Consider the following 71,327-nt stretch of genomic DNA (forward strand, 5'->3'; position numbering starts at 1 on the left):
GCGAGCGTTCCCTGAAGCCAGGAGAGCCCCGCTGACGAGCCAGGCAAGGGCACGGCGTTAAAAGCAGCCGATTGCTTACCATGGGAAAAAATGGAAGCGTTCCAGCCCAGAGCAGCTGCTTTCCAGTACTGTATTGCCCCGGGTTGTCTTTCCAGCAGCAATGCTCAGAGGACACCGGGAATCCCACAAAATAAACCGCGACTGGGAGGCGAGTGGCACAGTTCCAGGGTCAGAGCTGGAGGGCTGGGTTTGGGGTTCTCCTTCGTGGGCTGCAATTAAGCTGCTTTCAGTCATTACCAGTGATATTTTCCCAACTGGCCATCAGCTCGGGGCTGTGTTGCAAGTAACCGGCCGTGCAGAGCATCCAAGGCGTCCCGCTGAAGTCCACAGGAGCTCCTCGTGCCCACGGCTCCCCCAAATTAAAGCCAAGTTTCCACCACTTGCCCATCCAAATCACCTGGAGGGGCCGCTTGTAAAAGCCAGGGACCACTTTCAAAAATGCTGCCGCCTTAAACAGAGGTTTGCCATCAGCCAGAGAGAAGGGCTGGGGAGACCAAGGGCTTAGGCAGAGCTGACAGCCTTCAGGCGAAGCCCAGGGATTAATTGCTACACGCTCCTTAGTGCCAAGAAGGAACCCAAGGTCTGGGTGAATCTACAGGACATCCTTCCAAAACACAAAAAGAAAACCCCCTGCAAATGTTTAAGTTTTCAATCATTTTAATGTGATCACTGCAATTTGACCACAGTCTCAGAAAGGAAGAAGTCACACAAATTATCTGTGCTTAGGATTCGAGTCAATCTACACAGTTCTTGTTGATTGACGGTTATTCAAGTTAAGACCTTCTGACCATCAGTGATGTTCTTGGCTGAAAGGCAGGATCGCAAGTGTTGGACATACTGGTGCAAACCAGGAATGCTTCTTCTGGGATTAAAGCCGCAACACCTGATCTACTCAAAAGAAAACAGAATTGTACACGCACACACGGACCGAGCATGCAAATACACCGGGAAACAGCTACAGCTTCATGGGAAAAAACACGTCGTGGCAATACAGAGGTTGGCCTGTTATTCAGAAGGCTACTTAACAAGGAAGGGGGAAAACCACACAAATGTCCAAACCCGAGAATATTAGTTTTCCAATATTTGAAAATAGGAAGAGCTTTTGAAATTACATTGTGTTGGCAAACTCTGACTTTTGGGTAACAAAGCAAAAGGTGAAGGCAAATTTTCCAAAGTATTGTAAAATTTATTGTATAAGTATTGCAGCTTTTAGAATGACATATAATTGCCACTATCGGTTACTGTTACACAATAAGCATTTACAACAGATTTTTGTAAATTGGCATCAGAGTACATATTCATACTAAAACAGCAAAATATAGATAAGTACTGCATTGCATGTGCTGTCAATAGTTTACATAAGTTTAAACTTGAACAGAACTCAGGATACAGGACTGCCTATAACAAACTCCAAAGCCAAAGCAATGCAACTGGAAGTTTAAGAAAATATTAATACAATGAAATGTGTCTATAAGGCAGGCAAATTAGGACTTTAATGCTGTCCTTCATGAGCTTCTATAGTACAGCAGAAATTTGAAGCACGGTTTCTGGAAAACGTTTTTGTTTTTTTGTAGCTTTATGTTGTACATAGAAAATCTCTGAGCAATACAGAGACAGAAGAGATTAAAAATTCATTCTGTTCTCGCCTAGCACTGTTAATGCTACACATCTGGTTTCAGTCTTTTCCTGATCCTTAGTAAAAATGTTGGGCTTTTATTTCTTTATTTTTTAATATAGCAGTTAGTGCAATTTTATAGTTCAATACACATACAAAAGGGTGATTCTCCAGAAAGCAATTGGATTTCCTTATAGCCCCACTTCAGATAGAATGAATTTCGTAACACTTACGGATACAACGCACTAGATTAGTAAATCTGAATCTTCAAACCGGTGCAATTGAGGGTTGTGAAGGGAACACAAGTTTTACCAATGTCAGCCCCAAACGAAACCCATCCTTCCTCACCATCCTGATGGACAAAGCCACGTTCCCATTCCAGGCCATTAAGATTTGGGGGCACTTTAAGGATGCTCTTTGCCATACTGCAAGCTAAGAAACTGCACGATTAACAACCCCTTTTAAAGCTAACGTGACTCTTAAGACTTCGAGCAAAAAGGCAGGCTAGGACAAGAGGTTGCTAAGCATTAGCAATGCCTTGTTTCTTCTGTATTTGTTTAAAAATAAATCATTCTTAAGGGGCCTGAATCTCTCTGCTGGCAGCTGCAAGACGCTAGAGACTCCTACGGAGCAGGACCGCGGTCCAGCTTCTAACACAGTTCTCTCCTGAGCTGCATGAAGGCCAGAAGGAAACGAGTAGAGACATCAGCAAGGGTGTGCAAAGCAAATTCTCTGCCTTGGCGGCAATACGGGACACGGGAATTGGGAAGAAATGGACCCCGAGGCAAAAAAAAGTAACATTAAATAGTAATAATAATAATAACAATAACAACAACAACAACAACAATAATAAAAAAGAACAGACTGTTATTTCTAAACACCCATTCAGAACTTGGAGTTGATCTGGGCCCCAGATCTGGTATCTGCGCTTGAAATGCACACTTCTGGGGACTGCAAAGCAGAGAGAGGGATGGACAGAAGAAAGACAAAAGGTGACAACTTGGCTCTGTCGAGGTGGACTCGAGTGGCACCCGCCGCCCGGGACCTGCACCAGCAGTGGGAAAGGCGGCAGCTTGGTTTTTGTTTGTGCACGGCATGGACTGAAAGGCATCGTTTGCGATAGAAATTTAGCGTTGGCGAGCCACGCTGTTTCACGCTCAGTAAATTCCCCAAACTAGAGAAAGAGGTAAATGAAACCGGACCCAGGAACTCAAGAAACTGATCGCTCAACTGCAGACGCTTGGGGTGATGCTCGAGAAATAAAAGCTCAGACCGGGGAGCGGACTGGGGAGAGAGAAAAAAAAACAGGGAAAAAACCCGGAGAATCGGTTGAAATTTTGAGGACTTCAAAGCAGGAGAGCTGGGTTGAACTGCACTGCGTTTTTAGCCCCCTCCCGCTACCCCTCCGTGCCTTTCCAGACCATACCCCCCCTCCCTGACCTCTCTTCGGGGTCTGGACAACCCCGATACTTAACAACCTCCAGTCCCCACGACACCTCCTTATTCGCTGCTCGGTTTTAAATGTGTGATGCATATTCCACCCAAAACCTGCTGAGGTAACCAGTTTTGGTTTTTTTTTTTGTAGCAAACAAACTAGTTCAGATCACAGAACAACAACCCCCCCCACCCACCCACCACCCCCACCCCAACCCCACTATTCACACATTTTGGCTCAAGAGGGCAGTAGATATTATATTTCGGTTTCTCTTTTGGTTGGTATCTCATTTACAATATCCACCACAGTTTCCTACCTCCCCGGGTAGAATAATGTGCATAAACGTGTTCAAGTTCCCTTACAAACAGCCGGAGAAGAGCAGCGGCAGCAGCCGGCGTGGCCAGGCACACGGAGCTGCCGGGCAAGAAGGGATTGGAAAATTGAATGCAAGGTCCAAAGGAGCAAGAGACCAGACGCTGGTTACTTGTGATGCTAACGATGATTTTGTCTTCCCCTCTCTAAAAAGGGAGGGTTACTGTTTCTTTAATAAGGCACTAAATAGATATGTTACATAAAGGAAAGATACATTTTAAAAACTCGTAGAAATTCATCAGTTTTGTACCTTTCGTGACAAACTAGATTTATTCCTTTGCATGACTTTTTTTTTTTTTTTGTGGCTTTTTTTTTTTTTTTTTTGGTCATCAAAATTTAGGTTACACGAGTGTAAAGCTATGAAGATTTCAAGAGCTGTGGAAAAGCAGTTTGAAATATTGAGAAGGTACAGGACTATTTCTAGGCAAAAATAAAAAAAGCAAAAAATAATGATCAAACTTCAAGTTCAGCTATTCATCATCTTCTTTAAAATATATATAAATATTGTTCAAATGGTCAGAACTTCAAAACTGTTCTCGTGTTTGTTTTTTTTTTTTTCAAGTAATAGAAAAGTTGCTTAAAAACAATAGTTATTGCCTTTATATCTTTCATTTATGTCACTCTACTAGATAGCATCCTGCAGAAAATGAAATCACACCCCCTTGTAAAATCTTCGCTCTCTGTGCTTCCCCTACCCACCCTCCCTCGCGCTCAGAGAGATGCTCTCCCGGCCGGGGAGACGGGACCGAGAACAGGTTTTTTCCCTTTTGCTTTCTCTCCCGCGCGCTCTCAGGTTTCTCACTCGCTTACTCCGTCACATACAAATTCACCGTGAGGGTAAAACACCTACCAGACACCTACGCGATATAAAAATGTAAACAATAGCATAGTAAGACAAAATGCTTCCAAAACCAAGATAAATTACAGACGCACAACACCCGGTGGGTAGGAGGGCAGGTGGGACCATGCTGCTGTGGATGAGGACATCTTCACAAGAGGTAAAGGGGATTTGCTTCTAAAGCATTAAGCGTATTTCTTTAGCCTTTAATTAATACATCACAGGAGCAGACTCATTTCCATCTACTGTATCTGACGCCTCTTTAGCTAGGATAATAAAGTAAAAAAATAGCGAGGACCAGAGGCAGCCCAGGGGATGACGGAGCTGCGAGCCACGGCTGCACCCGTTCATCCCAAACGGAGGTTTGGGAGGTTAATACAAAATGAAAATGACTTTCGCTACCACCACGCTTTTCAGCTCGTACTTTCAATGAGATATTTAAAGCCCAGCTGAAAGGCAGCCGGTGGGTACGTTACCATCTACTCACATTAACTTCGATTATCGCTGCTTTAACTCCAAATAGGGCCCTTCAGTTGAACATTGAAAGAAATAAACCAAAAAACACTTTGTTCCTTCAGACACAGAAGTTTATTCTCATCCCCACCACCCCCCTCCAAAAAGTTAGAGGTTGTCCAAAAAAAAAAAAAAAAAAAAAAAAAAAAATCAAGTAATTTTTGTCTGCTTCAGTCATTCCTGACTCTCAGAAGCAGGGACTTTTTATTTCACCTTTTTACTCCAATAATCCTACCAGATGACATACAGACACACACCAACTCCTCTTGCTTTGTAGGGAATGTATAAAGCCGTGACTGTTGGCGGCCACGCGCAGGGACTCTGGAAATTAAGGATTTGCATAAGATGCAGTCTCGCTCACCGCTCCTCCCAGGGCTGGCATCTCCACTTCAGCGTTTTTCCACCCCCTTCCAGCTACTTTGTTCTTCACTTCGACATATATCCCTTAACAGGTTCATGGTAGACATGATAGAGGCTTTGACCAACACAAGCACTGACATATTTATATTAAAAAATAGTGCAAAATTTCAACATTTATATAAATAACTCTAAACCCCTGCTTTTGATTTTTTTTTGTTTTTTGTTTTTTTACAATGTAATACACACTTTTTGAGTTGGCACTCAAAAAATTGCCATTTTTCTTCTAGTTCAGAAAACAACTTTTTTTTTTTGAATAGGCCTCTTCTAATACAAAAATACTCCTGCTCCTTACACATACACTTTCTCTTATTTTTAATATATATTTATATATTTATATTGCAGATCTTTAAACAAAATGTTTTTTGTGCAAATATTTTGTCTTTAAAGATAAGTGAAATAATCAAACAAAAAAAAAGCATTCACACACAGCTCAACTAGAAACAAAACAAAACAAGAAAAAAAAAAAAGGACTACAGTTGATTTTTTTTTCCTTTTTAAACGTCTAGACACAGCTCAATAAAGAAATGTTTTTGCAAGCTTGGTAGGCTTGTGCATTCAGACCAGACATAACAAGTAAATATTTATACATGGAGAGATGGGGAAGGGCTTTTTTTTTTTTTCTTTGCTCATCTTCCTCAACTCTCTCTCTCTCTCTCTCCTTTTTAACGAGAAGTGCAGAGTGTTTCATTTACTTTCTTGCTTTTTTTTCCTTTGCCTTTTTTTTTTTTCCTTTTTTTTTTTTTTTTTTAAAAGGGGTGCCCTTTTTGTTTCTCTTTCTCTTTGTTCCACGCGGTTGTGCTCTCAAGGCCATTGATTTGTGAATGATGGAGTCTGCTGCCCTCCAAGATGGAGGGCATCCCGTTGTTGTTCTGCTGGTGCTGGTAAAACGTCGACCCGGGGTAGTGCCCGATCACCTCGCTGTACGTCGGCGGCGGTCCCTCCATCCTACCATTGCTCCCATAGCAGGTCGCGCTGATGCCAGAGTTACTGCTGGGGGGGCACGGCCCCCCGTAGACGGAGTTATCTATCAAGTCACTGTCAAAGATGGTTCTGTTGGGGGGAGCCCGGACCGACTCTCTGTTGAGCTCCATTTGCTGCTCGGGGTCTCGCAGCTGCAGCGTGCAGGGTCCCTGGTACGGAGGGGGCTCCTCGCCGTCCGACAGCGAGATGGTGGGGGGCAGGTCGATCTCGTGCTGCATGTAGGGGTAGGTTGGCTGGAATCTGTTAAAGCGGTCCCTCTGCAGAAAGGATGGCACTGCTAGGCGGTCGCTGGGTCTCGGGGTGTAGATTTGCTGCTGAAAGGGGGGGGGGGGAAATAAATATAAAAAAAAAATAATAAAAAATTGGAGAGAGAAAGAGGGCGAGAAGCGTGAGATACTGCGGCCCGGGAGAGCGGGAAAGGCAGCGGCACCCGCACCCGCGGCACCCTCACCTCCGTTATTCCATTCCCCGACACGGTGCTTTCCGAAGGCCACAGGCTTCCCTCCTGCAGTGGAAAGAAGAGAGCGCAGAGTGAGTCCGACCGCCTGCAGCGGTTCAGCCTCCGCTGCCAACGGCTCGCGCCGGGTCTCATCCTGCGCCAGAGCCCAGGTGAGACGCCGCTGCAGCAGCACACAGCTGCTTCTCAGCAGAAAACCAAGTTTATTCTCTAGTAGGGCTATCGGCTATCATCACGTATGCTGGGTATCGTACGGGTATATGCAAAGGGTATTAGCATGTTACCGCTGACAACAACACTTCTGATTAAAATTTTCCCTCCATTTATATTTAATAGATGACTTGCAGAATGAATGATGAGAACGACACCGGCAAACAACGCTCTCCCATTTGCAGACTTTCCCCCCCTTCCCACCCACACCCACCCAGCGTGTTTCTCTCCCTGGTTCAAACATGCCAGAGGAGTATTTTTCAATTTGTGAGCCGTGGGTGATTCACAAGACATCAGAAAATGCTCCATGAAATAATGACAAGATTATAAAAAATAAATAAAAAAAAAAAAAAAAGAAAGAAAAACCTCACACCCACATTCTGATGCACACAATCAAGGAAAACATGGGAAAATAAAGATAAGTGAATAACCAAATGTTAAGCCTAATTTTATTTGGCTAAAAAAAAATAGAAATCTGCAGCAACAGGATGGTTCTAGAGTATTTTTTTTTTCTCCAAAAGGATAAGTGGTCCTCGGTTTAAACAGACTGAGGAACTGTTGTCTAGAGGCTTCCTTACACTGCAAGCATCACCCTGATCCTGCAATCCAAACCCAGGCGCCAACAACCCCAGGCACGATAAAGCCACAAGCCGATTTCCCCCAAACCATGAGATTAGTTTACAAATCATGATCAAAACAAACAAACAAAGGTTCTTCCCATTTGCTGGTGATACTCTGAGCGTACACAGTTCGCCCTAGACACTTTTGCCTTAAGAACTAAAATATTTAAATATTGCTAATATTCACATATAGCAACATCCCTCCGGCAGGCAGGCTGGAGGAAAACAAGCCAGGAGGCTCATAATTATAACCTGGAATAGCTGGCACTTCTCAGTTTCTTGCAGGTGAATCTCCAGTTCTAGCACCAGCAAGTCAGGTACAGGCAGAAGTATTTACCACTAGCAGAAAAGAAAATGCCAAGGGTGTTTCTTTTTCCCCCTCTTTCCCTTTAAGGTGTCCCATCCAAAGGCCATTCTCAGGCCCAGCCTTCGCGGCAGGGCTCTCCAGATGTGCGAACCACAAGCTTTCCTACCGTGAAATACCCGTTTCTGGGATAACCGTGGTGGCGGTCCAGGCAGCCCGGTGAAAGCCTGTAAAAAGCTGCAAGAGTACCGCGGCACCACGGAGACCTTCACTGATAAAGTCAGGAGAGATTCTGCCTGTCTGATGCTCCCTGGACCTTGCCCAGCTGTGAAGCACATCTGGCCTCGTACCAGGCTGCGGCACGCAAGGGAAAACGTTGCCGCATACCTATGCGGCTATCCCAGTAAGGGGCTGAACGGCAGCTCCGCTCCCCCCAGAAGCGATTCCGAGAGCGGACCAGACCGGGGGTGCCCCCCCGGGGCAGAGCCAGCCCCAAACCCTGCGGCAGAAGCCCCAGCACCAAGGCGGATCGCAACACGCATCCAGCTGCCCGAAATGCAGCACCAGCACCACGTTCAAATCTCCAAAGCAGCCACCCATTATGTCCCCCCCTCCTCCTTCTCTCCCCTGCCCCTTTTTCTTCTTTATTTTCCCCAACTTTCAAATATATTTTTCTCTTGTGGCATCGCACATGGTATCAGATTGGAGAGAATCCCATCAGGTTCCTGTTTTTGAAGCTCAGCTCTGCACATAAACCTCAAGGCGGTCCTGTTGCCAGTGCAAGGAAAACAGTGATTTATATGGAAATGAGACAGCCCAGATTCTTCCCACTTCTCAGTGCTTTTTAGGGAGCATCTCCTCGGAGCAGAGGTTAAGTGCTGCAGTACCAGCACCCTCCCCAGCTACAGCTAATGAATGCGCTGGTTGAGCTGCGCGCCGCATAGCGCTTCCCGAGCAATGCAACGCCGTGTTTTATACAGACCTTTAGACTTCAATATGCAACTGTTTACACAGGCGTCAACTGTTTAGTCTGGTCCATTTTACATGTATTTTTTTGCCTGCAGGGACAGTCTACAGTCAAACTCCCCCAGCAGCCAAAAGACCCAAGAGGAACTGCATCTGCCACAGATCAAACCCTCGCCTCTAACCCCCCTGCTAAGCCATGGCGCTGGCACCAAAGGGCACGGGGAGGGTTTCCAGCGCTGCCACACACGCTGCCAGCCCTTCATCTCATCGCGAAGGGTGCCGAAGCAGTGGGCAGGAGCGGGAAGCACTCCGAAAAAATTTGTTTACTTTGCCATGCCCCCGTGGCAGACTTCCTGAGCAGCGAGTACCCCGCTGCCTTCTGCTAGATGTTTTATATTTAACTTGGCAGTGGGCAGTGCCATGGCAATATCCCATCTGCTTCCCCCTTTTCCCGGGAGTGATGTCAGCCGGCTCCCGCGAGGGCGGCCGCAGCTCCGGCGCTTCCCGGCGCGCGGAGCATCACCGCGCTCAGCTGGGGCTTCCCACTGCGGCAGGCGATGGGGAGGGCACGTACACGCCCTTAACGTGAGCCGCTCCGCCAAAAACGTCCCCTACCCCTGAGTACCCACTCACCCAAAGCCTGCACCCGATATCCCACTCGGGCGTTTGGAAGAAAAGCTCTGGCTCACACCTCAACTCATCTGTTTGTGCAGGTGAGGTCAAGGAATGACGCTGCAGGCAACGCAGGGATGCAAGAGTAGCAAACCAGTAGAAACAACATTAAAACGGGATCTGCAGAGATAAGGGGCAGACAGCAGACCCATTTTCTGTAGGACCTGGATCTTGGCAGCTGTCGTTAACCATTTCTCCCGGGACTCCGGGGCTTGACCTGGACACGCTTAGGTGCCCACAGCTGACCGACCACACACTACTGTGAACCCCACCTGGGTAACTCCTAAGAAGTCAATAGCAGGATTAAAATTGCTGGAAATCAGCAGTCGGAGGAAGGCAAAGCCTCAGAGACAGAAAACATACTTTTAGCCTTCACGCTTTGGCCATGCGATGGCTACACAGCCCCACCGAGCCAAGCAAAATTGCACTGCCCCGTGACGGAGCATCACCGCTGTAAATCCTTGTCCTCGGGGCTCTCTTCGCTTGCCTCTGATTTTTGGAATATTAAGGACTTGAATTCATCTCGACAATGGCCGAGTCTAGAAAGCTATGGTTTTCTGAAATGAAAACTGAGATTCTGCTGTCTGATGAGCAATACAGCTGTAAAAGCCTCCGCAAGTATTCCAGGACTCACTGCAGAATGTAAAATTACTTTTTAATTTCTTTTTTAGAGATCAATCTTTGACTTTAATAGAAACGCCTGTTTTAGTAGCGTCAGAGAATTTTCTCTGTAAAGCTGCATGGTGCAGATTAATTCTCTGACCCTTCAGGAGGACTTACATTTTCCATTTTGGGGGACAAAGGTATGCTTGGAAATTGCATTTAAACCACTTTTTTGGGGGGGAATGGGACATCACTGTTCCTAAGGTGGAGGGACAGTGCCATTCTTATTGCCAAAAAGTTTTTAGCAGCATTTCTTAAGTATTCTTAGTTCTGGAAAAATAAAGGTACTTGTTATAAGGAGACAGAGTTTAAGTACAGTGAGAACGGTGATGGAGAAACACATGATGTAATACAAGAATTCCTTGCTAGCGAGAACCACATTAAAAAAAAAAAACCTTTAGGGAAATTAATTTCTCCTTCAGTTGTAATTTTTGAGCTACAACAAAAAAGAACAACTCGGGCAGACCTAGCAGCATCCTGACCATGGGATGAACTATTTCAATATTTCAAAAGATGAAAAGCATGTATGCAGCTCCAGTGCCCATCTGCGGTCATGACAGCAAAGTGAAGTTTGGGATTTAAAAAGCCCAACACCAGTTCAGCACAAGTTTAATGGATTACGTAAACCGGTATCCAGTTCAGCATAGCCTCTGCCCTGCCAGCCTCCAGCGCTCGTTTAGACTGGAGCTGTTTTCTACAAAAAGACATGCTGTGCTGAATCTGAAAGGAGCTACCTCTAAGATCTTTATTATGATTGATCCCACTGTAACGAGCTTCCCGCTTAGCACACGAGGGGCTTCTCTGTCCCATCAGGAGAGCGCTCGGACCACAGGAACCTTGGCTGCCACTCCACCAACACTGTCCTCACAGCACAGACAGGGGCAGGGAGAAGGGAAAGAGGGAGAAGGGAAAGAATCATAGAGGGAGGAAAAAAAACCCAACCAAAACCCAAATGGTACATTCACATTTCTCTCCTTAGCTCCAAGAAAGGTTTTGAAGATTCCGCACCCTCACTGAGGTCTAGCAGAGGCATGGAGGTAAACCTTGGCTGAAAAGCCATTTAATCACTGATGTGTCTGAAGGCTGAATAAATAACAGAGCTGCTTTGGTCTGGGGACTGGGCCAAGAAGTGGCTGGAAATTTTGACCCGGATAAATCAAAAAAAAAAAAAAAAAAGTAAAAAAAAAAAAGTAAAAAAAAAAAAGTAAAAAGGGGAAAAAGACATTCTTTTTTAAACAGTCAACAATTTTTGATTCAACCTGAAGTGTTCAATCTCCATATGATTTTCTCTTCTCTTTCCATGTTAGCCTTCTTTCCTCTTTTTAAAGAAAACAAAAAACAGGCCACTTAAGAAAATAGAAATTAGTATATTAAAACAAAAAAGGCTTGATCTGATATTTGCTTTGAAAATGTAAAATGAAACATTTCGGCATTGTTCAAGTAAATCATTCTGGATGTGATAAAACAGTAAAAAATCTGAAAGTGGGAAAAGAATCTTTCTGCTATTTTTAATAATTCACGTGCTTGGATGCCCACATTCTGCTACCGTTGGAAGCGGGTGCATGGGATGGTACGAAGAGCCATAAGATTTCTGTAACTCCAGGAGGAGCCGGGATACGTGCATGGAGTTTAGCTCTGATCCCCAAAGCAGGCAGGTGCTCCAGCGATTGCCACCCTTGCACCAGCTGGTTTAAAGGGGATCACGCACTCCCGGCACTTTGATCTTGTGGCACAGCATCGATAAACGACCCCGAGCTGAGCTCACCGCCGGACCCGCCGGAGACGCGCTCCGCAGCCCACAAAACGAAGGGTGCTTTAATGGAGCTTGGGGTTTGCACAGCTCTCCTCCCCAACGGGTGTCTTTCTCACTTTGGCACGGAGCGTCCGATATAAGGGACCTCTGTCTGCTGCGTGATGTGTGACAAAAAGAGCTGCTCTGGACAGCCTGCACCTTGGGCATCTGCTGGCTGGACAGCTTTCGACAGCGCTGTACTGAAGACTTAGTTAATAAAAGATGTTAGAGGTCTCTCTCAAAGAAAAAGAAAAAAAGCAAGCAATCCCAGTATTTGATCTTTTTCCCGCAGCAAGCATGGATGTGATACAAGGGAGTACAGCCCCACACAAACCACCGCAAGGCAGCACCGATGTGCTCAGCCTGCCCTGGAAGCCCGCAGAGGAGAAGGCACGAAGCAGTGACCTTGAGGAAGCCCTATCGTTTAAAGAGCTTTAAGATACTTCAGGGCAAACGCTAAAAAACCCCAACAAAACACCCCAAAAAATCAGTACAAGATACCCCTGCACTGAAGACAGAGCCACGTAGGCAGCAGTGAACAGAACATGCTCACCCTCCAAAAAAACGTGATGTCTTTTTTCTATAGGTTCTTCTAAGTCTCTCTGAGCTACTGCATTTGAGGAAACCACATAAACCAACATCTGCCTCGAGGCTGGAGAGGCTCACCCTCGAGTCCCCGTCAGAGGTACAATTAACACGTTTTTCCTCAGGCTTTTATGAAGCAGGGAGCCTGGGTTACACAGGGAACCTCTCGAGCACCCCCTTGGAGAGATTTCTGCTTGTCTGGCTGGCAAGCGTTTTCTGACCCCTCCACCACAGCAACGGCAGCACCACCGGTGGAAAATGGAGAAAGTATTTCAGGATTTCCTATTCTCTTCGAGGCAGTCATTAAGTTTTCATATAGTCATTTGAGACTCTCCAACTGGAGCCGCCAGAGGACTTGATAGTTTGGGGCTGTTAAAGGCAAGGCATATGCACCCCAACCAGCTGAGGGTGCGTGGTGGTTTCAGGAACAGGACATGCCACGAACAGCCTCCTGCAGTTACTTTACTGATGTAAAGTCTGAACTGCAAAGCTCAGGGCAAAGGCAGAGGCTATGGCTGTCTATACGTTAACAACACGCAGCGCCCTAAAGAGCCAGAGACACCCCTAAAAGGGGACACCCACCCCCCATAACGGAGACAGAAGATGATGCCAAGACCCAGCGTGGAGGGTGTCTCTTCGCGCAGTGCCAAGCGGCACACGCGACCCAGACGAACGCCCTTGGCTCTAACGTTTCCCCAGCGTCACATCATTTGGCAAACGGCGCAGGACGAGGTGGGGTGGAAGAGCAGGGTGCGACTTACTGATGAGAGGTTCTCGTCTCTCCGCCGCCCCTGGCTGTGCCGGCTGATGAAGGATCGCGCAGAGAGTTTGTAGTGGTTCAGCAGACACGTGATCACCACCACCATCACCATCATCACCACCACGATTATGATTATCTGTACAAACTCCAACTCCGCTGCAAGAGAGACAGACAGACTTTCAGCCGACAGAAAAAAACAACATGTAAGTGAGCACAAGAAGAACTAATGGGGCTGAGACACCAATGACACTGCCCCATCCTCCCCCCGAAAAGCTCTCACATGCCTATGTGGGCTCTGCACGCTTTGAGCCCAGCTACTTAATAAAATACTCATTAATTCACTTTTTCAGTGCCACAGAAGAGCCTCTAGGAGGGATCTTTAAAGATGATCTACAAAGCAGAGTGTTTCCACGCCACAGCGCGGACAGGACTTCCCAAAGTCCTCCCAGCTGCAGCGTGCTGGATGCCCCCACCGCCGCGTACAAAACCAGCAGCATCTCATTGCTGAGCGTGCCTCGCTCGGGGCCACGGAGCCTCAAACCGGCGTAACTCATCCAAACGAAACAATTTACCTAAATGCGAGCTAAATTTCTGCAATTCTCCTCCCGTCACCACCACTCCTTCCTCCAGGGGGGACCAGACCGAAGTCTTCCTCAGCACACCCTCACACCAGGTACACGTCCCCTCTGTCACAGGGGTCGGACAGTGGCACGGGGAGCCCACGGCTGGCGGGACCCCTCTCCCCGACACCGGCCCATCCGCCACGGGGCACAGGCGGGGAGACCTCCTGCTTTTCAGAGAGACGCCAGACGGGCGCGATGTGGCTGCCCGTGGGGGCCACATCCTGGAGCTCCAGACATCCCTCGGCTCAGGGCTCAGCCAGCTGACAGTGGCAGCTTGAGTGGCTTGAACTGGCATAAAGGAAAACTGCCAAAAAATCCTCCAAACAAACAAGAACAAGCAAACAACAGACCATCCGGTTAACTCCGGAGACGCTTGGCAGGAGGCGGCGAGAAGCAGCTCCTAAAATTTCCTAAGGAAATAATTCCTCACACCTCTCTTGAGGCTAAGGAAAATTGAGTACCGGAGGCAAACGTAGCGCTGGGGTCATTATTTCCATGCATTTGGCACCCAAGAGAGCAGACGCCATCCCTGAACCGCTCCATCGCTCTCCCCAAGCCCCCTCGTGCCAGCAGCACCCAGAGCTTGCCATGGCCAGGACCAGGCAGTATCAACTCCAGTGCTCATCGTAAAGGAGGGGCCAGACCAGGAAAATTCAATAGTTCTGGGGGTTTAAACTTTGTTTGCTTCTCGGTAGGGACAGCTATAACATCCAGTTTTGGAAAGCTGTGCCCTAAGCTATCATGGATGCTGCTATCTGTATTTTATCTATACAGACACACACACATGCATAGATCTGTAGATACACGGGAAGACCCATCACACCTCGAAGGGCAGCATCACACTGCTCCTACCAGCTGGGGTGGCTTCTGCTGAGTCAGGCAAATTCAATTTTCTTTTTTTTTAATGGAAAGTTTTCTCCTGGCAGGTGGCATTTAAGTGCCAGTAAAAGCAAATAAATGTCAAGAAAACAGTCCAGGTGGTGAGTGCTGCCAGTTACCTTGGAGCTCATTCTGCTAAACAGCAGCTATTTCTGCCATTGCCCAAAATGCTTAACCAGCTCTGCCCACCACCTTCAAAAAGCAGAATTATGCCTTGAAAGCCGAAGCCTTATCTGTCACTTAAAGTTAGATGTACGAGTGACTTGGAGCCCATATACTTACAGCACCCCTAAAACGCAGCTGCCTCTACACCGGAAGATTGCACATGGCGTGGGAAGAGAGGGATTAAAAGCTAAACATTGCAAAGGAGTTTTGCCTTAAAAATGCCTTTTAGCTAAAGGCATCTTCTCGAAAGAGGAGCTCCGCGTTTTTCACAACAACCCCAGCAAGGTGTCCAAATGCCACTGTGAAGGGAAGAGCCTGGAAAAAACCACGTTCCAACGATTTATGATCCAGCCCCAAAGCAGCAGCACAGCTCGCCCGTGGGAATGACGGGTGACCCGACCCAAGAGCTGCCACGGGTGCCCTGTGCTGCAGGAACGGGCTGAAACGGGAGCTCGTTTCTTCTAAACACAAATCAGATTAACCAGACGTGCAAACACCCCAAAACTTGAAGGGCTGGGAAAAGAGGATGATGCAAAACCTTTAAAAAAAAGGCACAACACCTCTTCCTATGTCATCCCCCCCATGTAGGAGAGGGTCCCTACATAGCCCAAAGGCATGTCCTAGTGCCCGCTGCACCCCGAGGCACTGAGAGCATCCCTGCTGACCTCCAGCACCCAACCGGCGAGGTGAAGCCCCAGCACCCCAGCCAGGCACAGAATGCCCCACAGCCCCCCTGGGTGCTCTCCAGGTCACCCACAAAGAGCCAGACCCCCGGGGGGGCACTGACCCAGGGCCCCTCTGCCTCCCCTAGATGTGGGCAGCAGAGCCCACAGGCTGGAGAGCAGCCACCCAGCTTGGGTGCAGAGCCTACTTTTTGCAGAATTCATTACAGAAAAGAAAAAAAAAAAAAAAAACATCAACCAAAACAAAAAGCAACCAAGGTTTTTAGGAAGATGAGTCAATTTAGCCTCAAAATGCAGCATGTGCTTTGGCCACAGTAAGAAAACACAAGAAAAAAAATACAAGTCAGGCCAGTGATGGAAAACTTCCTTTTGGGTTAAAAGAGGTTATATTTCTGAAGAAAAACAAGACCAAGGTAGTTGTAAAGTAAAGTTCCTTTCCTAAGACGAGAGGTCCCTTAAATGAACCAAACCTTGCTAAATTGGTCATGGAACTTTGGTGACACAAGTGAAGTTTTGGCCATCAGGAAGCACTGCCCTAACTCCTTCCTAGGAAGGAACACACACGAGACAGGTGTCATTTACAAATTACCTAAGCTAAGTTTCCTGCACACACGTACAGATATATAACGACCAGAGCCTGAAGCAGAAGATAGGGTGGGAATTCCATCAGAGTCTGGGACAATTTACGAGTGTCTCATCCATTCCCATCCAGCCTGAATGTTGCTTATTCTGGCTGTGGGACTCCTCTAATTGGGGTATTACAAAACAGTTGCCAAGAGGTGCAATAGTAAGGCACAGTATGATTACCAGAACGAAGGGGACACTGCTTTCCAGCAGGGATGCTCCTCCTGCGCCCTCTCTCCCTCCCATGTTCTCTTGGAGCTGGTCATCTGGACAGGCAGGACCCCCCCAGGGACCACAGGAGACACAGGCAGTGTTTGGCCATGCATCATGCCTTGCTCTTCAAACTCTAAACTGGGTTATTTCGATGTGGAATCTAGCTTAACGTTATGGCAAGCGCGCTAGCGTTATCAACAAAAGTGTGATTGTAGTATCTCACTTTGCGGGAGGAGGGAGAAAATTAAGATGCAAATTAACATTCTGTAAACAGGTTTGGTGAAATGCGTCTGAACGATAAAACCTGATCAGCTCCCCCCATTCGGACTTTGGCCTTTTCATGCCAATGGCCTTGCTCTTCTCCAACCTCCTTTGTTAGCACAGGGAAGCAAGCAGCTCAATCCCTGCAGCGGAGCACATCTACCCTTGTCCTGCAACACAAACAACGGCTCGAACATTTAAGTATCATATACAAGAAATGTACCTGCCGTCTCTGGTGGTGCTGTTGAAATTAAAATTTCTTCCCAATGTTGTATGTAAACACGAGGCAGCCCAACCCACTGGAACCTCTGCTCTCTGCACCAGCAGGAGCTCGGGGAAGAGCAGAGGGCACACAGTGCCCTGAGTTTTGCTCTACCGCAAGCCCAGCCTGTGAGGAGCAGCACAGCCTCACAGCACCTAGGAGCAAACGCATCAGGTACGTCGAAATAAGCTTTAATCCCAAGAACGCTCATGTTGCCCAATCTGGCCTTTGGGAAAAAAAAAAAAAAACAAAAAAACCAAACCAAACCAAAAAAAAAGTCCCACACACTCAATTTGTGCTTTTCAAGTTTCAAGAGACTCATACCCACTCGAGGCGCCAAAGTTTCTGCCAACTCTCCCTCTGTTTTAACTTGTCTTCATGGGCTTCATTTGCAGAAAGGGGAAAAAAACCCAACATGCTGGAAAGCTGGATATACTCGGTTAAGATTTTATCCAAGTAGCTCAGTCAAACTAATGAAGAAAGATCATTAAAAACCCAAACTTTGAGTTAATAAGTTATTATACAAGTGCAATTCAGCTGCTATGCTAATAAAAAGCCTTTGGGGAACGAAAAACAAGCCAAACTGCAAAGCACATAATTCTACTGGTATTCTTTAAAACACACACACAACAAAACAAGAAAAAAAATACTCAACACATTTTGTATTTGGCTTCCTAATCATTGTCACTTTTCAATTAGAAGAGACCTCATTCCATTTCTCTCTGTAATTTTCCCCAAGGGAAGTGTTATAAACGCACTAGGCTTTACAAGATGGGCATATTCAGCCTCCAAATGCAAAGTAAGGTCACACTAATTTAATTTTGCATAATTTTTATTCCAGAATACATTTCAAACTAACAGGTTCAGACATCACATTTAAGTGACACAACCTGCTTTTCTGTATTTTCTGTCTAGACGCCGCAGCTTTGGGAGTCGGTCAGCACGCGTGCAACTGTTTTGCAACTAAGCATTTTTCCCCCAGATTCTCACAATCCTGAAACTGGATATTCGTGATCAAGTAAAATAACTTGTCACATCCCATTCCTCAAGTTCGTTACTCGCTTGCCACTTTAAGCCACACGCGGCCTTGAATAAGGGTTTCACAGTCGATTATAGCCTTACATTAACGAACGATAGGAGACTCCGCTGCTTCCCAAAGCCTGCAGACCCCGCAACTCGTAGGCTGTGGCCGCTCTCCTGCTCAGAGGGCTTTTTGGAGGAAGGCAGCGCATGCCCTTGCTGCCCACACCAGGCTGCTGCCTGGGCACCAAGACGATAAGGCTCTAAAGCGTCTGAAATTTATGAAAATGGCAGCTGGCTGGCAGCTGGTGCCGACGTGGAGGCAGACCACGCTGACGGCTCGACAGAAGCGGCTGCAGAAAGGTGCGTCTCGGAGCTTCCTCGAGTGCCTACGAACAAAATACTTGGCACCCACAGGTTTAAAATTCATTAATGTTTTTGCAAGGAGGGAGAGCTATTTGAGTCAGCGGTGACACTGGGAGCGCTGAGCCTCTGCACACACACGCAGTTCGCAATGGCTGCAGGGGAGGTGAGGCTATGATATACTTTAAATGCATTATTTCCTTACTTTTTACAGCTATACTACAGTTCATAAAATGCTTACTATAAACTTTATTAAAGCTTTTCCTTCCACACAGAGTATCACTGCTGAAGACCAATGCTCCAAAGCACTGGCAAGTATAAAGAGCAGAGAAAAAAAAAAAAAATACACCTGCATTTTGCTGCAATAATTATGGGTACTCCAGCTATCATTTACAAGTGGACAGAACAGCTTTCAGACAGGGTCTCAGCCAAGATGACCTTTGCTTTCAGCCGGGTATAATACACATCTGCAGGTCAAAACAATTATCTGTAAGCTTCAATTACAATTTCTATATATACTGGAATTGCATATCATGTCAGAAGTGATGAGAAAGAGAAGTGAAATTACTCAGGAGATAATGGCTAAGCTGAACAAATGTAGCTGCACTAGCCACAATTCCTAAGAAAAAAGTTTAAAAAAAAAATAAAATATGCCAGTCATCATAAATGCTGTGGTGCACCGTGCTAAAACCCAAGTCGGTTTTGCTGAGACAAAATTAAAGCAAGCAGAGAATCCCCTGCAGAATACTTTGCTTCTCCTCTGTTCACTTTCACTTCCTCTGGGTATTTTTATCACTGAAAACCCCTTAGTTCTGACTTGAAACAGATTGCTGGGACAGTTCAAGCACAATGAGTCCAATCACAAGCTCGCACAGACTATCAAAAGTAAGTTCTTAAGGCTGTGGAGAAAAAACTCCTGCTGCTAATTTCATCTTCTGATGGACATCAGCCTGGTGCGAGGCAATCTAACGCCCCTGCTTCACGCCAGACAGGATGAGCTACCTCCCAAGCAAGCATCGCTGTTGAAAGTTAATGAGCCATCAGTTAATTTTTACCCAGGACGGGTGAGAGATGTACCTCAGCTTCTGGATGCTCCCGTGATGGTCCCTCAGCATCAGAGCCCCATTGTCACTCGTTTTATTAGTGTTCTTTGGGAAAAATACATCTAAAACTGTATTTTCAAGTTGCTCCAGGTGTCTGAGATAGGAGAGCTGGTAACAGGCAGGCAAAGCCTTCATCAGGCTTTGGGGGTGTTGGGCACAGCCCCACCGCCAAGGGGAAACTTCCAACATTGCCCCAACATCTGCAACAGCACAAGTCACAGAAAAGGCAAAAAAAAGTGGGTTTAAAATGAAAGCTTAACTCCAGTGGTTTCCCCTCATCTAGAAACTGATGTGAATTTGAGTAGTAGAAAAATCCAAAAGGAAGTGAGTAAGAGTCAGGGAGACTAAAAAGGGGCCAAGAACAATGCAGATTTTGCTATTTCAGAAGTTTCAGAGAACTGTGGAAATAGCGTTTCCCCTTGAATCACTGCTGTGCCATCACTGCCCACATGGGTACTTGCTCCCGGCAGCCAGGCTCCTCGCTGGGCACGAGGGGTCTTTCACCCAGCCTCGCATTGTAGCCCATCACAGCGCAAGGACCATCTTGCTGAAGACCCTCCACCTGCAATCTGAGATAACAGAGTCCTTTTCTATGCTGGGATGTTACTCTGCAACCCAGCTGCATGAAAATTTCCAGACTGGTCATTTTTCACCGTACACAGGGACTATTTTTAATTAAATGTCATTTATGTTCCCAGAGAAACATCCTGTAAGTGCCTAATGCAAAAGCCAAGGAACCTCGCCGCGTACTGTGCCTTCACCTCTGGTCTTCACTTTCTCTGACACGCAACAACTTTTACACCAAGACTGAATGGAGTAGTTTTGTACAGAGATTCCTCCTGCTGCCTAACAAGCCTCGATAAAACGGGCAGAAACAGATTGAGATTCTTCAACTTTCCTGCTGAAGCACAAAGAGGTGTGATCGGGTCTTGTACAAACCTGGGCAGCATCTCTCTAGCCTCCAGAAGACACAGGCTAAGGAAAACTTCTAACGGCAGGCAGCTTGAGCTCCCTGGCCCCATCCTGTCCCAGCAGCGAACGCGTGCCTCCCGTGGGGTGGCAGCAGGATACCTGTTGACAGCGTGCAAAGCGCTAGGTGATGCTTAGAGAAAGCGGAGCTGAGAAAAGCACCTTTTGCTCTCTGCCCCCAGAGCCCTCGCTCCAACTATGAAGCGGCACTTTCCACTCCTCGCCGCGCACGGCCGCTTTGCGGAGCGCCCGTGGTTATTTACGGAGCCTGGTTCACGCGGGTGACTCGGCACCGTGATTCAACAGATTCCGACCGAAAGCCTGCAAATACAGGGAGGGGGGCACCTCAGTGGGGACCATCCCGCAGCAGCGGTACCGGCCTTCAGCACAGCCCCCAGTCCCGAAGCTTATGAAATCCATAAATGAATTGCTGCCTACCATCAGCTAAATATGGTGGCACTGTAATGTCACACCACATGTCCCGGCTTCTTCCGTAATCCTTGGGGATTTAGGATAAGTTCAACTGACTACAACGCTCTGTCCTCCACGCACCCCCGCTTCACACCCCGGAGAGGAAGGTCTCTCCACACACACACACACACACACGGAGTCTTTCCAGACACGGCAAAATTAACCAGATGAATTAATGAAAAGTGTTCACAAATCTGCAGTGAGCACTTTCATCCCCGATTTTCCATTAACACCTCTGATACCCACAGAGCTGCCCTTGCTGCATGACTCAGAGCAAGACACAGCAGAGATGTGCACAGCCCTGACTGCCGCTCCCTCTCCTCCCAATTTTCTCATCTTTTCATCCACCCCCACCCTTTGGTATCTTCTGTTTGAACAGGTTCCTTGTAGCCCTTGATGGCAGCACTCTAGTTACATAAAAAAAAGCATGCAAAAGACTTAAATGAGGGTACAGCTACTTTTCGACTGAGCATGTGCAGGAAGGTGGTGGGGAGAAATGGAAGTCCAAATCAGACTGGTACTGGCGATAATTTGAAGCTTGGAGCTGAAGAGCATCCACGCGTCCTTTCTCCCTGTCCGTGATTCCCCAAATACTGCACTTACAAGCTTTGTGGGATGCCAAGCAGGGATGCTCAAGGATTTCAGCCAAGAACGGTTTCAGGCCAGTAACCTTAAAGGCTTCTCAACAGGCTCGTGCAGTTCCTCAAAGAGCAAATGCAAAACAAGACTTGGAATAGGGGCGGACCGAGGTCCCCCTCTTCCAGCATCAGTAAGTGTCTGCCAGCACCCAAAACCTGGGCTGCTTCATTAGCATCCTATAGCAAGCATCCTTTTCAGCCACCGGTCCAGAGGTCCCTGCCTGCTCCCCTACCCACCCAGGCGCTTTGACAGGCAGAAGAAGGATATGACCCAGCATTTTCTCCAACAGACCTGGGCTGTCGTCTTCGCACGAAACTTATTGCCAATGGGCAGGCAGAGACGCTGCCCTAAACCAGAAGTGATGGGTCTGACTTTCAGCCATTCTCAGCACCCACATCTCCAGCTGAAGGCAGCAGCAAGGGCAGGGGCTTGGGCACCAGCAGGCTGCAGAGGAGGAGGAGGAGGAGAGACACCCTTATCCATTCTGTCAGCTACTTGACAGCCCAACCCGCTCCTCTCCCCAGTCTTCGCTGACATTTCAGAGCACCACAGCTTCAGCAGTGCCCAGAGGCACCATCGAGAGCAAGGAGACACACAAGGACAGTCCTTGCCATGAACAGCTGAGAGCCTACCGCTACCTTGCATGCCCCAATAATTAGGGCACAAAACAAGTCCTAATCACTTTTGGAAAATGAAAGCTGAGAACACCCTGTACCGCCTTGCCTTACACATACTGACACGCCGTCTTTTGCAAGCAGAGAACCAGAAAGGCCGGAGTTGACATTACTGAACTGGTCCTACAGCAGGCCTGGACCAAAGCAGGGTCCACAGAGGTGGCCCGAGTTCTGCCCGGTCCCCATGCTCAGTTCAGAGCCCTGCCTGCCCCAAGAGCTTGCATTCGTGCCTGCCGGCTGCGAGCATACGTTTGGAGAGCAGGGGAGAGATGTTACAGCAAAATTTGGGCACCCTTTGGAGCTGCATGTGGCTCCCTGGAAGGACCCGAGGGTTCAACTCAGCAGAATCGAGTCCAGCCAAAGCGTGGTCGTTATGCCAGATGCTCATCAAAGCCTCTGTAAAAGGATGTGGGTTAAGCAATGTAGCCAAAGAGCGGACCTCATTTTTTTCCTACTCAAGTCTAAAGAATGTGAAAAGAGCCATGTGAATCTGGTCACCCTTCCGAGCTACGATTTTAGTAGGGAATAAACTCACAACTTCTCAGTGAGCAGCTGCAGGGGCTCAGACGCTGCAGCATCCCACAGGAGAGGCAGCAGGGTCAGTGCTGGGACCCCGTCTGACCACGGCCCCTTGCCCTCCCCTCTTCATACATACGGCGCGGAGGAAAATACCCCGGCACAGCAGCAACGCAGCCTGGTGCAAGCAGCTCTGCCCTGGCATATCCTTCCCAGCCCTGCTTGGAAAAGGCACATGCCCATTATGCTAAACATTACATTTGAACTGCTCTAATTTAAGCAAGAACCAAAACAGCTCCAGGCAACAGCTGGAATCCAAAGGCTGCCAGAGAGGGTGCACCAAACACTGCTCCTGGTTTAGAGAGGCCATTTCATCCACCAGATGCCGAGCTCCCCTCCTTAAAGAGATGAACGTTCTCTCTCTCGGAGACCGTGGAAAGGGAAGAAGAGATGAAAGAACAAAGAACTTCAGACGGCAGATTACTCACCCTCCACCGCTCGTCTGTTAGGTCATTTCAGAAGCCATCAGACCAGGTGAAGTCATTACTGCAATATTCGTGTATTAGCCTCAGCTACATTTATCTTCTAAATAATACTTCCATAAAACCACATATGAAGGGCCCATCAGATTGTCAACAGCTGCATTTGTTTACAAGGCAGCACAGGAAGTTCTGCAGATAGATACAGAATATGATCTTGATACTGCCACTGCTGGCACTAATCAGCAGCTTCATGAAGCTGGAGCTGCAGCAGCAACACCAAGTCATCAAAGAGAGCAGGATCAGGCCCGTGACAACAGGCAGGACAGCTGGGAAGAGCCTGTTGGATTTGGTCCTGCTTCATGCATCATCAGTACAGTTATAACAGCTAAATTGCATTTCCAGATTCAACATGGCTGGTTCTGATGCAGCAAGCAGAAATAACGCCGTGCGAGCTAGCGATGGCAGACTGGGAACAGGGCAGGAGGGCAGAGAGCAAGTGGGACTCGGAAAAGGAGCCAGTTTGAGGGGGGGAAAAAAAAAAAAACCATTGCTGGAAAATGGGTGATGGGGCCCCAAGAAGTCAAGTTCGTAGTGTCAATCCTTGGGCCATAACTGTGTTTAATATAGTTTGTTTTCTTCATCTGTCACCCCGGGTAATCAAGCATCACATTCTCTGAGTCACTGGCAAACGATGGCCTCATCCTGCACCCCCACCCCGTTTTTTTGTTTGTTTTAAAGGAAATGGCCCCATTTCATACTTGTAGCCACGGAAGCATCAGACTGGTTGGGCCTCAGAAATTTTTTTTAGTCCTTAAAACACAGTAACCGTCCCAATCACACCACTGTGCCTTTTCTCCAAAGGTGTTCCTCCTGAGCTAGCATGGCCACAGTGGCAGCTGTGGGGAGCAGGACCTGCGTTCACAGACCAGAAAGGCAGGATCAGCGAGGCAGCACTCGGCTTTTACATGGAAATTGCAAACGTGAGAGCTGGGGTCAGCAGCTCTTTCAGCTGGGACACCTCCTGGCTCCAAGCAGAGACCTGTCAACTGGAGACGCGTTTAGAGAAACTACTAAAGACGTTAACCAGCTCCCTCAGAGCAATGAGAACTAACGAGGTTCTCTGGGACACTCAGACTCTCTCAAATCTTGCATACGCCAACCTCTTCCCTCCCTTTTTGTGCCTATTTCTCTCACCCTCCCCTTTTCCAGGATTTTGAGAAAATATTTTATGCACAGTAAGCCTGATCCCAGCCTACTGAGACGACTGGAAGGAGTACGCTGCTTTTGAAGTTACTCCCAAGGGTAAGGACAGCTAAACTGGATTAAAAGCATAAAGTAATTCTGGTTTTGCACTTAAAAGATAGGTAAATTTGCTTGCTCACTAGAAAGCGCTGAGCCAGGTTCATGGCCCCCACCAAGCTGAGAACAACCACAGTATCTCCTGCTCCCCGAGAGGTGGCACGATGGCATCGGGCTTGGACAATGCCCGGGGCAGGGGCGAGGGCAGCGTCACCCACCCCCTTGAACAGGAGCATCCAGAGAGGGACACAGGAACAAAGAGTTTACGGTTTGCAATCATAAATAGCACGAAGCAGAAAAAAAAAAAAGGTCTAGCAAAAAATGAGTGAAAAAAACAGTACACAATATCCAGATCAAACCCTGCCGGCTGACCCTGAAAGACCAAAGGGGTTTTGTTTGTCAGGGGTATTTCTACAGCTAGTAAAAATAAACACATTAATAAATAAGTATTTTCGTATACCCTGGAAACACTCCTGATCAATATGTGGCTTGCTACCATAGAGGTTTGGTTTTTTTCCTTCCACCCAGCAGAAACTCATGACAAAGGAAAGCACATCTCATTTATGAACTTAGCTATAAATACTTTTGCTAACTGCCATTTAGGAATTTCATTTCCTGCTTGAGCAAGTCCTGTTGAAAGAGGCAATTACCAAATTTGTTTCTAGTTATAGAAATAGATGTTTTTCGCTGCCCACATCTGTTTCGACAGACAAATTGCCAGTCGCGGACGCTCCAAGGAGAGCAAGTGCTCCATCCAGGGAGGGCTTTGCCACCTTTCCAGAAAGCTAACAGCAATTACAGGGATTGGGTTTCCAATTCCAACTTCATTTGAGCCCCGTCTCCTGCTGCAACGGAGCCGCCTCGCACCGACGGGGGCACCTGCAGCTTCGCGGTCGGCCGCAGCCGCCCGCGCCACGTCGGCCGGCGCGCGCCGGCAACCGCTGCCGGCAGTGCCGAAGCCCGCTCCCCTCCTCCTGCCGCTGCGGAGACGCTAAGGAATACGCGTATCATTAGTCACCAGGCCCCTCGGAACAAAGCAGCTTTAATTCTGCAGGTCACGAGGCTCCAGCACGCTGCGTTTGTCGTGCGCGCCGAGAGGAAGGCGGCAGCAAAGCATTCTCCTCGCCTGCGAAGCGGTGGGATGGCACGGGCTTTCCTGCTCCGCGTGGGACACCCCGCCGAAAAACAGCCAGCTGTGACGGCACGCGGGTGCGGAGGTTTGTGGCTGTCGTCGGCAGGGACCACAGCCTCTCCGGCCTGAACGCTGTATATACCGGGTTTTACCGGGCCTCCCTCCCCCACGTCCTCCCTCCAGAAAGTTTCTATTTCCGCTTATTCCTGGGAAAACCATTCGTCGGCCAATTCCCAACACGCTCGCCCGTGGCCCCGCCGGGGCCCAGCTGCGGCTCAGGTGCCCCAGCGCCAGCACCCAAGCCCCGGCACGATGCCCGGCAAGTCCGGTGGGACCAGCGCTCGAGCCGGGACACCCCGAAAGGGACACGGGGACAAGCACAACACCCGTCGGCTCACACCCAGCGCCCGGCTCAGGGATGCAGCCCAGGCGCAGAGAAGCCCCCGAACACCACAAGCCGTAGCCGGGGAACTTCTGCTCCTCCAGCATTTTTTTCCTGCGGGAGTCGGCACGGCTCCACCTGCGCCATCTCGCTTATCGACCCAGGGCAACCTCGAGGAGCCCATCGGCATTCGGGATGGGTGCCGGGGACCCCCCGCCGTGCCCCCCGTCCCGAGGCCACGGCGATCCCGGGAGCACCGGGACACACGCCCTTGTGCCGCAGGGGATGCCCCGGCTCGCAGACGGGTGTCGAAACACGGGTTGAGCAAGTTGGCCAAAGCCACGCAGGTCATGGCAGGGCTGTGACTGCAACCGGATTTCCTCAGCCCTGTCCAGGGCAGGACACCTCTCCCTTCCCTGCCTCGGCTTAAGGGCCGTTATCATCTGTATCATTTTGCAGCTTTTGCTTACGAAAGGAGTGACCCTTCGCAAGGTGAGTTACTCCCATGGAACAAGGACAATCTTAAGTTACAGACATAGTTATGTGTTGCAGGGAAAAAAAAAAAAAAAAAAAAAAGAAATGCAAAACGCATGCAAATACCCAGACACGCACATTGCGTTTGGTCACTGCAATATTCAAGTTCAGTTCTTGAACTGGTCTGAACAGCACCAGATGGGAGCAAATGCACGTGCATACTCTCACACAGAGATGTGAAAAAAAAAAAAAAAAAAGTAGTATATTTATACACAGAGCAAATGGGGGAGGTGAGTAAGAACGCCCCAAATCTGACAAAATTAAAGGTAATAAATTTACTTCCACCTCAGCTGTAGCAACAGCCCGAGAAAGGTTTTAACTCCTACAGCAGATATGCTGGAGAGTCTGAGTTTTGTTGCAGCGTTTCACATTTGCCAGTTTTTAAGCACATGCAAAAAGAGAAGCTGTCCTCCCCTGTAAAACCCAGCAGCGTTTGCTCGGCAGAGAGAGTTTTCGGAGTCGAGAACGGGGCTGAGCTCCCATGCCCTCCCCTTGCCGAGCCTCCCCACCCCAGTCCCCATCCCCTGGCACATCCGCGTCCCTCCTGCCCACCCCACGGTCCCCAGCACCGCCGTCCCGTCCCCATGCAGCCCCCAGATTGATGACACGGGGCAGCGGTGGAGAGCCGACCCTCGAGGTCAGCCCCGACAATAGGTTTTTGGGGGCGGTTGGAGGGAAGAGGCCATGGGGGCCAGGAGCTCTCTCCCCCCCCCAGCTCGCCCATCCCCTCCACGGACGTGATTTCTAGCCCGGCTTTTCGGGCCACCTGCCCGACGGGGGACGAGGATGGGATGGTGGGCGGCGGGTGGGCACCCCGGCCCCCCGGAGGAGAGCGGCAGCTGCCCTCGCACCGGGGCGGTGGGCGACTTGGGGAGGACGGGGAAGGGGGGAAGAGCAGAGAGGAGAGGATTATCCATGGACACAGCCTGTCCCCTTTTCACTGCATTTAACAATAAAGCAGTAGCTATAGCAACGGGGTTAATTAATGCATCCCATTTGCATAACTATAACCGAACCCATTCAAACCTGGCTGATATTTTCATTCTTAAACCTGGCCCGCAAGGCTGTGCTCTTATGGCGAGGGGAACCCAAACAAACACAGCCGTACATACGTACTGCCGCGCTTGCAGAGAGACGCAGGTACCCACAGGACGTCGCACAGAAACAAACCCGGCACGAAGCCACCCCTCGGCCGTGCCTTCTGCGGCGTGACCCGCCGGTGAGGCTCCAAGAGCCATTTGCTCCACGTACCTTTATTCCCCCAGAAAGCATTACCGCTTGCAAATAAGCACGCGGAAAGAACAGAAAAACGGGGACCGAAGTGTCCTTCAAAAAAAAGATAAAATGGGGAAAAAGTGATTTTCGGAGATGGAGGGAGTAAAGCGCATTCCAAGACAGAGGGGGTAAGGAGATAGGCAATGTAAAGGTTTCAGACTATCGTATAACCAGAGGGAGAAATGTCTTCTCACCACAAACATGCATCTGCATGATGTCTAGACAGTCATAAAAAGGGCAATTAAAGTACTGCAGGCTGCAGTAAGCTAATGTCTCCTCTCCCAGTCTAAATGGTTGAAACATACTGTACTAACTTTGGGAAAAAAAAAAAAAAAAATAGGATGGAGAGAAAGACAAGTTCGTAAGGAAAAATGTTTTCAAATTCAGTTTTAAATAAGCCAGTAAATTAATTCAACCTTGTCAAATCTTTGCCTTATAACATATCAAATATTCCGCCTGCGTCCTGTCTAGACTGCGATAACAAAGGGCATTTAAAGCCCTGCAAGATGCGCTGACAGAGTAGCCATTTAAAGATGCAGTATTGCTTTCTCCATCTAAAACGATTTGTCAGATGGAGTTAAAATGAAAATGATAAGTAATCACTCTGGTTCACAACCATTTCAAAAGAAAAAAACCACAAAAACCCCACAGCTCATAGATATAAATCCCACTAAAATCATTCCAATGTATCATTCCAGTGGGATTTGTTTGGCCTTTTTTTTTTTCTTATGGCATTTGCTTTTTTTTTATTTATTTTGTTAATCTGAGATGTCACTAGCTTTCTGCAGCACATGCATTTCTAAAGAGGAGCATATTAAGTCTGAAAAAGCCAGCTCCAAGTATTAATTGTTTCAACTGATATAAAACGATGGCTTGCACAGAGACACCATTATAACTCCAAGGGTTGACACCAAAAAAGGAATTATTTATTTATTTATTTACTTAAAAGCAAAAGAATAAACTATCTCACATGAGATAAACTGGCCAGTCTCCATCACTGACACGGTTCAGCCTGGACAGTCACTGTCCTCAAGAGAGCAAGAGAAAGAAAAGTTAAAGCAAACTATGTGGGTGTGCACAGCATGTTTTTTTACTGAGAAAGGACAGTTTTCTGGAAAAAGCAAAACCAGACATAATCCTGTCTAACACAAGAAACATTCTCCTCCCTTCTTGAGCTTTATCAGCTGTTGGACAACCAAAATCTCCAAAAAACATATAGGCAAAACAGCTGATCTGCCTTAACAGGACAGCTAACACTGCCCACGATGGAGCGAGCATCCCACAGACCTACAGATACCCTACAGGCAGCCGCATTTAACAGAGCGCAAGACTGGATTTAAAGACTGTTTTGTTGTGACATGGCATGACCAGATGCCCCTGACGAGGGAGCAGGGCTGTGCCCAGCCCCGGGTCCAACCACACCATACAGTCGCTTCTATGGGGGGGGCCACGGTGGGGAGTCACCCCTGAAAGTTCAAAACTGGGTTGACCGCAGTCTCTGCTCCTCACCCTATAGCATCCCACCACCACCACCTCATCGGCACCTCCATCTCCCCACCCTTGTTTCTTAATTATTATTTTAATAAGACTGTTTCCAACTTCACTGTTCATTCCGCAATAGCCCAAGGGCTACAACTGTTCATTAGACAGAATTTCTGCTTTAATTGCACTGACACAGATGTGTAGGTTATCTGGAAGAAATTACTAAAATGAGCAGTAAAGAATGGGGCTGGATGCTTTTCTTCCCTTACGGAGAGTTTAATTTAACATTATTTCCCCCCACCCCCCCACACAAGCAGCATCATTCGGTGCACTGTGGGTTCGCAGAGAAATTAACCCCAAATCGTTCCCGCTGCCACGGCGCGTACAGGTGCGCTTTGCTCCCTGCGCCGCACCAGGATTTCCATAGGGGCTAAAAGCGCAGGTTTGCCTCTGTGGGTTGCAGACGTGGTGCTGGAGGGGCCCGACACCACCCGGCTCTGCAGCCCGGCCCCTCCATGGATGCACGGAGCAGAGCTGTCCCGGGAGAGGAGCGGGCAGCCGACTCCTTGCCCAGCTGATGCATCTTCACCATTGCCAGCGGGACGGCTCGTGTCCCCCGCCGCGGTCCTCAGGCAGAGCCAAGTCAGTGACATTCACCCGAGACCACCGATAAAGCTTTAGGGAAGGAGTTCAAACCTTGACCTGACCGTAACTTGTGAGTTTTGCCGTAGGGTTCCAGGACTGGGGTGGGAAACGGGCTCCCTCGGTCCCACCTCACCCTCTGCAAAGAGGTAAATCACCAGACATGGAAAAACGCCATCGCTTCTGCTCAGCAGCATCCACGCTTCGAACCAGCCACGGTTGTGCAGCTGTCAAATCAGCCATGGAGTTTACATGAACTTCCTCTGCAATTCGTGTTGGCGAGAGCCAGACACATAATAGCCTTGGATTCACAGAGAAAGAGCTGCCAGTGTTATTTCTATTTAAAACCTCTATTTGAGCTTCGTACACTCATTCTTCACACATAATACACATGCACATACACACAAAATGCAGAAGTGAGCCAGATCCAGAAGCATTTCACTTCACCGAGAGCACTGCCTAATAGCGATTTCAAGTTTTGGCTCACTTATTATTTAATAGATTTTAATTCAATAATAAAAAAGTATGAACCTGCCAAATTTTTGTTACATCTTCTTGCCAGGAAGTGAAAAAAAAAAACCAAACCCCGAAAACAAAAACACAAAAAAAGAAGAAACCCTGCAAGAAACTTGCTACCAACTTATTTATCCAACTGTTCCATCCCTGCTACCTCCCACCCTCCCAGGCAAGGCACAAAGGCACCCTCCGGGCCAGGTGAAGGCTGCAGCTGCTGGAGCACTCAGCCAGCCAGGGTGGGCTGGGGGAACAAGCAGATGCACATCGAGGGTTCAAGTCCCATCTCTGAATGCGTCTAAAAGCCACTAAAAATATCTCTTTCAGCAAAACTCATCTTTGATTTAAGGGGGAGAGGGGGGTGGTGTCACAAATGCTTCATGTCAAAAAAAGTCTACATTAAGAGAAAAAAACCTTTCCTTTGTTGCTAGGGGACTTACTTGCTTTCTATCTGCTGAAAATCTTTAAAATTCCACCCTTGTATTTCAACAAAACCCCAGGACTGAAGCATCTCATGGGCTAAAAATCAAGAGACAGAGCACATCAGTTCCATCCTTCATTTGTAAGTACTTTGCTCAGGCCTGACTTCGTTTTGTATCTTGGTCCTCGATGCTTTTTGGCAGTTTGCTCTAGACTTACTGGCAAGGGCTAAAAGGCTTCTATTTAGCTGGTGTCAGCTGAGCATCTGTGCCTGCAAGAACTGGAGTGGGGGTGATCCCGACTGCATTTCAAAAGCACATTTCTTTTTGGGAGCTGCCACACTAATTTTAAACCTAAGCGTGTTTGGGTAGCGGGGTGACTCCCTCCGGAGGGGTCCCGGCTGCAGTCCTAAGCGGAGTGCCCGATTCTGGGTAAGATTCCTGACCAGCGGAGGGAAAAGGAGCTGGGAACGCTCCCTAACCTGTGACCCTGATAACAAAAGGCAGGGAGAGCGTCTAGACCTCCAGTCTGACGGCGAGTGAAGGCGAGCATTGTGCTGCCGGCACGCAGGGGCTGCCGCAGACAAGGCAGGCACACACGCGCTGCGGGACGGGAGCAGCGACGCAAACCCCAGCTGCGGCCGTCGACGGGCATCGCCCCCAAAACGCACCGGGTTCTTGAGGGAGGGAGGCCACGCACAGCCCACCCTTCCTCGCCGGCACAGGGTTTTAGCAGCAGCTTTCGGGGCAGCTCCCGGTTCCCAGCACAGCTGGGCCCCGTGGAGATGAAGGAGCTCATCGGATTTCCAGCCTGAGCGGCCCTGGGTTTCCCTTCGCCTCCATGTGTTTCACACATACCGTCCTCGCGCTCCCCAATGCAACCATACCCGTGCAGATCGCCAACAGGAGAGAGCAAAAAAAATACACTTCCTTCCACAAAGCCTTTATTTTCTGCTTTCCCTACCTGTCTCGGTTAAAAGGAGACAAACCAAGATGTTCCCTCTCCACCAAGCCTAGAAAAAGGTCAGCTCAACATTCAAAAAAAGCCGAAGTTGAGACCCAGCTCTACCACATATTTCTCGCGTGACCCTGGACAAGCCCCTTGGCTTCTCAGCATTGTAGGTCCCCACTTATAAAAATACAAATACCCTAAATAAATGCTAGAGCTAATGGCAGGTTACTGCCAGGGAACTGCACGAAGAGAAAACAAAAGACCTATTAAAAGCCCTCCTTCATCTCTGCCAGAAAGAAAACACTATTACCCAGTACTTAAAAAGATGCATTAAAGGAGAGAGAGCAGCCGGGGGTTTAGGGACACCCCTGGCAGGGCAGCGAGGGGAAGCACTCCAGGCCAGCCACCCCCCACGCACCCTCAGGATGAGGATTTTTCCCAGGGGGGGCTCCCACACCCCAGCCATGCCCTTGGCCATGCTGCTGCAGGCAGACAGCGGGGCTAGTCCTGCACCAGAAAGCGCCGACCTGCAGATCAGAACTTTTGGCAAAACAAGCAAAAAAAAAAAAAAAAAAATTTTTGCTCTTCCCAAAGGAAAGATAACTACCTCCTAGAAACGGGGTTTTCTGCCAGAAGATGGGCTCCAACCCAGCTGTGCAGACGGCAAAACCAGAGGGACTCACGTGCGTGGAAGCGGCGGCACTGGTGCAGCACCGGTGCAGCATCACCCTGGGCGTCACCAGCACCCGCTGACCCAGGCGCACCGCTCTGCGTGGGACCTGCAACGCTGGGAACAACCAGCAGCCACCTCTGGGGGACCATCCATCCTCCTGCCACCCCCCCAGGCTGGACCTTCGGAGTTACAGTCTGAAGCCAAGCAAAAACAGCCCCAGCACCTGAGAGAGTTTATATAGCCGTTAAAAGCCCACCCCCCCCCCCCCCCCCCCCCCCTTCTGATGAGAGGTGAAATACTAACAGCTGACAGTGAATACACTGAATTCAGAGCAAAAGCAGATTTTTGTGATCCTAGTGGCCACCTGATGTCAATTCTTCACCAGCACACCCTACCACATCCACACCTTTCCACCTGAAAAAGCTGAAGGACAGGGAGTTTCTCCTCCCCCTGCCTCCACCGATTCCTACCCCATTTCCAAAACATCATCCCTCCTGAAGAAACTCCTTCCCCAGGTGCTCCGGGGCCAATGCTGCCTGCAGAGCTGGGAGCTGCAGCAGGACGCTGCGTGGTGGCACCGGGGCAAGATGCCACGCACCTGCAGTCTCAGCAAGGTCCAGCCCAAACTTCTTCATACCTCGGCACCAGCAGCTCATCTTCTGACAACTGCGTGTGATTTATTTTTGGTACACATGCACAGGGAGACTGAGAGATCCTACACTGGGATTTTATCAGCAGTATGCAGCTATGGAAACAAACCCATTTAGACTAATATAACAAAATGCCCAAACCCACGACAATAAAATAAAGAACGATGCATATGGGCATTTTCACAAGGGAGTGTTGCAGGGAATACAGAGCGTGACCCAGCTTCTGGGAAACAGGGGTGGTCTATGTTTCCACTCGGACAGAATCCACTCAAACCTCCAAGAAATCAGTAGACCATGCATTTTCACCCAGTTACATATTTTGTTTTGCACAAACCCTCTACCCCGCCCTTTGATTTTAAAAGAGTTCAAGGACCGCACGTCCTCCTAAGTCAGATGAGTGGCTTCTTGCTGAGGGCATCTCCTCTTCACCCTCCGTACCCGTTTCCCAGCCACCCTCTGTGAGACGCAGGAGAGCCAACGCAAAACCCAGCAGAAATTGCAGCACCCCTTTTCGCTCCCTGCGGGGAGCATGGCAGCACCTGACCGTGCCCTGATGCACAGCCCTGGGCAGAGGCGAGCCACAAGTCATTTACAGAAATCCAAGAGTCTGGCATCCGCACCAAAGACATCCAGGAGTTACCGGGAAGATGGTGGAACAGTTTAAAACTCCAAGAAAAAAAACCAAACAATGAAAGCTAAACCTCCCTTGAGCCGGTCTTGGGTGGTGCTCCCTGGCCAGGGTTTGAGTTTTGACCCACCACGTGCAGGGCTTTAGCCCAGGCGGCACGGGGATGGGCACGGGCATCTCTCCCCGTGGGTCCCGGCTCCGCAGGCAGCTCCAGGATGCTCCGGGAGGATGCGGGTGGCGGAGGTGGTGATGTCTGGCAATACTGGCCCAGGCTGTAGCTGCAGACAAGGACCCAGACAACAAAGGCAAGGCAAAAAGCCATCCGATAGAGGCAGCCATGTCTGGCAGACCGCGGCTTTCAGAAGCCCAGGGAGACTTTCTGGGCATGCACCCATGTCTGCAAACACAGCTCCTCGCTGGGCGCACAATTAAGCTAGCAGCAAGATAGCCGAAGTGTCCTACACCGTACTCCAAGTAGTACCCATCCAGTAAGAGTAGAAACCCTCAAAGAGTACAAGAGCGCGGTAAAGGAGCAAGCAACTGTAGACTGCAGGGAACAACTCTACAACAATAACAAAAAATTATATTTAATTTTCTGTTATTTATATTCTAAGAAAACCGCATGTTTTCACTTGCATCTTTGCCTGCCTCCCTGAGGCACAAACATACACACAAAATGGGACAGGGAAGACCAGGGAAAGCAGGAAGAGCAGCACAGCTAGAACACATCCCTGCTCACACACTTTCCTAAATCACAGGACAAGAAAACACGTGCAAGTTTTACAACAGTCGAGCAACAGCAAACACCTTTTGCTAGAGTGAAAACGCCCCGAGCTACACTGCTCAGAGCAGTGACACAGGCTCCCTCCGGCCACCCAGCTTATCTGCTGAAACCTGTCTTTTAAGGCATTAATAGAAAGTAAATATAAATCAATTATTGACTGCTGCAGGACAGTTTCCCTACGGACTGGCATGAGTGTCCCAGCACCGGGGCTGCGCCTGCCCTGCACGCACCGGCTGCTCCCAGCCTCGGGCTCCTGCTGTTCCCCTGCCCGATGTTTGCACCACGATAACGCTGCTGCTGGGACCGGTGGCGTCTTACAGCTTTTTTACATAAGCAAGGGCTATTTTGCTGCGCAACCGAATTGTGCCATCAGGCTCGAAACAAAGCAACTGAAATAATGCTTTTTTTGTCTTATTTTAGATTACGTCTTTTACCAATAGGTGCTTGATAAAAGCCTAACGAATGATTTGTAGGTATTGTAAGCACGTTAAAAGTCTGAGCGTGGTTATAAGCCAAGGTCATAAGCTCTATTGACTTCCCAGGCTCTATAACAATTGATTAGCCATTTATTAAAATCATTTACTCACCACTTGTTAACACTTTATTTAGTCGGTTCTTCCCCAGCAGGCTTGGAAGACCACATTTGAGCAAAGATGCCTTAATTCTGAGGTACTCTCATAAACTCAATTCTAAACTGAGAGAGAGAGACCCGTATATGTTACAACAATGTCTTTTTAAACCGGCAAAGGCTCTTCCGCAAACAGGTTCAGCTCAAATCCAGCCGCCTGGTTCAATAGGGCTCCCGACGCCTGGTTTTGCCTGTCCTGAACTTGGGCAGCTCCTGCCACGCTCCACAGAAGTCCAACATGCCGTGACTTAAAAGGATTCAGGTTGTCAAACTACTTTCACAAAATAACACTGAAAGTTTTCTTCCTCGATGTAATGCTGCTCATTAGTTTGCCAGAGTAACGGCAAATGGAAGAGTACTCGCGCTTAAAGAGACATTCAGCCTTTGGAGGTGTTCCTACGTTGAACAGCAGAAGGAAAAAATCCCATCCAGGATTACCAAAGCGCAGCCAGCTATTTATCAATAGCTTCAGGATAATATTTATCAATCAGCCTCTGAAGACATCGCTGATCCCCCTCTGCACCCCGAACAGCAGGTACCTGCTGCTCTCAGGGCAACGCCAACGTACCACCCGTTCCGTCAAGCGAGTAACCGGGGTGTTTATAGTACAGCAGCTGCAATCATGCAATCAGCCTTCATAATTAGATCTTGGCAACTCTTGAAATACTTCACTTACCCAGTTTACCTGGAAAGGTGCGACCTAAACATTCAGTGCCTGGAGACATTTGAAAGAAAAACAGAAAGCATCCGTCAGTGATGGGAGCCACCTCCGACCAGCTACAACACACATCCCAGGTCCCCTCCTGGGGACTCGCTCTTCAAGAGCTCCCCCCTAGCCAACCGTGGTTGACATCTGCACCCAAGCCTACCACCTCCCCAGTAGCCAGGAGGTCCACAAGCGCTACAAGCCGGGTCTCATCACTCCCGGTAACAACCCCACATGCTTTTCCCACACCAGGAGTTGCAGCACGAGGTCCCGTTCCTCTCCAGCCATGCCACTGCACCGGCTTCCCCAGGACCGCTCTCCTCCAGCACTTGCGGCCAACTTGCCCGATGATGTGCCGAAGCCTTGCGAAGGTTTGCTAAGTTTTTGGGATCACTCAGCCCACCCCAGAGACCTTTCCCCCCACATCCAACGGTGCCAGACCGCCCATCCATGGCCTCGGGCAGCACTTGGTGCTTCAAGGTGCCGGTGGGCTATTTGTCGTGTTGCTGTCCTCTCTGCAAACACACGTAGCTGAGCCCCAGGTGCTGCTGAGCCTTGGTGAAAGCTCAGGGTCTCCTGACACCCCGTCCCCAGTGAGGGGGCAGAGGCTGCGAGGTGCTGAAGACCCACAGCAAAACCTTACACGAAACCCCAGATGCAATGCCCAGCAGATGTATTTTCAAGTGAGGAGCAAAGCAGCAAAAAGTCTGGAGTAAAAGACAACTCATGACTTCTCTCTTGCCCGTCAGTCAGCAGTGCATTACCATCCACAAAACCGATGGGGTGACGGGACACAGATCCGCCCCCCCAACCCCACCAACACAACCTCAACGCCTGAGGAGCTGGGAGCCACCGCAGGCTGGGATTTCACCAGAAAAAAACTGCGTGCGGGACTTTTTCATGAAGCCCGTAAGGACTGTGTCACTGATAATGGTTCATTAGTACTAATTAGTACCTGCCACAGTCTGATGCAAAGGAGTCCTACTGGCCTATAAAAGTAGCCTTTAACCCCAGAGCAGGGGAGGCTCCCAGCCGCCAGACCCACCATGCGGAGGCTGCTGCACCTCGCGTGCTCCCACCCCGCTGCAGCTGCAGGTACGAGCGCAGGAGAGCGGGCTGGGAGGTTCGAGGGGTTATATTAACCCATCATTCCTCCCAAACGAAGCTTTAAAAAGTTATTTTCCGTGCACCTGAGAGGACAGAGATAAAGCAGCTTCTTCACCCCAAGAAAAGACAAAAGGTCAGAGCGTCGCTGTAAATTACTGCAGCAGCTAAATAACTTGGGATCCGCAGGCCTGGGGTCAGCTCACTGATTTTAAGTCAGGCTGATTTAGAGGAACGAGTTCAGGCGTACGGCAAATCAATGCTTTGCGCGCAGGAGGCATTCAAAAGCGACCGTGCAAACGTGCGGCGGCACCTGCAGCCTCCGCCGGCACCGATGCCACCACCGCCCTGCTGGAAGAAGCGGCACCGACGTTGACCGCGGTGGGAAAGAAAAGAAAGGAATTAATTCTGCTGAGCCAAACACCAACGGTGGCAACAAGCTGTGTCCTCTTCCTCCTCCTCCTCTGCAGCCAGCTCGATGCACAGAGCCCAAAAAAGGGGTCGAAGGCTGAAAAGGAGTGAAGAGCCAAAAGAAGAGTGGAGGTTGAGAAAAAAAAGAGGGGCGGGAGGCTGAGGGAAAAGTAGAGGCTGAGAAAAAGTGGAGGCCAAGTAGAGGTGGGAGGCCAAAGGAAAAAGTTGAGCCTGAGAATAAGCTGAGACCGAAAATGCGTGGGAGGCACAGAAGTGGTGGGAAACAAAAAAGGGGTGGGAGGCTGAAGGAGAAGTAGAGGCTGAGAATGGGTGGGAGGCCCAAAAGAGAAAAGTAGAGGCTGAGAAGTGGAGGCTGAAAAGGGGTGGGAGGCCGAAACAGAAAGTAGAGGCTGTGGAAAAGTGAAGGCCCTAATGGGTGGGAGGCCCAAAAGTGGTGGGAGGCTGAGAAGAGGTGGGAAACTGAAGGAAAAGCAGAGGCTGAGAAAAAGCGGAGATCGAAAACGGGTGGGAGGCCGATAGAAAAGCAGAGGCTGAAACAAAGCGGAGGCCAAAAGGGCTCGGGAGGCCCGAAAGGTGTGGGAGTCCAAAGGAAAGTTAGAGGTTGGGAAGCAGAGCCTCGTTGCCTGCGGCTGGCCAGGTCAGGATCGGTTGTTCTCCGGTTAAATTTCCCCAAGCGTAGTAAGCAGCAGGTGCCCCCCCACCCCAGCTCCGCAGCGCAGGCAATGCCCCCGCGGGCGCCGGGCGCACCCCAGGCGTGACACCCCCTGCGCACGCGGACACGTCGCCCCGTCACGGGACGTCGTGCCCAAGGTGTTTCAGCAATGGCTTGGGATGCGTGGGAGACGCGAGCCCGAACCCTGTGGAGTCGGGCGGGATTTTAGGACGCTGCTCCTCGCCTCTCACTGAGCTCCCCTCGCTCTCAACGCGCTCACGTTTGGCCTTTTGGTTTAGCCACCCATTTTGCCAACTTTTTAAATGCAAATGAGGATTTTCGCTTAAAGTCAGTGCTTTAAACTTGACCAGAGCCACTCTCGGCTCCCCTCCCTTCCTCCATACGTGCACAACTTTTTTTTTCATGCAGTCGGCAGCAGGGAAAGAGATAGAGGAGTGGCTGCGCAGTCGGCGCATATTCCCTGTGGATCAGTGCCCGGAGCCCTTCGGCAGCCACAGTCCTGCCAGACGACTCCATGTGAAGGGTGGCTCACGCTGTCTGCCTACCAGCAGCAGCAGCAAGGAACCAGTAATTATACTGGCTGGACCAACACCTGCTAGTGGTTTTGTCTTACACTGTTTGTGCAACCAAATAGGCTGCCAACAAAACAAAGATGTACTTAGTCTAAACAGGTGAAAACATGAAACAGGGAATGGAGCTGCCGCGTTTGTCCCATGACGCCTGTGTGCAACACATGCCGGGAAATGATTTTTGGTTTAGTCTGCGAGAAGGCTCCAAAAGCAGGTAAAAGCATTGCGTGCACTGAAAAGACAAGTCTTTGCTGTGGGAGGAGGGAAGAGGACTGCCCTCACCCACCCAGGACTGCCCGCAGATCGGAGCTGCTCCCAAAAAAGCAGCGAGTCAGTCTAGAGCAGAATTGCCCGTTCCCACGCCAGGCTCTGCATGGGCAGGGGACCGGACCCTCGCACGGCCCTTCTCACTCACGGAGCTGGAGCTCAGGAGCGAGGTGGGAAGAGGAGAGCAAAGACCCCAAAGGACCAAGGGCAAAGACCCCAAAGGAGCACTGGGGCCAGCCTCAGCCTTCGCTGCCTTTCTGCAAAGCAGGAAAGCCAGGCTCAGCTCCTAACTGCACCAAGTCACACCCGAGAGATGCTCCCCCGTCGGCAGATGGGATTTATTGTAGATGATTCGTCCTGGAATAAAAACATCAGCCCCACCTCTTGTAGCCTATTTACTGAAAGCCACTAAACATTAAACAGAGGCAGAAAGTGTATCCCAGCAACATCTGGAATTTATCCCGTCCTCCTTCTGGAAGAAAAAATAATAATAATAATAAAAAAAAAAAAAAAAAAAAAAAATCACACCCTATTCTTTTTGAGAAAGAAAACTGATTATATAGAATTATAATGCTGGAAGAAGATAGAGAAGAGCGGAGATTTTCTTTGAAACGCTGTTTGGACAATTAAAAAGGGATAGTTTCAAAGCAGCAGCAAATCCTATTTCAGCTTTTTCCGCCCTGTCTCACAGCGCCAGGCTTTCCTCCCATGTGTTGCCTAAGACACTCTTAGGAAAGCAATAGAGTTTTTTCATCCTTGTAAGACCTTTAGTAAGCTAGAAAGAAAACCAGCTCTAAGTCCTAACTGGTTGAAGATATACCAAATAAAAAAAATTACTCTTCCGATTCCTGCCAACAAGATTCAGAGGAGCCTTGTTTTCTATGGAGAAAAGCTACTTGGGGACCAGCTTTCCAAAAGAGGATGGGTCAGTCTTTACCCAAGAGAGCCGACACTCTGTCTCTCCAGACAGAAGAACGGAAAAGGCTTTAAATATAGAAACAGGAAAGACTATCTGGATTAATGTGAGGATGCAAGGTCAAAAGGCGATATCCTCCGCTTCCTCAGGCTCCCCATCCCAGAACGGCTGGTGTCAGCCCCACAGCATCGCCTGGCCCTGGTCACTACCGGGGAAGCCTCAGTTCAGAGGAAAACCGTCCCCAGCCTTCTCCAAGGGGAGAAGCAAAGCAGTCGCTCTCACACCAAGCCCCCAGAAGTGCCTCCAGCGACTAAATTACCCAACAACTTAAATTATCCGCATTGATCAGCCTGGAAAACAAAGCTGCAGCTCTTGGCGTGTGCACAGTTCGGAGGGTACAGCTGCACGAGTTCTGCATTTTTCACCTGCAAGTCGTTACAAGGACAGCAGGAGAAGCCCCTTCCCCTGCCCAGCCCTGACACTGGGTGGCTGAGGGACAGACCGAAGGGCAAAACACAGGCGAGAGGAACCCACTGCTCCAGACACCTTTCAGACAAAGCAGAGCCTCAGCAAATGACAGTTATGTCCGAATTTGCGAACGAGGCCCAGGCTGTTCCTAGAACAAGTCCCATTACTCGGGGTCCTCAACTCTCCCAGCTCCTTGGCTGTGTGTGGACTGGATGCAGGATTTCATCAGGACGTTAAAGCTCAGAAGCTGTAAAATCACTGTGCAAAAAACCAATTATACCTATTTTTGTAACAGCCAATTTAAGCTTGTATTTAGGTCCCCTCACATACCCCCTACGTTACATAAAGCATTTCTTCCACTTGAAATGCAGCTTTATAAAGGCCATTTTGCTTAATTTAATAGATGCTTAATGTGGGTCTGCAAATCTCTAGAAGCGTAACCAAGGAAGACACATGGCTGCAAGATACAGCGCGATCCCTTCCCGAGCGAACAGAAGGAACAGGAGAGGATGAAAAGCATCTCCAAACCCATGAACCTGCGGCGACTGGAGTGCACTTGTGGTCTGAAGAGCAGCAAAACCCCATGGTCAAGTCAAAACAGAAATTCCTGAACATCGGCACGCGGCTGTTAACCCACTCAAGACCAGCCAGCGCTCTGCAGGCTGCACAGCAGGACAGATCCTTCCCTCGCTGCACAACCAAATTAGCTGAGCTGAGCCCACTCAGGCATGCTTCCCTCAGATTTGAAAGAGCTACTTTCTAGACCTAAATTAAATAAATGCAGTCATCTTTCTTCTTTTTTTTTTTTAAAAAAAAAAAAAAAAAAGCTGCACTAATAAAAAGCTCACAGTGAATCTACTAAATTGAGGCTGTCCATTTAGTTTATTGTTCCTTACAATTCAGGCCTGGATGGCAAGTCAGTAGATGTTGAAAAGTATTTATCAAGAAAACCCATGAGAATGATGAGGATTAAAAGCTATCAACAAGACAGAACGCATTTGTAACCCCATAGTTTGCTCTGTGCCTCACTGGGAGCACGCAGGACCCCCATCAAAGACCTCTGCCCCCTCTCCTTATTCTTGAGCCGATCTCTGGCACATCAGTCAACAGGACAGCCTTCACCTGCATTCACAGCAAAAGCTGAAAAAGGTGAAATTTGTATATACTGCTATGAATAAGTCACAGTAGAGAAATATAAAACGTTCATTGCATTACACACCAGTGATCAGTATCATTAAGTGTTACGCACCTCGTGTGTGTCTGAGCACGTTGGAGAGGGAGACACTGAACTCGAAAACGCATCTTCCAATTCAAGCAAAGTCCCATTACAGTAATGTGAGTGTAACAATAAAAGCGAGATATCCGTTTATTATATGGGAAATTATTGCAATTTAAGATAATTTTACTCCGAATCGCGTGAAACAAGCTTCCATAAGTCATGCTGTTCCTTAACTCTCCTAAGGGCAGCACCTACCAGGCCAAGGTACTTTTCAGAGCGCGGTGCTAAAGAGCCTAATCTGTACATGCTACGCTATTGAAGCCAAGAGACCACCCTTGGTAAGGTGGAATAAAGGTGGGAAGAATGAAAATAAAACCACGGAAAGAGCAGGACCTGCTCCTGCAGGAACGCAGCCGAGACCTCCACCTTCAGCGAAGGCAAGCCCTTGCAGCCCAGGGGACACCGACGCTCTCCGGCTCTCGAGGAACCGGGTCTCATTGCACTGATACTTGTGCAAAGAGCACAAGGAAATCCAGCCCAGTTTCAGGTCCGGAGCGTGCACCAAGAACAAGCCCAACCCTGGGTCCTTTAAGGTGCTGAGCCGCGGGTTTCGGCCCCGCGGCTCTAACAGCCAGCCAGTACCCTCAGCACCGTGGGAAACGCAGCACGGGAGGGTGCAGGAGGCTCGGCTTCGCTTTGGGGAGGGATTTTTTTGGTTTTGTAAGAAATAACAATATTAATCATAACATTAAACAGAAACCGCTAAGGGGGGGGATCGTCCAAGCTCGCTCAGCCCAGAGCCCAACCTGCGGCAGACCCGCCAGCAGCGGCCGCAGCAGGCAGCTCGCCCGGGACTCGTCCTCGTCGCACGCGGACGGAGGAGGCGGTGAGCAGATTCAGGAGGACGGTTGTAGGGACTCGGGCTTGGAAATGTTAGTCTTAACGCTCAGCGGTTAGACGTCTTTTGGGAATTCGTCCAAATGGCACTGCTTCCTTCCCACTTGCCCTGCAGGTAAATCTAGCATGTGGCTTACACAATCTGTTGACTTAAATAAAGCAAGGGCAGAAGAAGAAAGCTGCTCAGACATCAGGAGAGGCTCATCAGTCCTTTGGGCAAAAGTCTGGGTCCCTTCCCCCTGCGCAGCACGCTCGGTGCGTCGGCCAGGGCCCCGTCTCCCCCCGTGAGACCACGTCCAGCGAGGGTGCAGCAGGAACGGTCGCAGCGCTCAAAACGTCAGCAGGAGGGCAACAGCGACGCGTTGCCAAGTCCCTCCCTATTTTTTGGCCAGCACCGACGCTTTAAATTCAATTTACGGAAATTTGAGTCCGTGAGCTCTCTGCTCCAGTCAAGTCCTTTGAAATCAAAGACAAGCCAGCAGTGACCGCACGAGTCTCCCCGGGCTCGGGCAGGCAGGGCTCCAGCCGCGTCCAAACCTCACGGCGCTGGTCCACCTGTGCCTCCGGAGGAACGCGCATCCGTCCTGCGGACGTGGGATGTTTCTAAAGCCCTGGGAGACCACCACGTGCTCCGCAAGGGCAAGATCTTGCTGGGTACACGTATCTCAGGTGCAAAACCGGCTGCGGCGTGCAAGAGGGACAGTAAGCAGGCACTGGCAGTACGCGGTCCGGAGCAATCCCGCCAGCCGCCCTCATCCACACGCCTCAGGAACGCTTCTTGGCCCTGCTGTTTTCTGAAAGAGGCTCAAACTCCTTCTCAGGATCAACTCATGCACCCAAGTGCCAGCCCTGGGGCCCAGCTCCTCCACTCGCGAGCAAGGCAGGAGCAAACTGCCTCCCCCAAAGTAAAAGACTAAAATCCGAACAAAGCAATTCCGACGGGGCTGTCTTGTTAGCAGAGTTATGAACGGGAAAATTAATAACTCTCACAAGGAGTGAAATGGGACAGAAGTAGAGGAAAGCTACCTCGTAAGATGCAGGTCGTCTTCCCTCTGAGATTTTAAAGCACCTAAGACGCATTTGGAAGGAAAACCGACTCGCCTGACCACCGCTGTCTCTACTAAGATGTTGCACAGCCGTTCTGCCTGGCGTGCAAATGAAAAACCCTACCACTGATCATCAACAGCAAGTTAATTAAGCATTAGGCCAAATTCTGTACGTAAAGCATATAATGGCTGAGGTCTGCAACAGCCAGACTTTGCTACTACAAATACTCATAGTGCAAGTTAACGTCTCAATCTCAAGGAAGGTAGAAGAAACCACCGTCGCAGTTATGACGGTGAGCTCCTCAGGAGGCAAGCTAGACGCCTAACCCAACTCTCCTATCAGACCTATGTTAACATTTAAATAGGACCTACTGTCGTGATCTTTAGCAATGAGCAGATGTGGTTTTGAGTAATGGTTAGCGTTACTTAACCGGTTATATTCACTAATGTAATTGACACCTATTCCATCTTCCTTAATACACCCACTTCTTTCTCCGATACCATAAATAGATTAGAAAAGTTTCTGCAGATGGCCATGACCCCATTTGTTTGTGCACTTAGCCATGTATGAATCACTCTTGGCTTGTAGCAGCACTCTGGAATTACTGAAAGATAACTAGTCGGCACAGACACCAATAAATGAATCATGCTTTCCACAAGACCAAACCTTTGGGCTTTTACAGACTCCAATTACAAAGTAAGAAGAAAAGAACAAAGAAATTACTCAGTCTATTTGCACAAAGTCATGCAGAGTTGATTCATAGTTTTACAGAATTATTACTGACAATCATTTGTAGGGGGTTAGAGTAACAAACCAGCTACTTAACATATTGGACAGAATGAAGAGATGGAAAAGAATCCCCAAACCACGTCCTGCATATATTCTTGAAAAGTAGTATTGATTTTTGTGCAAGCACGTCTTTTCATTCTTGGTCTGCTCCAAGCCTGGGGGTTAATCAGCTTTCATTCTCCAAGGCTAAATTCTGCTTTGCTGGGTAGCTTGGGCCAAGCTTGCAAATGTGGGAAATCCTGTTGCACCTGCTGAAGTGCACAAACGTCACGCCAGCAAACCATCACAGGTAAAATTCCTCAGCACCGCGGGCACGAGCAGGGTCTCGTGAACGGATCAGAGAACTGCCATGTGCAAAAGCACTCGCCTTTCCAAATGCACATTTTTGAATGTATACTGCAAGTGAAAAATTAGCCGGTCCGAGGCATTTTATTAAAGATATGTGCGAGACTGAATCCACTGAACACAAATGTGTGAACCATTTGAAAGTACTGTGGACATCCACCAACGCTGACAACTTGTGAGGCAAGTTTCAAAATATGTGCAAGCTATCTTCATGTAACGCCACAGCCTGTGACAACACTAACTTACACCACACAGAGAAAAACACACCCTCTTCTAGACCGAGCATAAGTCTAGTCTTGTATCAATGAGAAACTGGAAGTCTGACTACTTGGAGAAAAAAGGGGATACTGCATTGATTACGACCTTAGGAATTGCTATCTTGCTGTACGCAGTGAAAAAGTAGCATTAAATTAAAAAAATGGAAAGGTGACGGTGGACTTGGTGCCAACCTGGGCCTGCAATAGGCACCAGTGCACTGGCTGGAGCATCTCTAAGCGCGACGGCTAAATTTACAAGTCTCGGGGCCACACAGCCTCACATGCTCCAAATCAGCATCCTGTACCAGAGAGATATGCAGAATAACAAGGATAATGTCCAACTGAACAAAATCACCGACAGTTAGGAAAAGGATGAAAGTTAAACGTATATGCGATGCTATTTGTCTAAGGCCCTACAGTGATGCTACCCTTTACATGTAACTGAAGACCCAAGTTCATGGCTAATTTAGCTTGCAAATGAAACGTGTGCCCTCTTCTACACACCAGCTGAACTTGGTCCACAAGCAGAGAGCTGCCAGCCTGGTACGGCTTAAGTCACAGCTCAGGAGAGGCCAAAAACAGCACCAGAAGAGCTACCACACAGCTCCAAATCAGTTTGGGAAAACTTGCTTATTTGTCCTCGCTCTTAAGGCTGCTGATTTCCCAAGAGGTATAAACCCTACCTTAAACTGGCTACAAGAAGGAAAGATGCTATGCAAGATTTAAACGAAAACCTTAATAAACATTCCCAATTCCTACCCTCTCTCCTACTCTACCCATACTACATAAATTAACGCAACAAGCTCTCTTGTATAAGAATACGTAGGCGACAACAACCTTCTCCCTCCAACGAGAGTTTATCTGAGGATGTGCTGTAGATAGAAGGGGAAGAAAAAGGTTCCCAAAAGCACCGCTACAGCAGCGCCAGCTTGTCTTTAGAAAGCCGGAGTCACCAGAATCAAGGCCTTCAGGTGCAACCCAAGACTAAACGGATGCATGTGCTAAACAGTAGTGTGTCCTTTAGAAGGAAAAAAAAAAAAAGCTAAATCAGGGACCTCCAATAAATATTAGGTGGATGCTTAGATAAATACCGTACAACATACCGCAGCAAAAATGCTAATGCAAAGTTTAGGTTTCACACTGCAGATATTTCAAAAGATTTGCAAAGCTTTGATATTTAACATCTCTACTAATTTCCTTTTTGGTGTAATCATAAATTTACCATAGTAGCCAAAAGATCTGGGATGAACTACAAGTTCTAGCTGGCTCAGAAGCCAATAAGAATAATGTGTGCTGTTACTATTTTCTCTCAAAACATACCTCTGCAAAACTGACTTAAAATGAGAAAAGAAATTGTGAAACTGTCATTACAAAGAAGCATTTAAAATGCAGATCAAAGTGCTGCCTTAGAAGCTGTATTCCTTGCCAAATCATCAAAGCTCTCTTTACTCTCAATAGCTCCCCAAATCCTCCGATTTGGATGATAAACTCCTACTGCTGAAATTTATCTGCTTTAAAAAAAACCCAACACAAAAACAAACAAAAAGCCCAAACCCCACTACTCCTTTCTCTGGTTACCCACTACTTCACTAACCAGTTCATTCTGAACTACTTTCTTGTATTGCTAAATCAATTAACTTTCACAAATGTGTTTATGCCTGCACACACACACAGACAGTAGAAAACCGGTCAGCTCTCAGAGGTGTATACATAGACAGTCTCGCCCTGCGAGCACCAAAGTGCTAACAGCTCAGGTAGCTGTTCCTGCAATAAAACGCCGGTATTGCTGTTACACCGCTCCACTACACCCTGCGCTCACGCACCGCTCCTGAAGGACCTCCGAGACCACTATTACGTTTAGTGCAGCGAGGAAGCAGCAACGCAGCAGCCCACACAGTCGGAGATGATGGGTCAGATCCTGCTCTCGCGGAGGAGAGCCTTGTGCCGAAATCCTCCTCCGGCCACGCTGCGTGCAGCCAGAACGAGTCTCTGATGTGTTTCCTCACCTGGGATCTGCCCAAGTGACCTACCTTCTGCTACCCAAAATAATTATAAAATAATCACCCGGCAGTTTAGCTACACAGACGGGAAGAACACTGCATAAAACATCCCCGTCGACATTAATGATTCCTTTGCTTTATGGACGTCTGGGAGCGTGCTCATGGTGTGAACCAAGTTTCCACTTAATTGCAGCAAAGTGGCCCTTGTGCCTCCCTCCTCGCGAGCTTTCCAGCCAGGCTTTATTACTTTGATGAAGCACGCCAACAACAGATGCACTGCGTATCAGAGAACTTGAGGGATCTGATAAGACAAACCGCACACCACGCACGGGATCTCCTTCCAGGAAGCAAACAGGTAGTCAGTTTTTTCATGAAACACCATTGCAAATAAATGACCTTTTTTAGCTAATCAGGGTTACCAAATTCTGAGAGTTGCTATTACCTGAAACAAGACCAACAGACGTGACTGTACAATGAGTTACTCAGGAAAGAAGCTGGATTGTAATTACTGTCTATTAGTGACACCATGTATTTTGGTACTTCCCTTGGAAAGGTCTCCTCACGTCTATCCACTTATAATTTAGGTTTACAAACTCATTCTAAAACTGGATTTATCTACCCACCAACTCTCAGCCAGGGAAATCTAAAAATATTGGTATATTTGGTGAGCAACAGCAAATAAAAATAAGTAAGAAAATACATTTGTAGGTACTCTTCTCTCCACCTGCAAAGGAAGCAGCGGTAGCTCAGCTAATTCAATGTCCTGAAAATTCAGAGGTGATCCCAGACCCTACCTTGGGAATTCCTGGCTTTAAGGAAAGCAATATGGTTGCTGTTTCCCACACACCCTTCAGTGCCAGCCCTCTCACAACCAGGATCTGAAAACACTGCTAAGTAAAACAAAGGCAAGCCAAAGGCTTATTCAGGGGGTAGAGGACGCCTTCACGGCAGAGGGTAACAGGACATACTGTGTCAAACATCCTCCTCTGAATATACCCTGATACTGATGGAAAAGGAAGAATTAGCCACGTCACTTTGCAGTACATACGATCACCTCCGATTCCACAGGATCTCCTCTGGTGCCGTGTGTGCCCGTCCTGCCGTGCAGCACAACGCAACCCAGGTGTTCACCCAGAGGAGAAAACCAAAGTTTGACTATTTTCCCTCCACTTCCTCCTCTGTGTCTTTCCATTCTCCCCTTCAACACTGATTATAAAACACTGAGATTAAAATCACCGCCTGAGGGCACAAAATAAAACCGTAATTTGAAGACCCCTGTGCTCTCCAGGCTCAGGGAACCAGGACTTTCCCTGCTGCCCCGGGCACGAGAGGTGGGACCCGCGGAGCCGGGACCGCAGACCACCGGGGTCCCCGGGGGCGGCCGGGGGCACACACAGACGGTTCTCAGGCCACCCTAAGCAAAAGCCACCCGCGCTCCGCTCCGCTCGGGTCGCACCTCGGGACACTGATCTGGGCGGAAAGCAGCGCTTCTCACGAACGCATGGCCAGAGCCAGGCACGGGGAACTCCTCGGTTTAGCTGAAGTCAAACTGAGATGCCACAAACCGAACACTCTCCAGCTCGCTGAAACGCTGGCAGCAGCTCTGGCTTCCCTCCACGTCCCTACCTCCTGGAGGAACACTTGGGGGGGGTGGGGGGGGAGAATAAAGAAGTACATGGTTATTATCCACTCTACCCTGGAAGAAGCCTAACTGCCGTTGACACGGCGTCAGGAAAGAAACGTATCTGCCAAAAAAGCAGTCCGAAGTGGAAAGGAGACGTGATCCCTGGTTGAGCCATCTGCGTTCGGTTTGTTATTAAACCAAAGAATGTGAAAACCTAGAAGTCCTCGCTTGGACGGAAACCCGCTCTCACGGTTCGCTCGCCCCAGCCCTCCGCCGGCCGAGGGAACGGCCTCCTCTCCTCGGGGAGAAGCGAGGACACCTCTTACAACTCCCCAACGCCTCGGCTAACGTGGCTGCACGAGCAAAGCCTCCGCCGAGGGCCACCCAGCCCCGAGAGGGACCTGAAGCCGTCCCCCTGGCGGGGATGCTCGGGGGCCCGCGGAGGCAGGACCCCCAGCCTTGGCACCCGTAACCCTCCGAAAGACGTCCCCGCGGGGTGCGAAGCGGCCCCGGCACAGGCGGGGGGTCCCCCCCCACCGTGGGTCGGTTCCCACCGACCCAGCCGGCGGCAGGACCCCAGCCACCCGGGGCGAGCGAGCGGGGAAGCCGTCGGGGAGGCAGGCAGGCCGCCTCGCTCCGCTCCCCGCGCCGAATAATTAGTTATTTGCAGACTCTTCCGCCACGACAATCACCCCCGACCTCTTTCACCCAGCCGAAGCGATTAGAGACCACTGCCGCAGACGTCTGGCTGCTTAACGCCGCCCGGCATATTGGCACTACAGCCCAGGCGGCGGCGGCGGGCGAGACTCCGCGCCCCCGCCCCCAAAAAGCCCTTTTCTAATCCTAATCTGGGAGCGCCACGCACAGAAACCAGCTGCTTCCTCCACCGCAGCGCCGCAGCCTGCCGTACGGAATAAAGCCTGCAAAGAAATATTTTTTGGGATCAGTTGTGCAGTTAACTTAATTAGAGGGTTAAATTACAAGAGTTTACAGTTATGCCACTTTCCCGAAGCATTCCTGCGTGGCAACTTTTGGCTAGAAAATTAAACAGCATCTGGTGGTAGCTGCCCCGAGGTTCCCTCAAAGTCGTATTAGAAAGACAAATAAAACCAAGCGATTGGAGAGGGGAAAAAGCTGTATAATGAATTCATCTCAGGGAGGCTGGACTCTATCCTTTCCACCGAACCCAGGTGGAGGAAGCGATCAGGTAACAGCCCCTGCAGTGCAACCAAAGCCCTCCTGCAGCACCGAGGTGAGCTAACGCTGCCCGCCATCGGCAGGAAATAAATAAATGGCGTTGGCGATAAAAGAAACCTAGCCGAAAACGAAATAAGGAAGAGCAGCATTAAGGGAGCTCGACCCAAGGCTCCCGGGAGCTAAGGGGAACTGGGCGCCCGAGCGTCAGGACCCCAGAGCTGCGCGGCTGACGCAGGGGGACGGGCGCAGCGCTGGCAGGGGACAAGCTGGGGAAGGACCTCGGGAGCCGGATGGCATCAGGGACGAGGCCCCCGCGACACCCGTCCGAATTCAGGCAAGGTGTCCTCCAGCGTACTTCACTCACAACCTCTCACACCCGCCCCATCCGGAACTGGCACCTGCCTACGACCAAGCCTTTCACACGCTGAAAAAACGGGGGGAAAAATTATAAAATACACTGTTTCTAAAAAGTCAGGGAACGAAATTAAAAGCCTGAGTTGCTCCAGCAAGACCTCACGCCAAGAGTTAGACTGGAAGAGAAGCTTTTTCTTCAAAAGGCATTACACATTTTAATCCACAACTTTTATCATAACCATAAGCCTTGATCAGACACAAAGTGAAGTCTCTCATCCTTGCAATTCTGTGGGACACGGTTTATGTTCACCAACCGGCTGACACAAAAAAGGACTGTATCTTCATTATTTATACGCTGCTATTGGTATGCACATCTAGCCCGGCCTGTTAAAGTCAGGGAAGAATAATGGTCTGTTCAGTACCGGTAGTGTTAATAAAATCAGGCAAATCCAGCTTAGTTTTGTCTGAACACGAATGAGATTAAATCAAGATTAAATGTGCATACAGTACAAAGGGTATGGTTTATGCTAAAATTCAGAATGAACACATTTTAGTACCCGGTATACAAATGCCTACAGACCTTCTCCAGGACTCAGACACCTGAATTAAACAACGATGAAACTGGAGAAAGCGAAGGCAGATGACACTGGACAAAAGCCATCCAAAATACCAAGGGACAGATGCCGGCTCTAAAATACTGCTCTGCAACCCCGCTGGAGGTAACGGGGCAAATCCTGCGCTAGCAGAAACAGGCACAGCTCAGCTGACTTTCCCCTCCACGCACCGAGCGCGCGAGCCCGCTCCATCGCAGTGCCAGGAATATATGCAAAATCGAGACTCTTTCCCAAGTTTTCATTTTGGGCCATTTTGCATTAGTCTGTGCAGGGTTTAGATTCCAGGGCACAGAACAAGCTGTTAAGCGGGGTACAATCCTGACAACCCCCCCCCCCCCCAGCCCGGGAAGCCTTGAAAACCTTCCCTTTATACAGAAAATACCATTCGCTTTAAATTGCCCGAGAAACCAACCCATTTCTCTTTCCTCAGCAATATTTTTTTCCCCCCTCACCTCCACGCGCCTCATTTCCAAGAGGTAAAGAGCAAACAGAAAAGTAGTGGATATTTAGGTCAGGCACTGTACTCGCTGCTACTCTGCGAGGGTTGAAAAAATACTACCAAAAAAAGGCAAATAGCCCCTCATAGCAAAAAGCCCCCAGGGGCTGGAGGCGTGTGTGGGGGGGAGAACAGGTTCCAAATATAAGCCCTACTCGGGTGTCCGGACCGCAGCGCTCCCCCCCCCCCCCCCCCCGCCCCCAGTAACGAGAGGAAGGTGATTTACACCGGGGCTAATGAAGACCCCCGGGGGAGGCTCGGGGGGCCAGGGCTCCCCCCCCCCCCCCCCGCCCCCGCAGGAGGGGCGGACACGCGGGGCAGCGGCGGCGGCACCGGCCGGGGCTGAAGCCACGGGGGAAGGGGCGAGATGCGGGTGGTGATGGAGGCGAGATGGGGGGAGAACTGGGGTTCCGCACACCGATACCGGGGACGGCGGGCGGGGGGGGGGGGGGGCAGAGGAGCGGCCGAGCTCCGCAGGCAGCCCCGGGGGGCGGGGGGGGGGGGGGAAGGCTGTGCCCCGGGGCCGCTCCGCCAGCCCGTCCCGCCGTGTCCCGCACCCACTCGCGGCGGGTCACACCCGCACCAGACACCCCAACGGCAACAGATGAGAGACCGGAGCTCGCACGGAGAAGGCGGGGGGGGGGGGGGGATAAAAAATAATCAGGACTCCCAGAAAGCGCATCGCAGCGAAGGGTCCCGGCGCTGCCGGGAACCCCCCGTGGAAACTTCCCTGCCCGCGGCGGGGGCGCGGGGCGCCGCCGAGCTCCGGAGCCGCCGTGCCCACCCGCACCCTCGCACCCACTCGCGCTCACGCCCGGGGAAGTCGGGGCCGGCCCCGCGGCAGCAGCAGGACGAGTACTTACTGATCTCCATGCTCTGGAACAAAGACCTTTTGCAGTTGCATGTGCAGGACACATTGGGCTGAATAGCTACGGCCGTGCTGTTCAGACCCATTAAGTTATACATTTAAAAAAAAAAAAAAAAAAAAAAAAAGGGAAAAAAAAAAAAGAAAAAAAAAAAGAAGGCGACGGCGACACAAAGAACTTCACGGCCGCCGAGCGCTCTCCGGGCAGCACCACATAAAGCCGGGGCTCCTCCTCGGCGCGGGGGGGCGGGGGGAGGGAAATGCAGCTGCGATCAAAAATTGGAAATAAAAAAAAAAAAAAAACCAAAAAAAAAAAAAAAAAAAAAACCAGCCCGGCGCGGCGCAGCGCCCCCCGCAGCGGCGCGGCACGGCTCGGTACGGCTCGGTACGGCACGGCTCCGCTCGGCTCGGCTCGGCTCCGCTCAGCTCGACGCGGCGCAGGCGGCTGCTGCGCGCCCCCTCCGGCCCGGGCAAGCGGCTGGGCTGCGGCCCGGCCGCGGTTAAACCCCGCACTTTTGTGGGGCGCGGCGGAGCGGAGCGGCGCGGCGCTGCGCGGACGCGGCGCGGCGGGAGCGCGGTGGGAGCGCGGCCCGCCCGCTCCCCGCTCTACCGCTCCCGCCCCCCGCGCTCATTCACGGCCACGGGGACGCGGCCGCGCGCCCGCCCGCCCGCCCGCCGCCGCCGCCGCCGCCGCCGCCAGCCGCGGGCGGGCCCCGTGACGTCAGCGCCAGACGGGGACTGCCCTTTCCCCCGCGCCGCCGCCGCCGCCGGGCGGGAGGGGAAGGGGGGGGGGGGGTGGGGGGGGAGGAGGCGGGCGCGCGCGCCCCGGGCTGCCCCGCGCCGGCTCGCGCCCGCCGGGTTGCACCCCCCCCACCCCCCCACCCCGCGCGCGGGGGGAGGGCGGCCGGTTTCCCGAGAGGAGCGAGGGAGGGTCTCGCCCACCCGAATTGGTCCTCGCGTTTAATTTTTTTTTAATGTTTTTATTTCTCGGGGGTTGGGACCTGGCGGCGATTTGGACAAATCGGCCCCAAAAAGCGTCTGGATTTGGGTGTCCCTGCGGGAGAACCACGTGCAAGCCAGGCTCGGGCCCACAACACCCACCCGAGTCATTGGGCAGACACACACACACACACACACACACACACACACACACACCCCGGCAGTTCCCAAATGCAGCATTTCAAAGAAAAAAAAAACAAAAAGGGAAAGATTGGAAAAGAAACGTGAGTGGGGGAAAAACCTGTAAGCGGCGACTGGGCCACGGCTGCACCGGGCGCGAATTGCGCCCTCGGCCCCAGCGATAATGCCAACAGCGCTGCTTTCTGCTGCTAAGCTCAGGAACATTTTCGGACGGAGAAATTCCCGGTTTTGTTTCGAACCGGTCGCTTTCCAATGGAGTGACCCCCTTCACTTTTTAGACAGGTAAAAGGAAAAACCATCATTTCTTCCCTGAGCGCTCAGCGTGCCAAGTTGGAGTCGAGACGGGGATTAAATTATTTTCCTTTTTCCTGGGAAATAAACCTGTGAAAACAGAGGTTTATAATGAAAATGCTGAAACAAGCTTAACTGTAGTGGTGCGAAGTAGCTGCAATCGTACTTGGTGAATCCTGTTACTGGGAGATAAAGACGGCTTCGGCGTTATCTTCTAAGAAAGCATATTTTCCCATAATTCTTGATAGCTCTGATTTAGGATTTGGGAGTCTCTGAAGAGTCCCCAGCTGGGGCCTGCGCTCCCGAGAGATGCTGCCAGGAGGATCGCACCGAGAAGCAGACAGGCTACCGACCCGAATCTGCAAAAAGCTTTCCTACAAAGCTGGGGAAATCAGACAAGGTGGATGGTGTCAGGAGTCGGGTCGGGCACGATGGCACACGCTGGTAAGGTTTAACCTTCACCCCCCCACACCCCCCCACAAAAAAAAAGGAAGGAATTTATTTCTACATGACTACTTAAAAACTAACGTTAAATACGCGCCTGCGCTTTACTCCTGTGGCCCCATCCAGTCCTGAGAAAATGCCTGAAGAGGAGGAAGAAGGAATTGCCAGGTTGTTTAATCTTTTACTCTTTGCCGCTTGACAGATGGTAACCCCCAACAATTACTAATCCAAAGGAAACACGGAAGAGGATCTTGCCGCTCCGACAGAAACGAGCTTTGAGAAGTTTGTGCTTCCCGGCGCTGCGCAGACGCGAATTACGGTCCGAGCGCCGCGTTCGCACCGTGCCAGGGCTGGGGGTTAGTGGGCAGGCCTGGGAGAGGAGGGACAGTTACCCGAAAAAAACCCCCAACCCTACGCTAGAACTGGAAAAAAAACATCTCCAATCCTGGTTTTACATTTTGTTCCCAGCCTCGGCTTCCGCATGGGTACCGCGGGAAGAAGGGGCAGTGCTCGCCTGCCTTTTGGCCGCTTCCTTCGGGCTGGCCCTGGCGTCTCGGTTCCTTTTGTGCCAAGCAAATTTCTAGGAATGCTTCGTGAAAAGGTGAAGCGGCGTTACCCCCGTGACAGGGGCACGGGCCTCGGGCAGGCGGGAGCCCGCGAGCCCCAGAAAGGCCAGCTCAGAAGTTAAAGCAAGGCACGCGCACGGTCCCAACTCTGAAGACAAATGCCAGGCCGGATAGCTTTATCAATCACCCCGCTTTTACATAGCTGGAAATACCTTTTTTTTCCTTTTAAAACACTTGGCAGCTGAATATTAGAGACCCGTTTCCAACAGACCTCGCTTGACCGGCCGGAAAAGGTGACTGTAAGCTAAACGGAGCCCACCACCTTGCAACTAACAGCCCTTTGCGCTTAAAATACGTTAGCACCGCCATAAATAAGTCAAGGCGAACACTACACGCTTCCTCGTGTTGCGGGAGAGAGCAGCCGGCGGCAGCAGCCTGCCGGCACCACCGGCCCTGCCGCCGCTGCCGAGCCCTCCGAGCCCACCGGCTGCGCGGATGCAGCCGCAGCTCGCCGTCGACTCAGGATTCTTGTATTTTAAGACACAGACGTGGGACATCCTTAAGTGGTCGTAAGCAAGTAACGTATTATTCTTCCGCGGCAGGTCAGTTAGTTGAGCGGTGGCGGGTTACAGAGTCCTTCTCCGCTCTCTCCGCCGCAACGAGCGCGGCTTTTGCCTTCCTGGACCCACGGTCCCAGGGAACGGGAGACGGGGCGGCACGTGGAAGGGCACGGCTGGAGGCCTCTTCGCAGGCAGGACGTGCTGGGGATGGGCGCGGTGGGAGAAGGAGCCTTGGTGGGGGCATCTCACGGACCCTGACCCGCTCTGATGGCTCAGCGAGCCCGGGCTGGGGGGTCCCGGTGCCCAGGTTGCAACTGAGCTGTGGAAAAGCCGGTTCTGGTGGGGGGCAAAGGCGTCCGCCCTCACCCCGTGAATCAGCCAGCTTGTTCCAGGGGGAGTTTTTACAAGTTTGCAAAGCTTTGGTGGATAAAGGCTCCAGTTTCAGATGCAGGCTGCTGCAAGTTCGCACATCTTCCTAACCTTCTTTAAAAAAAAAAAAAGAAAAAGAAAAAGAAAGAAAAATAACTGTTTGCAAGTCGATGCTGGTTTAAAAATGCACTGTTTACCACCATCCCAATTTCATCTGAACGACTCATGTGGCTTTAAGAACAATCAGCATTTTTCCACCATGATTTAAGAACAAATAATTAAAGTCATCCCAGATGGGCTTGTAAAAATTAAAAGTACATCAGCTAACTTAAATGCTTCACCCTGTTCTTTGTAATAATGCTATCCACCCTCCAGCCCACTGCCATTTGTCAGAGTCTCTTCTGTACCAGCAGCGAGTACTGCTCGGCTGGTGGGACACGCTTTTGTTGATTTTGGCTCCTGTATTCTGTCACTGATCGGCTTTTTTCTGGTTTCTTATGTTCTCCCTAGAGACACCTCTGATGGCTCCAGGATGAGCCTGGCACTGCGAGACCTCTCTTCGCTTCCCGGTTTTGCCACAAAATGTCAGGGTGAGCTGGGGCTGCTCGCTGGGCCTCTCGGGTTCTTCAGCCACGGAAGGAGACGCACGGGAGCTTCAGTAACACCTGAGGTCCTTGGACAAACTGAGCAACACGGACGCATCAGTCTGCTCTGGCTAGTTTTGGACTATAATGTAATTTCACTCATTGCCTGGCCAGAACTCAGGCATTTGCCTGTGCAGTCACATTTAAATCTTTCCTTTTATTCCTCACTGCAACACTTGAGCATTAGTTAAAAGATTTGAGCGACGCCGCATAATCATTACAGTGCAGCACTAAGCGTAAATTCATAAAATGTAGTTGGAGAGAGAGATCCATGTGAGAAGTAAGTAACCCTAAGAGTCAAATCATTTTCTTCCAAAAGTGGTTGAGGCTATCTAAGGAAAAAACGAAACAAAAAACTCCAGAACTCCCCAAAGCTTTGTTAACTAAACAGTTGTCCATTAAAGAGACCAAATATTTCACAGCATTAGTCTTTGGATTAATGTTAAATCGATATGCACTAACGCAATAGGGCAATAGTTACCATGGTGAATAATTCTATATTTATTTTCAAGCAAGCCTTATTTCTAACAATTCCAGACACGGTTTCCACTTTCTGGTGACTAACCTCTTATTTTTTTTAACTGTTTGGTACCAGAAACTCAAGTTTTCTCCACGACCATTAGAACAAGGTTGTTGCCACGACAGAGGAGAACAATGCCGGGCAAGGACGCGGACGCTCGCCAGTTTTAGCTGAGGGCTTGTTTGCCTTTGAAAGTCAGAACAGCTACATCTCGGGTACGATTTAAAGCGTAGGAGATACTGTGAATTAAGTCTTTGGTAGACAAGCCCTCATCCTCGTTTGGAACGGCAGGAGCATTTTCCTTCCAAGGCTTCATCCCATTTGCTAAAGTGTCAATAACCTACCTCAAACAATATTCCACCTAAAAGGCTCTGAAATACCCTCCCTCCTGGGCACTGGGAGCCCCTCCTCAGCCCACCCGCTCCCTCCCTTCCCCGCAGGTGATGCCAGGACCCTCCTTCCTTCCCACGGAGACATCGAGGACCCCGGGGCAGGAGCTGCTGCTGTCACCAACCCTGGCAGTTCACGGCTGCCTCCCAAGTGCTTTTTTTTTCTTTTTTTTTTTTTCCTTCCCCCATCTCTGCACAGCACCGGGTTGGGTCCCATTTAGGAGGTTTTGTTCCCAACCAGGAGGGCTGAAAAGTCAACGAGTGTTTGTTTGTAATGAAAATTTTTACTGAAGCCACCAGAATGTTATTCCAACTCATTCTGTCTCATTTGGGGCCTGATATAACTCCGGCTGACGTCACTGGAAAGACTCCACCCTACCTTTACATTTTATTGGAGGCACTGGTAGGAAATATATCACTTCACTAACAAAAAATAATCACCCTCTGAATTCACAGCTCCCCAGCTGAAAACATTTCATTTTCTTGCGCTAGGAAAACCAGGATGGCAGATGTAAAATAAAACAGCGCTAAGGAAGGAGTTTTGAATTCATAAACATAAAATAATCCCTGACTTTTCTTGATGGCATTTTGGAAAGAGGAACGGCGCTTTGGAAACCAAACGAAGGTGACCCTGAACTCCTCGACTGAGAGCTGACGTACCGAAGTCCAGACTTCGAGCTCACCCGAGGAAGCCCTTGAGTGGTTCTGAAAGGCAGCTCCGAACCACTCGCCTCGCCTTTGCTGCTGGGCTCCTTCTGTAGAGCGGTTTAGAAGTGGAGCAGCTGCAAACCGCTCGCGGACGGAACTGTCCTTATACGATGCCCATCCACACCCACGTACGTGGTGAGATACGTACGGACACGTGAACGTACTCGTATCTGCCAGAGCCCAACTGCTCTGCGTTTAGTTTCTTTCGGTTCTTGATCAGAGAGAAGCCCAGGCCCTGTCCCGCGTTCTTCTGCCCCGGCGCACACGAACAGCCCGGAGCTCCGGTACCGCTCGGCCGCCCGCGCCCTTCGCCTCCCGTCAGACACGACCGCTGCGATCGCTCCGCAGCCACCAGAGCCCGACGCCCCGACCCGATCGGGAATCGCCCCACGGAGCCCCCGCGTGCCGGCCACACGGCGGGGAGACCTGGACACCGAGGCTCCGAAGACGCCCCTGGCCCGAAATGCCGTTCGGCGCCCAGCTCAAGGACGAGCCCTCGCACCTCCTCCCCGCTCCGCCCGGGTGGGCCGTGGGGCGCCCACGAGGGGTTCATCGCACGGGTGCCGGTTTGAGCTCCCCCCGCTGCGATACCCCCGCCCCGGCCCTGGGCCTCAGGCCCAGCTGAACGCCTTCACGCCACCCAGCCGGGCCCGCCACGGGGGGGGGGGGGGGGGGGGAGCCGGGGCACGGCTGGTGCCAGGGGCCCCCACGGGGCACGGCGAACCCCCGCGGGCCGGGACCGGGCGCAGGGGCTCTCCCCAGTAATGCCCCCTCGGGGCTCCCCTCGAAGAACCGGCCCGGCCCGGCGGGGCTCTGCCCCTTTAACTCCCGCCGCGACGCCGCGGGGGCGGCCCCCAGACGGCGGCCGGTGTCACGGGCGGGCGTTCCCCCGCCCACCGCATGTAAATGACGCGCGCGCTCAGCCAATCAGAAGCGGGGCGACCCGGCCGCCGGGGCGCAAGGCAGCCAGTCAACGGAGGGAGGGCGGGGCTCGCCGGGCCATGCGGGCTCCAACTCCACGTGGGGCGGGGCCGTGACCGCGCGGTGACCCGGTGCCGTGACAAAGGCGCAGCTCGCGCCTTCCCGCGCCGCCGCCTTAAAGAGCCAGGGCCGGGGGCGGCGGCGCGCGCGCGCCCGCGCCCCTCCCCCCTCCCCCTCCCCAGAGGGAGCGGCGGGCCCGACCCCGGGGCCCCGGCCGGGGTGCTCGGGTCCGGTGTGCGGGCCACGGCCAGGAGCTGCAGAGCTGGGGCGAAGGGCGCGAGTTCTGCGTGGGGTGCCCGTCCCCGCACCCCCGGCGCTTGCAGCGCTTCCCGCGCGGGTTCGCGAAGCCGGCTTACGCGTCCCCAGCACGCAGATAGGCGCCACCGTACAGCGGCGTCTTTCGGGGAACTCCCGAGGGGGGTGACCGTGGGCCGGGCAAGGGCCCGGCCGCGGGAAGGACGGCCGGCCGGGACGCTGCCTGCGCCCGGCTGGCGGAGGCTGCTACGGCGCCCTTGAACTCGCTTTTCCTCCAGGCCTCGGTTATTTTACGCCCTCGGAGTGCCTCTCCGTGACACCTTGGAAAACGCCGCCTGGGACGGGCCCGCGGCCGCCTGCTGGGAAGAGCCCGTGGGCAGGGAGCCGGGCGCTGCCCACGGGCCTCGCGGCGCGTGCGGTACAGGCCGAGCGTGTGCTCGAGCGGTCACGGCGCCGGGTGGCGGCGAGCCAAGCGCCCAGCTGAACGGCCCCGCCGCCGCCGAGGGGGCCCGCTGTTCGCGGACGGGCCGTCCCGCTCCCGCTGCCCTTTCGCTCGGCCCGCACGTGGCCGCGGCGAGGGCCGGGGCCGCGGGGATCGCCGGGCCGCGCGTTTGACGTCGTCGTCGCTACCTAATAAACGTGTTAACTGGGGAGCTTCGACACCAAAGAGACAGAAAAACAAACAAGCAGGAGGACTAGGAAAGAGGGAGGATCCTGGAACACAAATGCTCCCATAAATGCCTTTTCCGTAAGTCTATTTACTCAGCTGCTGAAATGATTTCAACTGAGTGATTAGTCTTACGTGCTAAAACCAAGCCATCCATTCTCTTCTCTGATAGTCCAAAATCCTACATCTGGTACTTTATCTGCAGTCTTTTTTTCCCCCCTTTTGTTTAAAAGAGAGAGTTTCCGCAGTATTTGATCCCCAGATGCACTATATCATCACAGTTTGGGCTCAGAGGTGAATCACAGATATTAAAATTGGTTGTTTCAATCCCACTCGGCTGCAGAGAGCTGAATCCTCCCTCACAAGGCTTTATTTTCTAACATGAAAGAGAGAAAATTGGTAATTTGGGAGCCTGATTTTCAAAAAGCATGGAAAGAGAATGTTTCAACTTCAGATGAGAGCAACCTTAAAATGCACATTTGACCTCCTGTGGTGCCTTGGGGTGTCGTAGCCCCAAACCCGACACGCTGTCTCTGGGGATGAGGCTCTCCGGGGGTTACTCTCTTTCCTAAGACATACGCCAGGAAAAATAGAGACATCGAAGACCGTGTGTGAGGCCAGATCGTTAGCAGCAGCTACAGCGATTCTCTGAACTTGAAGCTGGCTAGAGTGCGTTGTATATCACATATCCAGGTATCACTGTTGTGTACAGTAAAATAACTGAACATGGGATGGATGTAAAACATCACCTACTGCTCCGCTACCAATAATCTCTAGTTTTATTGGAACGTTTAAAAGCCAAATTTTTGTACTTCTTTCTCCAATCACGTGGAGTCTTGCCTGAGCCCGGCACTGCTTGGCACAAAGAGAACTTACAGGCACATCCAATTAAATCGTGTGAATCAGGGATATTGAATTGTTGAAGGGCTTTTTTTGTTGTTGTTGTTATTGCAGTTTTAGATTTCCAATGATTCTGATAATCTGTGAAATTATTAATTCCAAGGCTTAAGAGAAAACACAAAAAAAGACACCTTTCGGGGACTCCAGGGGCCACGTGTGAATCCGATTTTCCAAATGAAAAGAGTTATAATATCAGTTAAAACCTAAAGGCTTCACTTTCGCAAATCTTTTATGCTAGATTTTATACAGCTAATACATCGCCAATGTTTCCAAGGAAACCGGTGTGCCCTGTTCTCACTGAAACAAATCTCACTATTAAAACAATTAAAAACTTAATCTGGGTTCCCTCCCTTCCTCCCCCTATCTCCTTTTGGTATTATCGTATGCATTTTAATTAAAAACACGATGGTGGTGTATTTTTTACACATACGTAGGCTATACTGTAAATTACCTAAAGGAAGCTTGACTCCAGAGCATAATAATCACGAATCAAATATATTGCAACAATTGAGCAAAAACAAATTAACAGGAGTCTTGAATCAATTACAGCCACTGCTCCTCTCTGAAGGCTACTGCCCATAGCTGACGGAGAAGAGTTTAAAACTCTGTCAGGCTGTGAAAAATACAGGTTTAGGTATCAGATGTAACCGAGACAAATTCCTGAATCTCAGCTGACGCAGGGCGGTGAGACAGTCCTGGCTGGCGGAAGCTCTGGCTAGCCAAAGAGGAAAAGCCAGCTCCCAAAGGGCACCAGCGCTCGGCTGTTCGGAAGGAATTCTCCCGATTTTTTTCTGCTGGGTGACTGAGCAGTGGGTTTTAAGGTCAAGGCGGCTACAGAAGGCATCCGTTTCACAACTCCGCTTCCGCAAAGCCGTCGCACAGCGCGCACAGCCCTGCTGTACTAATGCTTAACAGCCTACAGAACGCTCGGATGCCACGGGATAGAGTTGCCTGAAAGACGAACGCAGGCTCAGAGGGGTCTCCCGCCTTGTGCCCGGCGGGTTCACCCTTTCTCAGTGCCTTTTCAAACGTCTGCTTGCGGAGCGCTTGTGCGTACATCGGCGCCCAAAGGCCCAGCTGTGGAAATTAATTGAGGGAGAGGCCCCAACACCTCCACCTGCACCCACGCACTCTGCAACCTGAAAGTGCCTGGAGAAGGAGGGGGCTTGAAGATCCATCACTAAGAGCGGGCTTCGAAAATCGGATGGGGTTTTACAGCAGCTGTCACAGTGCCTCCCTCCAAAGCTGGGGGTCTGGGTGGCACAGACGGGGCAACCGATGCCCTTCTTTTGAGGAAGTTCCTTGTTCTGCCAGATTTCTGTGCGTGAGATTTTGGGGGTGCTGGCCTGAGCCGACAGCCCAAATCGGTGCCAGAGTCCCGGGGACGGCGCTGGGGTAAGCTCTGCCGCGCTGCCTCGAGCCTCTCTCAGTTTGTTTGTATTGACTTAGAGAGCACCATTGCTGTCCTCGGGAGTTGGAAAACAAATCGGAACCCCGGGTGCCAGCGCCAAGGAGCTTAAAGCCTCGATGCAAACACACGGTTCAGGCTCTGTGTTCAAAGCGTTTCGCCGGTTTGATCTGAAGAGGCATAAGGATCCAGCCGCGGGGCTTCGGGGTCTGTCTGCCGAGGAGAGGGATCTGCAGGTCAAGAGGCTCATGAAAAGAGGAAACCGGCTCCAAGCACGAGAAGCGAATGCCACCGGGAAGGCAGCACATACAGCCTCGCTCTTTGTTTTGCCCGCATTGTGTTCCCGGCTCTGCCTGCTGCATATTGACTCGGCTTTTCTGTTCCCCGTGTGTGCGCAACTTCCACTCCCGTGACAAGAGGCTGAGCACGAAGGAAGGGAGCAGTCGGCGCAGAGACGTTTCATGTGGATCCAAGAGCTAAATCTGGCCCTGGCTTGTGTGCTCCCCCGACTCCCCAGGGAGCAGAAGGGAAACGCAGCCAGAGCCGCTTCCTCCACCATTGTCTGAGCACTTGGACATCCTTCTGCTCGTGCTGGTGAAGGGCAGGGGATGGGGACGGGGCGTCTGAGGAGCTTCCAGTTCGCCTCATGCCTCTGCACAGGGCTGGATGGAGAAACTGGAGCGTGGCCCAGGCTCTGTCCTCCCTCCCTGGGATTCCCTTAGGCATTGGGTTGCCCAGAAGATTTAGGGAAATGAATCTCGCTCACTCCTTCACACACATCTTTTAGGGTACTGCATGTTGCTGTGTGCTCTTTGCAAATGCAGTTTCCTGTGAAGAAAAAATAAAAAATCCCAGCCTTGCTAACATCCCACATGTAATGTGATACATTCCCATTCATACACACTTCCCACCACTCTGACACACAGCACTGTACAACCAGAGAGACAGAAAGTGTACGGCACGTCTGCACTCAAATACCGAATTATTCTGGTGTGCAGGGGGTGACTTGGGGTTATTTGGGTGTGGTTTTTTCCCCCCTTTTCCAGAAGAGTTTGGAAAATTACTTTCCACCATCTGCCCTGCCAGAGCTAGGAAATATTTGGAATACATTCCATTCTCCTAATGAACATGCAGCAGCAGGGGTGCCGCAAATAAGAGAGAGAAAATCTTTCTAATGAACAACAAATGAACTAGAAATCACATCTACATAGCTTCAGCTTTTGTTGCCTATAGCTTTAGGGTGATTCATGGAGACAAAAATCAATGAATGTGCTGTAGACCCAGGTCTAGCACGGCATGCAGCAGTCTTGCCGTGACCCAAGCCATATTTGTTTTGGATACAAATACAGACTCGCACTAGCTTCCTTTTCTTTTAATTGAAACAAAGTAGGGGAAAAATTTAAGTATGGCTCCTACAACTCTTGTTAACGCTCTTCAAAACGTGTTGAATTTATAGGATACTGTCAAATGCATATTGGTATTCATGACACAAATCACGTCGCTTCCAACTGGTGTATAGAGCAGTTTGTGGTCTTTTGTTAAAAAAATAATAATGGGCTCAAACTGAAGAAATTAGTGGTTCTTTCTCAGAGGAAAAGGGCCAAAAAGCTCCTCTTGATCCATGCTTTTCAGAGGCTGGGGATAGATGCTGCTGAGCATGGCCAGAGGTGAATTTACAGATCCACTACATTACAAATATGCAATTAGCTGTTCTTCTTTTAAGAGCTTTGCCTGCTGCAAACCATCCAGGCATAAGCAAGTTTCCACCCAAGGCTTTTGGTGTCAGAAACTTGGACATACCAAGTGGAAACCTCAGTTCAAGCTCAGACGCTGTGCAAAGCACGGTGTGACCCATCACAGCTGGGCTTAGCGCAGGAGAAGCGTGAGGAACAAGGCATTCCTAGAGCTGCAACCCATCCCATCCTTATTAGCAAAACGTCTGATCAGATACCGGGACTATTCTTCATACCTCCTTACAGGTGGATTTATTTTCTTACACGAGTCCACAAGCTCTAGCCCCAAATACTCAAGGAGTGACGAATGCCAACAGAGAACTCAAATCATCAGCTCCAAAGCTGAGGCATCTCTCAGCTCCTCCCTTAAAAGAAAAGCCATGGGAGCACAGGGAACGTTTCCAGCCTGCACTGAATGTCATCACGCTGGCCACGGCAGGCCAAAAGCAGCGTTGCCAAGCCAGGCAGATGTGAGTTCTAGAACAGGGAAGGGCTCAGTCCTACAAATGTAAACTTAGAAGATACTACTGACACTTTCTACACTACTCTGAAATCCTAGACTGATGCCATACATTTCCTAGTCCCCAGAGCACCAAGTTCCTCATAGGAAACAGGTGAGATGGGAAACTACATAGCAAGAACTCTACCGCATCCTGCCCTTATAGGAGGTTTCTGAAAGTCTGGAGCCCTAGAGACATGCATATAGCAACCCAATACATAGGGGATAAAAGTGATGGCCAGGTAGGCATTGCTCTATAGGTACAACAATACCTACTCTTCTCTATGCAATCTCTGCATCCTTCACTGGGTGCAGGAAGATTGGGATAGAAGGCATTGCACTGGTTTTCCTCTCTGCACCTGGTATTTTCACCTGTTTGTGTGCTGAGGTACTGATTTTTTGGTGTATGCCCTCATTTTCTCAGAGCCTGACTCTGCAATTCCTTCAAGCATTTAACCTGCAAGAAAGTCAGCGGTTTCCCCAACAAGACCTTACATGACCAGGCCTCCTTATTTAATACCATCTTCTGCACACATGTTCACCTTCCTTGTCTTCCATGCCTTGCAGTTTCACCCACCTGAAAGAGCAGCTGCATTCAGCATCCCAGATTCATTAAATAGCCACTTGGTTCCCCCTGGTTCTTGGTCTTTCACACTGAAGCACACATTAAAAAAAAAAAAAAAAAAGAAAAGAAAAAAGAAAAAGAGAGAAACAGAACGTTCCTACAAAAAAGCAATTTCTTGGCTGGCCATTTTTTTTTTTTTTTTTTAAACTCCCCTCAATATGGCAGGAGATATTTATGTCTGAACAAATCCTTCTCCCTCCCAATCAATCCAGCTTCCCTTGCTTCTGCAGTGCAGTCACACTGTTTATATCAGTCTGTTGCTGTGAAAATTAATGTGACAACACAAAACACAACATAATGACTAAAGGTGTGTGAAATAGTCCTGGAGAAATACGAAGTGACTTCAAATGCAAGGTATTTCCTCCTTCCCCTTTCTCCCCTCCTACAAGCTGCTACAGTTCTGAAAATGGGACAGTTTTCAAAGAGGCTATATTTGCAGAGCAAAGATGGATGCTATTTTTATTGCAAATTAGCAGATTTTTTAGCAGATCCAACCTCATTTGCAAGTGAAAGTGACTCTACTTACCATGCAGATATAGGTCTTATGTTGGAAACTCATGGAAATTCATGTTTTGAACATACTTACAGAAGAAAAAAAAATAGACCCTGCCTTTATTTCTGGCTGAGACTAGCTCCACTGAAGAAATACCAGTGGGGCAGCGTGTATTTGCTAAACTACTACATTGTACAAGCAAATGGGAGTGAACCTGAAGTAGTTTTTAGCTGTGCTCCATGAACTTCAAGGGGCCTGGGGAGTTCAAGGAGTCCACAGAGATATGAGAAAAGTCATTCATCTGTTAGCAGCCTGAAATTTGCTATCCAGGGACCCACATTACTCCTGGAAAGTTTTGAATGGTTTGCATATTGATGAGGACTGAAAAATCACTGCCCTAATATATAGGGCTAGCTGGGGTTGTCCATGGTCTGCACTGATGTGAAAAATGCAATGTAGTAAACAGTATCCGGGAAAAAACAATCAGTTAACAGCTAGTCCTGCAAAAGATGCCATCTCAGAATGCCAAAACTTTTCATTAAATTGGAAAAAAATCTGGTGAGTGGTTTAAGCCAAGAAAGACAGTTGAAAAAAAAATAAATAGGGGAATAAAGCACAGCATTTAAGTGCTACTGAATCTAAAGATTTTCAGGATTTTTTGTTTCAAAATGAGATTTTTCAGTTAAAAGTCAACATACAACTTGAGAAAGGTGAGCAAGTGGTTAAACGCCTCCCAAATAAACCAGAAGAATAAGTCATTACATCCCAAACTGTGCCAGTTGTGTCAAGCCCAAACCCACTTCATAAAAATTACTGAGAAAGTAAAATTCAGGGGAGCGAGAGAAAAAACTGTGCACACCTTTAAAACCTTCATACAACATTGGTGCTGGATTCCCAGAAGTGTGATTTTGGATTCAGTTACAGCTCCACCATGAAAATGAACTAAGAAGATTAAAAAAAAAAATTTTTTAAAAAATCTTCATTTTAATATGGGCATTGCAAGAAGAAAGTGAAAAATAGAACAGCAGGCAGGGAAAGCAGCTCCGATTTCAAAAAGTAGAGTCTAATTTAAAGAGTGCAATTTCTACCTGCCAAATTTGCACATGCATTCCTTCAACCCGAAGCTATACAGCAGGTGTGAACCTGTTTGTACCTCTCCTGACAGGAGCACAACAGGGGGAAACCAGCGGTGCAAGTATTCAGGTATGCTAACAAATTCTTTTGGCAGATGCCAGTTTTGCAGTTATCTGCTACACATGAAAAAGCAGAAGGTGAGCGTCAGCCCTGCTGTTATGTTGCAGCGTGATGGGCTCAGCTCTTCTTTCTCCCTATCCCATCCCTATGTATTTTGGAGGTATACAGCTCCCATTTCCATAATGTCCATTAAAATGGACAGATGATATTCCTGAACACTGTTACCATGGACTTCAATGAGACTATTTTCACCACAAATGAGTTCAAACTCAGAGGTAACATTTTAAAACCACCTAAATTCATCTTACAAAAAAAAAAAAAGCAAGTATTCAAAGCTAAAGTTGAAAAAAAAAAAAGTCTCAGACGCAACGCCGTAAACCTCCACTGTTCTGCCAGCTCAGGTCCTCTGTTCATACACATTTAGCAGCAGGTATTCAACACTCCATAAACTTGTCCTAGGCACAGATTCACTCCCCTCTGAGTGATGACACCCTTGGGTTGGTATGGTGGCAGTAGCACTTTTACCTGCGTCGCTACAACAGAAGTTACATTTTGGAAACTGAAAAAACACACTTCACAGTTTTTACAGGCCTTATTTTCCTTAATATAGGTACAGAGAATATATTTTCTTATTATTGACAAAAAGATCAGGGTATACTTTTGTGAGCATGAGGCGTCCTATCATTTGTAGCAGGCATGAATTATTGCAGTGTCTCCATCCAAACAAGTGAACATCTGTATTCCATTTTCACTGGCACCACGAGATACCTGGCGCAGCCCCAAAAGGGAATGTTTAGCTACAAGGGTTTAAAATATGCAGTAATTTGCTGTTGTGTTATCTTCTGGTATTCTCTGCTTTGGAAAAAAAAAATACTTTATCGGTGAAGTCCTCCCACTGTCTATTTGTCTTGCTGTAGCCCAGAATGAAATGAATCAAGTAAAACAATTCTGAAAGCCTCATTTATTTTCCCTCCTGAAGAGCAATGCTTATGGAAGCCAGTTGGAGCATGACTCTGTGGAGGATAGGACATTTCATGTCCCTCCCTCCGCTTCTTCTGGTGAGGATGGTTTATACAGACACAGGGGGACTGTAAGTTTATCCAGCCCTCCCAAGGGCAGTATTACTGGGAGAGCGATAGTCAGCAATCCAAGAGTGGGGTATTCATGGCAAGGAAGTCTGGGAGCTCTTAGTCCAGTATTGCATCCTTGGCTTTTGAAAATATGTTTAAGAACAGGTCTTTGTTGAAAGCAAGGTGTGTTTTTACAGCAGATTGCTATCTACAGCAATTAGCCAACTTGCATAAAACTCTAAGGCAGAAAAGCTTGGTTTCTATAGCTTTCAGCTCAGCTATGACCTTATATCCAGATTCTGCTTGGGCTGAAAAGATCTTCTGCTACTGAAAAGATCTTTTTCTCAGTTGCTTATATTTACCTGGTCGCCCATCTCTGCAATGCCACCTGGGTGCCCACTCCTCAGTCAGAAGCACCTTTGGGGTGATCCCCATTTCGCTCACCTCCAGTGCCAGTCCTGGTGCTAGAGGCAAGTAAAATGGGGATCACCCCAAAGGTAAGTCAGCAGCTGCTGCTTCCAATCTGCCCAGCTCAGAAACCATCCTTCACCCTCCACCCTACCCCACGCTTTAAAGAAGTTACAGCTAGCTCCTTTAAATCCTTTCGTAACACTCCCCTTTTCCAATGTTTCCTATATAAAAGGGAAAACCAAACCCTCAGCGCCAGCGTGTGCTGTGACTACTGCCTGTGCAATATTACTCACATTTTAACTTGTCTTCCTTGGCTGTTTACACCCATCTGTAGGTTCCCATCAGGACTACAGGGAAGGCGATGCCCATTTTCCCTGCTTTTGTACTCCTTTGAGCTGCTGGAGCTTTTGGATGGTTACTACTTGTTGTACTACTACTCCTTTGATCAGTCATGGTGGTTGCACTACTGTCTGCTTTTCTACATCCAGCAAGTGCTCATGGCAGAGCTCAGAGCCACCACACCATTTGCTAGATGAACTCATGTAATCCAAGTCACTGTCATCTCAATATTTGATTACTTTCATTAACGCCTTCTCGTATGCAGCTCCATCTCCAGTTTAACTCCCTGGGCTAGGTGAATTGGTCAGATGGGGACATTTCCCCCAGTGGATTAAAAATATTCTGCGTCACTTTTTTAACACGTTGCTACAAGTAGAAGTCACTTAGTCCTTCACCTACACCGAGAGCAACAAAATGTGGCTGGCATGGACTGCAGTGCAAAGAGGGGAGCAAGGTCTGTACCGAGGCAGCCGTTCCTGCACACTCCCACTGCGCACCCCTTGTGCTAACCACACAGGAGAAGCCTGGAGCAAACTCCTCCAAATGGGAAGATGAGAAGAGTCCTTGATTAACAACTTGGCCTTTCTCCATAGCTGGGAAACTGAGGCACCCAAGGCAGATGACTGCATCTAAACCACAGATGGGCAGAGGGTTTCAGGCAAAGCTGGGTACTGAGTTTTGATCCAAGCTATTTAGACCACACATCATGTCTGATGACTAAAATGATGGCATTAATACTCTGTTTCAAACTGCTTGGCTCTGGAATAAGAGACAATTAAAATGGTAGGAAAATTCCTGTTATTAAATGTCCACGGGGAAGCTGAACTGACAAATAAGAAACAAATTCACAAATATCAGCAAACAGTATGTTGAGCTATAGAAATAAAAATGAAAAGAAGTAAATAAGGCCATCTCTCCATAGGAAAATACACCATTACACCAGTATAGCTATAACTGCCCTGGAATCCCTCTCATCTCAGGACAAGGAGGCTTTTGGGCCACGGCTTCAGAAAAGTGACATTAGCTAATCTGCAAATAGTCTTGCTTTCAAGTGTCTTCACTGAGGAAGATATTTAAAAAAAGATCTGTATCAAATTCAATTCACCCCTCATATAATACTGAGCATTTTCATAGAGAAAGTTGAAGACTTCTCACAGCCCCTGTGCAAGTAAACTCTCACCAGCTTTGGAGGATTCTCCCTGCACCACAAGTGCTGCTCTAATGCTGCTTACCCAAGTGTTTACTGGTTGTTAACTGTGCTCCCTCGCAGTCTTCTATCTAGGAGAGCATCAAAGGGGAAGGAATGCCACTTGCTTAAACGTGATAGACTATTGCTGCAGGCAGGAGTAACTTGTGCTGTCAGTGTTCAATTAGCACCAAGTTAAACTAAATGTCTTGTGAATATTTCATAACGATCTGCCAGCATCATATCTGAACTCTCTGGCTTTTACCAAGCCATTTCCCTTCCAAAGTGACATGATGTGGAATTAAAGAGGAATGATGAGCCAATCTTGCTTGTTTGAGTATCTGCTCAAGAATCATGCTGTATAACAAAAAAGTAGTAATAATTAAAAAAGTCAGCACAAAAAAACCCAGCAACAACTGCCACCTAAAATTAGCCTTTGATAATAAACTATCTTTGAACGAAGTGAGAGTTTAAAAAGCACAGCTCTTCTTTTTATGACTGTAAATTTATTGTAGCTTTCCCATTTACTTTGCGAGTTACAGGAGCTGATGTAAGCTTTTATATTTCCCATCTTGTTTTTCACAAAAAGCTCAGGAGTTAAATGGGTTGGAATAGACCTTAAAAGCCAGGGCTAACTTTAACTTGGAATGCCGAATCTGCAGCGAGCACCAGGTGAGCTACGCAAGCGAACCAGCCTCGCCTGTGCTGCGTGTGAGGCGAAGCAGTTCTTAGCAGAGCTCGCTGTGGGATCTGGGGCAGAAAAAAAGACGCACTCACAAATGCAAATACCTCAGTGCTGCAAACCAGCCACTAAGCAGACTTGCAAATCTCCGACTGGAAAGAAGCTGTGGGATCTGCATCCCCTGCCTGGGGGCCCTGGGCAAGAAGTCACCGGGGAGCCGGCTTCTGGGCCTGGCAGCGGGCAGTCGGGAGCATCCGCCGAGCCCTGGCAGAGTGGGGAAGGGCTCCAGAAAGTGGAGGCGGCAAAATCTCAAGGGTCACTGTGCGGATTGCTTACAGTCCCCACTGAAGGGCAGCGGCTTCCTCCAAGGAGGGGAAGGTGCCACAGGGCACGAAGAGCCGTTCCCAGAGTTTCTGCTGAGGCTGCCAATAAGGAGATCAGTTGGTTCCAACAGTAATGGACCAAAGCCACCTATTCGTATCACCTCATCCATCATACACCAAGATGATAAATGACCCTGGGTTTGCACCAGCCCGGGCTGATACTCTGCAAAACACAGCCAAATTGCCTAGCTCCGCTTGCTGAGGAGACGGTCCCCTCAACCGATGAAGGACAGGCTAAACTAGAAGCTTCTGCTGGCTTGGCTACACAGGCTGGGATGAATGTCCCAGTGAAGTTCATTTACGCAAGCAGAACAAATGCTGAGACGGGTCTTTAAGTTAACTCATCAGGTAAAGAGCAAAAAGAGCAATAGCAAGTCTGAAATAACCGCAGGGACTAAACCGTTTCACTTGCGCAACACTAAGCGGCCCATGGCTAGTCTCACCTAGCAACGCTGCATTTAGGTCTTCAGTCTCATCTCCGCTAGATTTTACAGAAAAATAGTTAGCATATATTAGCTATCTGCTCATAAAGAAAAAAATAAAAGTCACACCTCTTCTGGCAATGAAGACTTAGTAAGGAAAGTCCACATGGGAGCTATTCTACAGCACTGAATAGAGTACAGTTACATGTTGCTGCAACTGTATTGATATAACAGATAAAACTCGCTCACATAGGCAGGATCTGGGCTTTGCCATTTTAAGAATAGTATATAGTATAATATACATAAACGTATAGCAGCTCTTCACCTCTGGTCTCCCTCCCCTTGGCGCCCAGTCCTCGCCCACTTTGATCACTCTGCCGCTAAAGCCATTGCACAAGCATCACGG

At 49.6% G+C, this 71,327-nt stretch overlaps 1 protein-coding gene across 3 annotated transcripts; it reads right to left on the reverse strand.

Moving 5' to 3' along the window:
- Positions 1–4,959: 4,959 nt before the first annotated feature.
- PMEPA1 (prostate transmembrane protein, androgen induced 1) lies at positions 4,960–52,219 on the reverse strand. Of its 3 annotated transcripts, none has more exons than XM_049817103.1 (5): positions 52,041–52,219; positions 35,880–35,918; positions 13,265–13,419; positions 6,686–6,739; positions 4,960–6,548 (listed from the first exon to the last, which is right to left on the reverse strand). In XM_049817103.1, exons 1-5 carry the CDS (start codon positions 52,141–52,143, stop codon positions 6,000–6,002), a joined length of 900 nt encoding a protein of 299 aa, XP_049673060.1. In that variant the 5' UTR covers positions 52,144–52,219; the 3' UTR covers positions 4,960–5,999. The 3 variants fall into 3 exon arrangements, with proteins under 3 accessions (XP_049673060.1, XP_049673061.1, XP_049673062.1); XM_049817104.1 differs by having other exon boundaries at positions 4,960–6,545; positions 52,041–52,217; XM_049817105.1 differs by lacking the exon at positions 35,880–35,918 and having other exon boundaries at positions 52,041–52,217.
- Positions 52,220–71,327: the final 19,108 nt, after the last annotated feature.

The sequence above is a fragment of the Accipiter gentilis genome, chromosome 14 (genome assembly GCF_929443795.1).
Source record: "Accipiter gentilis chromosome 14, bAccGen1.1, whole genome shotgun sequence".
In the NCBI taxonomy this organism is placed as follows: domain Eukaryota; kingdom Metazoa; phylum Chordata; class Aves; order Accipitriformes; family Accipitridae; genus Astur; species Astur gentilis.

Bases quoted from the DNA above. Each gene is read 5' to 3' on its own strand.
- PMEPA1 (XM_049817103.1), bottom strand. From the start codon at position 52,143: ATGTATAACTTAATGGGTCTGAACAGCACGGCCGTAGCTATTCAGCCC. The intron at 6,740-13,264 runs GTAAGTCGCACC...TTTCCACTGCAG, and splicing joins GAGACGAGAACCTCTCATCA to GAGGGAAGCCTGTGGCCTTC. The intron at 6,549-6,685 runs GTGAGGGTGCCG...CCCCCCTTTCAG, and splicing joins CGGGGAATGGAATAACGGAG to CAGCAAATCTACACCCCGAG.